At 40.8% G+C, this 72,089-nt stretch overlaps 1 protein-coding gene across 1 annotated transcript; it reads right to left on the bottom strand.

Moving 5' to 3' along the window:
- Positions 1 to 19,677: 19,677 nt before the first annotated feature.
- Positions 19,678 to 66,650, bottom strand: LOC142391917 (alpha-2-macroglobulin-like). The gene is made up of 36 exons (XM_075478096.1): positions 66,417 to 66,650; positions 65,310 to 65,490; positions 64,625 to 64,790; positions 61,821 to 61,873; positions 61,060 to 61,080; positions 56,828 to 56,996; positions 56,624 to 56,708; positions 53,349 to 53,466; positions 53,145 to 53,259; positions 49,196 to 49,305; positions 47,281 to 47,436; positions 46,832 to 47,068; positions 46,356 to 46,419; positions 44,980 to 45,125; positions 44,721 to 44,870; positions 44,343 to 44,561; positions 43,871 to 43,946; positions 43,456 to 43,597; positions 42,836 to 43,061; positions 41,891 to 42,017; positions 40,705 to 40,826; positions 33,288 to 33,339; positions 33,052 to 33,135; positions 32,737 to 32,913; positions 30,900 to 30,981; positions 29,488 to 29,644; positions 27,787 to 27,861; positions 27,147 to 27,312; positions 25,457 to 25,653; positions 25,161 to 25,376; positions 22,684 to 22,802; positions 21,780 to 21,870; positions 21,630 to 21,698; positions 21,395 to 21,500; positions 21,237 to 21,278; positions 19,678 to 20,266 (listed from the first exon to the last, which is right to left on the bottom strand). Exons 1-36 carry the CDS (start codon positions 66,497 to 66,499, stop codon positions 20,244 to 20,246), a joined length of 4,422 nt encoding a protein of 1,473 aa, XP_075334211.1. The 5' UTR covers positions 66,500 to 66,650; the 3' UTR covers positions 19,678 to 20,243.
- Positions 66,651 to 72,089: the final 5,439 nt, after the last annotated feature.

Here is a 72,089-nt window from a genome sequence, read left to right as displayed (position 1 = left end):
GAAACGAAGAATTAAGACCAGCCTTCCATTTACACCTGAGTCAATTTAAACTGCTTTTAGTTGCTGAGCTTTGATTGGGATCAGCTTACCGCTTTGTGCAGGAATGCAGGTGATGCTTTCAATCAGCACACAAGAAATCCATAAAACCCTGCAGAAACAGGGACATCTCATATGAAGTTCTGAGTACATTTAGAGACCAGTGGGGTCCAACCACCACCTCCCCTTAACATGCCCAGTCCTGTTGAGCTTAATTCTGGTGCAATATAATTAAAGCTTGCCTGGGACCTGCTGCTGCCAAACTGCACTAACACAAAGTTCAGAGCCCTGTGACACTAACCTGAAGCTGCAGGAGCTGCTTTCATATGATCCTCAGTGCAGAGGGAACTGATTGCTCAGCGGTAACAGCTGCTGCTGAAAGGTGCAAGGCTGCAGTTAACTGGCAACAGTGGACTAACATATGCAGCATCTCAGTGTTATGTCAATAAATAGATAATAATCAGGAACTCTTGTGAGTATTATGTATTTTATTAACATATATAAATATTAAATTGTAAAAATAAATGATTAAATATTCTGAACTACTGATATACGTGATAATAATTACAATAACAATGGTAGCTGCTCTCAATACGTGAAATGCCTCTCATAGTTCATTATTAGTAGGCTAATTGATGAACAAACATCCTGCAGCTGAATATGTCTTTAAAAGATAAATAAATCAGAAGAAAACCTGCAGAAGAAAGTCTTCTAACAGCTGTCTCTCTGTGTTTATTGGCATACAGCACGGTTAGTGAGATCCAGATCCATGTGGGCACTCAGGCTGGATTTAAATAGCGACTCTGAATGGACGGTAAACCCGCACTGAAGGCCCAGTGAGCCATTTTATCATTATTTTATTATTTATTTTTTTGTTAGCACAAGTTTCTTGTGTTTACCTTGAATAGGGATGGCTCAGGTAATCCTGCAACATCCCATAGTTAAGCTGCTATAGGCCTAGACTGCTGGGGGGCCTCATCTGTCACACCTTTCCTTACTTTACTCTCTTTATGTATATGTGATATTATTGTGGTCATTAACTCGTGTTTCCCTGTTCCAACAGATATCCTTTGAATGGTGTTACAGTGCCGCCGCCACCGCGGCCCTCCCCCCTTTCTGTCTTCTCAAACCCCATCTGGTCGAGGCGATTGGCCACCCTTCCTGAGTCTGGTTCTGCCAGAGGTTTCTTCCTGTTAAAAGGGAGTCGTTTCTCTCCACAGTCGCCTCAGGCACGCCGCTCAGGCCGGGAGATTGGACCGAAAAACAAAAAGTTTTCAGTGCAATCTATTGGTTTTCTTAGCTAGGAAATTGTTTTTGAATTGGCTCTATATGAACAAATTGGATTATTTTATGAATTATGATTATTATTAATTAATTGAATTCCAATTGGCTTGAATTGGACTTACTATCTAAGTGCCTTGAGATGACATTTGTTGTATTTGGCGCTATACAAATAAAAATGAATTGAATTGAATTGAAAGCACGGCCGCCACTGAAAAATATATTTGAAACCTGTCAATATGTTAACTTTGTGTGTTTACCTCTATAACTGATGTTTTATGTATAACAGAGCACATGGTCAATTAGCTTTTTAAAAATCTTTATTTTAAAGAAAACGATCAAAGCAGGTTCACAGCTGAAATCTGAAAACTAACACTAGAGGGCGCATTCATGCTGCTCAAAGGGATGTAGAGGAGGTTAAAGCTCCTGTTCTGTTCATTTAGACTGAACTCTGCCTGTGTTCTGCTCACTTTGACTCAGAACATCTTTAAATCCGTAATACAGAAATATTACCTAAAGTCTCTTTCAGCAATTCATAGCTTGTAGGCCTCATTGAACTGAGTTTATACAAATAATTTCAATGAACCCAAGAACACCCTCAGGCAGAGACTGCTTCACCCAAAGGTGCACCAAAGACTGTGCAGACCTCTTTGTAGGAGAGACCAAACAGCAGCTCCACCAGCGCATGGCCCAACATAGGAGAGCCACCTCTTCAGGTCAATACTCAGCAGTGCACCGACATCTCAAGGAGGAGGGACACTGTTTTTAGGACAGTAATGTCCACATTCTGGACAGAGAAGACAGAATGTTTAAGAGAGGAGTCAAGGAAGCCATGATCATTGTAATCACACAGTCTAAAAGTGGAGCTTCTTCTTTATGTTTCTATGCAGCTGAGCACTCACATCATGATGACTGCTGTGTGGAGAAATCCTGCTCTTCAGCACATTTTAATTTTACATCCAATACAGTTTAAAGTTCACATTGTTCAGCTTTCATGCTGCTTCCACATCTCTTACTGTCTGTAATGCAGCTCCAGGTGTTATTTGATATATTTTGTTTAAACATCTGATCACCTCCTGACACATCAGGAAGTACCAGCTTCAGCTGCTGCTGAATGGTTGGCAGACACCTCTGTTTCTGTTTGGCTCTCAGTCTCCATGTTGCTGATCCTGGATCTGCTAAGATGTCCCAGGCCATTGTTGGCTTTGATCCTCATACATTTAACTTTGTCCTGAGAAAGGACAAGTTCCAAAAAGTCAAACAGGGACTGCTTCAGCATTTGACACAGCCTATATCATGCCAACGTTCATCTGGGGCTGCAGTTTTTCAATTAGTTTCAGACTTGTTGTTGGATTCAAATGTTGATGAGTTTCTGTGGCAGACAGGCTCCAGCCCCCCCGAAACCATGTAAAGCAAATGGAAGGATGGAACTTTTAATGTTCTTTTTTTAAGTTATCTTGAAGAAAATAAATATGACCACAGAACATCAGCACTGGCCTCCCCCAGGAGTGTGTTCTCTCCCAGCTGCTCCTCTCCATATAAACAGCTGCATGCGCCTGGAGAAGCGAGAAACTTTACAGCACCTGATATTCCAAGTCGGTCTCCCATCCAAGCACTTACCAGGCCCAAACTGTAGTTGTTGTGGTGGCTGTGTGAGGAAACAAAACTGAGGGTTGCCCATCCGTCTAACTGACAGGACAGCTGCACAACGACCCAACTCCATCTGGTCCCTGTGGGGGACTTTAAGGCCTTGGGTGACAAACTCTCTCCGGAGAAGCTGCGACCTCTGAAGCGTTCAACTGTGCCTGGAGGTTCATTTGACAACCTTGACCTGGATAGCATCAGGGTTCTGAAGAGTACCGGATGACTTTAAAGCTAGAAATCAAGTTGCTTCAGGTTTTGAATCTTTTATTTTCTGGTGGGCAAAAATAAATAAGAATGTTGATTGGATAAATGACATCTATAAGGCATTGCTGAAAAATTAGGTCCAACTTCCCTTATGGAATGGCAAAATAGAATGTCTTTGGAAATGTTACTGGCAGAGAAAGTGTGTAAAATCTTTGAAACGTTGCACCTTTATTCCTAACAATACCTCACCTGATGGCAGCATCACCAAGGCCTTGGAGGGACTCACATCACTCTCTGCAGAGCTAGCACAGAACTCTGGGATCAACGACCCCTTCACTGGCATGATGGAGAAGTGGTTTGGCCGGTGGAGCAAACTCCTTGCTTCAGTACTGCTATCTCTGTCTGTTGTAGCAGCCATACTAGTCACCTGTGGTTGTTGTTGTATCCCATGCTTGAGAGGACTGTTCCAAAGACAGAGACCACCCTTACCCGCACAATGTATCTTTTTTTTTTCAAAGATTTCTTTATTGGTTTTTCAAAGGTAAATAGAAAGGTTTAGGATCTTTTCATGTGGTGTATGTCCAGAGCCCAACAAGTAAGGCAATTTGAGTGGCTGACATTAGGAATGATACCACACATTGGTTAACTCTTTATGCCCCGTAGCGGCTGCGGCCGGCCGTGCTGTTCTACCCCACAACAGCCGCCGCCGGCCAGCATGAAAATACACGTCTTACTACGGGAAAATGATGTTGCTGAACTGTAATTACACACTTCACTAGTTCACAACAGCTTAATGAACAGATTGTTGTATTAAAATATATATGTTTGTATTCAATTATTTCGATATATTGTCATGTTTTTGAGGGATTTCTCTTGGCCGCAGTTGAGACTGATATGAGAGCGGAGGTTCTGCGTTTGGACGCAGCTTCACTAGCGGGCTAATTGTGCTATCTACTGTAGTTATGTTTGATATTGGTTTGCAGTGTGCCAAGTATTACTTTGTAGCTACCAGCTTCGTTCATTATCACTCAATTACCTCAGCCACTCAATTCAAGAAAATCAAGATCAAGAAAAGAACAGTTCCGAAAAGACCGCGGATGTTTACCTGCCAATTTGCACCGGTTCGCAATTGTCCGACTCGGATTTCAGTGACACTAACGTAAGTTGTAAATGTGATTTAGATAGATATACAACCTAAATTTGAGACGTAGTGGCCAACCTTGTCACCTACAGCCGATTTGATTAGCCATGCTAACTCCAGCTGATTTATCGTAAGTTATTTGCAAGCTTGCCAGTCAGTATCCTTCAACAGAGCATACTACAGACTACACCTACACCAGACTACACCTAAACTAATAGATAATAAAGCAAAGATGATGATGATCAGTACCTTATCTGTTGGTTACCATTGAAGATCCCAAAATAGTAGTAATAGAAGTAGTAATTTCCAAATCCAATCCTTCCTTATTGTAGTGATGTAATCCAGTGACAGTGCTAGCAAGAGCAACTTGAAACGCTGAACTCCGGAGAGGAAATGTCAAACAAAACTGTAGATTTTTAAAAAAAAATCTAACTCCTTGTTTGCTACTGGTAATCTAACTACCTGCCTGGTATAAGTAGACTACACATATTTCCCGGTTTATGTAAGGCGCCTATCAACAAACATTTCAAATGATGTCGTGCCTGATTATAATGCGAGAATTTCAAACCGGACCTGTCACCATCATTCGTCCACCAAGTGATAGCCCCAGCATTTAGGTTGCCAGATTTAGAGTATGATCAACTCGATCTTATAAATGTAATTGTGCAAACGTATTTGAAATACTTAATACATTTTGTGGAAAATTGTTTGTGGTTGTCTTGTCGGTACTGTAGTGAAGTTCTGAAGTGGGCCCAAACTTTTTTTCTCTGAGGAAGGTTACCAAATAGCTGCCCCTATTTCTCTGCATTATCTTCTATAATAATAATAATAATAATAATAACAACAATAACTTAGTTTTATATAGCGCTTTTCAAGATACCCAAGGTCGCTTTATATTACATGTAGGCATGTGTGTAAATGTGTGTGTGTATATGGCAGGGGGTGAGGGGGGAAATTACATTAAATTTCAATAAAAACAAATTTCATTACATTCACTTTACTCTCATTTTATTATTACTGAGGTCGTTCAGAATTACCTGAGATGTTGATATGTTATGCAAAATAATACTTAAATATGCCTACAGTACTATAACTATCCATTTCAAGTTAAAAAGAGGAGTGAATATTTGTTCAGTCTCAAAATATCCTTTTTGATACAGTTCAATGGTCGTCTATGAAATACATGAATGAATAATTCCTATTGGATCACATATCACTTGAAAGAGCCATTTCCAATCTTTAAATAGAAAGGAACTTACAATGAACACTTGTCATTAGTTTTCAAGTTATTCTTGGTTATTTGAAATGTTTCTCAAATTGCCCATTTCTTTCGGAATTCTCAGGAATCTGGAGCATTGTTGTAAAATTCTGTTGGAGTCTAGAGGGTTAAAAAAAACAACAAAGAACAAACCAGACCCCCCCCCCCACCCCACCCCACCCCCCAACCGTATACAGTACACCATATAACAGAAACTAAACAGAAACATAACAAGAACAAATAAATTATAAAAGTAATAATAACAACAACAATAATACCAAAACTTAAATTACAAAATAAAAACATACCTACACAATACACAAAGCCTGCAACCTTAGAAAAATAAAAAAAATCTGTTACCACAGTAATCCATTTCATGTAACACATGCACACAGTTCTAGTCTGTCACAGAGGGGAGGTTCAACTTGTCAATGTAATCAGACAAATATCCCCATGTTTTTGTGAACTTGCGGGTAGAGCCTTTCATGCTGTGTTCTATTTTTTCTATTTTCATAAAATAAAGAATATCTTTAATCAGGGAACTGAATGAAGGGGCATTAGGACACTTCCACCTAAGCAGAATTAGACGCCTTGCTACGAGAGTGATAAATGCAACAAAGTCAGCCTTATACGAAAATGTGGACATAGTAGAGGGGAGAACACCAAACAACGCAGTTAAGGGAGAAGGAGAAATTGTTTGCTCTAAAACAAAGGACAGGATATCAAAGACCTTGGACCAGTATTCAAATAGTTTTGGGCAAAACTAGAGTATATGTCCCAGTGTCGCAGGTGCTGAGTGACACCTCTCACATGTAGGGTCAATGTCAGGGAAAAAACGGCTTAATTTGACCCTAGTCCAGTGAACACGGTGAACAATCTTACACTGAATGACGCCATGTTTAGCGCAAATTGACGATGAATGCACACGTTGTAAGATTGAGTCCCATACATCATCTAAAATATCAATTCCCAGGTCCTCCTCCCATTGAGTCTTATTTGAATTGAGATTTACTGGTCTTAAGGCATACATTCTATTATAAATAGAGGACATCATTCCTTTAGCATTAGGAAGAGGCATTAAGAGGGAGTCAAGGGGGTTAGCAGAGGGCACATTAGGGAAATTGGGATATAAGGATTTAACAAAGCTGCATATCTGTAGATATCTAAAGAAATGTGATGTGGGTAAGGAATATTTTCTAGATAGCTGTTGAAATTATGCAAATACCCCATCTATATACAGATCCTTTAAGGACTTGATACGCAACCTAGACCATATCGATCACGCTTCATCAGTCAGTGAGGGTGGAAAAGCAACATTTGAAGTGAGAGGAGAGAGGATAGAAATATCACCCAGATTGAAATGTTTTCTGAACTGGTTCCAAATTCTCATTGATGTTTTAACACATACATTTTTAGTATATGAAGACAGAGAAAATCTGAGAGGGGAGTACAATAATGCCTTCAAAGAAGTGGGTTTACAAGACAAGGCTTCCATCTGTAGCCAAGTAGGCTGTGGACTAAGAACATCTAGACCAATAATAGTACTGAAAGTTAGGCAATGCCATGCCTCCAAGTCTCTTAGGCCTTTGGAGTAGTAATTTGCGAATTCTGGGTGCCTTCCTATTCCAGATAAACTCTGTAATCAGTTTATCAATCTTCGTTCTCGTAGTAGGAAACATAAATAGCGACAGTATCATTTGTTGAACTCAGACAACTCTGTATCAGCTTCCTGATATGTTCTGCAGACTCCTTGCTGCAAGAATAAATGTTTTGTGTTAATTTTCTCCAGCGACTCTGAGACTCATTTTGAGATTTTTCTTGACACCAACACAACAGACATTTGAAACAGTTTCACAGCTTGAAGTTGAGCCTCGTGCCCTTTTAGTGTTGGAACAGCCTTAACGTTCAGCTTCAGTCATGAGCATCATACAGCTGTCTGGAAAGTACAGGGAACAACTCCAAACCTTTTTCAGACTGCGTTAAAGATTTCTGGGACTTTGGGAAAGATGATAAAGGTCAACTTTCCCTTGTAAGCAAACAAAACTTTTCTTCAAAAATATCTCTGTAGCAAGAACATGAAAACCATGAGAAATGTTGACATCTGACCTTTAATAAAAGCAGAACAATGAAATACAGACGAGTGTAAAGCTAGACTTTACATCAAACTGAAGTGATATATTGCTTCTACAGATGTTGTATGGTTACATAAATACCCAAGGCTGGTGCTACTTGTGATTCTCAACTTAACAAAGCACATATGTTCAGTATAACATAATAAAACACATTTCTACTTTCAACCAGATTGCATTTTGTTCCGTCCATCAACTCACATCTGATGCCACGTTTGTCTTGAATTGTGGAATATCTGTCCACATGTAAAACAATCCTAAAAAATTATAAAGCACTTTTAATCATGTGCTACCCACAGAACATTCAGAACAAAAGTCCACAAACAAGATTTCCTGTTGCTGGTCCCAGGTGAATGTTCCTTATCAAACGTAAAATATGTTGTTGATCAAAACCAATCATTTATCCGCAGTGTGAGTATGTTGGTGTCTCTTTAAACTAGATAATGCACTGAAAACTGCTACACACTGATAACAGCTGTAAGATTTCTCTCCTGTGTGAATATATTGGTGTTGCCTTAGACCACCTAATGTAGTGAAAGCTGCCCCACACTGACCACAGCTGTATGGTTTCTCTCCTGTGTGAATACGTTGGTGCGTATTTAGATGAGATGATCTAGTGAAAGCTGCCCCACACTGAGCACAGCTGCATGGTTTCTCTCCAGTGTGAATACTTTGGTGTCTCTTTAGACTAGATAGTGCAGTGAAAGCTGCCCCACACTGACCACAGCTGTATGGCTTCTCTCCTGTGTGAATATGTTGGTGTTGCCTTAGATCAGCTAGTGTAGTAAAAGCTGTCCCACACTGACCACAGCTGTAAGGTATCTCTCCTGTGTGAAAAAGTTGATGTGTCTTTAGAGTAGATAATTGAGTGAAAGCTGCCCCACACTGACCACAGCTGTAAGGTTTCTCTCCAGTATGAAGCTTCTGATGATACCTCAGATGTGATGAACTTTTCAAAACTTTTCCACAGTGCTTACAGCAGTGCCATTCTGGATCCCTCTTGGACTATATGTTTCTGCAATGACAGAGAGGAAGAAGATTTAGATCCTTTTGAAGTTCACACAAACAATTTCTCCAAGCTAACCTACGCTAACCAACATATTCTAACTGGACCTCAGCAGACAGAGCCACACAGGTCTCAATATCTCATATCAAACATGAACACTGAGGGTGCGTTTATAAGTGCAGTCAGCTATCAGCACTGTGCTCTCATGCGTTCTCCACACATTTAAGTTTTTAAACAGTAAACTTGTTCTTTGACTAATTATTTTTTTGTCTTGATTAAATTCTGAAAAGGGAACTTTTCTTGCTACAATATTTCTAAACGATAGAAGGAAGCAGTCTTGTCCAAGTTGTTCACTTAAACATGTTGATGACCACTGGTTTAAATGAATAAAAGTAACAGTGGTGGTAATACATGACATTCTAACACTAACCCTTTGTTCCAGCTTCCAACCCAGAGGTCTGCAGCCATTCAGCTCAACAACCATCAGGGAAACATGGTCTGTTTTCACTCAACCTTCATTTCTCTCTACAACAACTATTTACACTGAGGTACAGAGCTCTATAAACCTGTCATCTAACCATTAAAGACCCAGAATATTACCACCACCAGGTTCAATTCATGTAACCCAGAGACTTTAAACACAAATAATGAAGATTAGCTCCTGAACCTCTCAAATCTGCAGACTGAGAGCCAGAAAACGTCCCACCACAACAATCTGCCCACTGATTTTCTTCCAGCAGATCATTCAGCCTGCAGCACATGTTGAGTCTAAGCACATCTGGATCTGCAGCTCAGAGAGAGGAGATGAAACCAGGAAACACTTTGCTGTTTTTAACCGGGAAAAACTCAAACTTTGACACTTTTTCCTCATCTGATGGAAAAGCAGAATGAGCAGAGGATACACGGAGCCTTGACACTCGTCCTCGTGTCTTTAGCGTCCTCCACACTGACCTGTAACCCGGTGGAACCGGAGGATGAGCTGGCTCTGTTCCTGGTGGAGGGGCTCGGATCCTGGTTCTACTGCTCCATTCTGGTCCTGGTCCTCTGACTGATGGACTCTGTCTGAAACTGTCAGTACATATGATAAGATCCAGCTGTGGCGTGCAGCGTGTTAAACCACACCCACTTTTCTTCTTCTCTGGATAACCTTTCTGGACAGTTTTTAACCATCCAGTCACATTCCATTAAACGTATTACTGTGTTTTTTATTTAAATCCCTGTGAACTTTAAAATGCTTCTTTAAAGACCCACTAAGGTCACAGTTCAAAATATTTGTAGCTTTTTGATCAAATTCAGAAAAAAAATGTAATAATAACTCTGTAGACCAACACCCACTGTGTGCAATATCCCATAAATCTCATCTGAGTCAGTGGAACACCATCAACTTAAATCATTTTACTACATTAAGACAATAATCCTGTTTCCGGAAAGGGTCCCAATATAATCCCAAAGACTGAGGTTCAGATTTTCTCTGTTTCTAAATGTGTTCTCATTTCCAGAAGCTGTCAGGGATCCAGGAAAGTAACACAGAGTAATCTCAGATTCGTCACATTTACACTCTGAAGCCCATCTTTGAACATTTCAGTTCTCAGGGAGCTTCAGTCTGGACTGAGGCCTGAAACTGAGAAGATGTGATGGTTCAGTGGGGGAAAAATCTGGTTCTGTGTGGCGAACAGCACGTCAGCAGGAGCTATCTGACTGATCTGAGACACTCTGAAGAACAACATAAAGTGGACCTTTCTGAGGCCGTCATTTAAATATAAAGGAGTGTTTTTCTGGCATCAGAAGTGCTCGTCCAGCGATTCATTCCAGAAAGCTGCTTTAGTGAAAGCTAAAGTTTGAGATGAAGGAAACTCTCAGACCCGTATAATTGTGAAATGTTTTTCAACCCAAATAACCTACAATCTCCTTTATTTAGATTCTGAAATTATCTTAACTGGTAAACTTATGTGTCCAGTAGAAGAGTAAAAAGTGATCTTTTGTTGTGGTCAGATTAGAGTATCAGCTCCTAAGCTCCATTTTATTTGGCCATCTGGCCGGCTTATTGAAATCTATAGCTGAGGCTGGGTTTCTGGTATTGTGCTCGCTCCGTGCTCTCCGAACTACATGCCCGTTAGCTGATAAAAATGACCAACTTATTTTGCACATATAAAAAAAGTTTCGCGTCACAGAATCCTGTACTTTTTTTAAACCGAGACGTTTTCTGAAGATATTTTCCGCAGGGCTGAATGACGATTTTGACGTCACAAGACACCACGTGACCGTGCTGGACCAATCACGTTGCCGATTTACGACAATAAACTGGAAAAATGACAACCTGCCTGGTGCTGTCATTATCTAACCTACAGAAAGGAATCTCGCAAAATATCATTTTAAAGTGAACATAAAATAATAATGTTCAACGATAATGCTCATTCATGTGTTTCTGAATTGAGCCAATTTAGCCATTTACCATTCAGGTATTCATTTACTGATTTATTCACTAACAACTATACAACACATAACAAAATCAAAACAAGTAGGGCATACACATCAACCGGCATAAACTTATATACATAACCATAATAAAAGGAATGATACAAATGGAATAGAATAAAGGTAAAAAAAAAAAAAAAAACGCGTGCGCACACACATACACTATTCCTCACTGTCGGTGTCAGGGCAGCTGTCATCTTCTTTATCCTCTGTTTCCTTTGTGGTGTTTGAACAGCTGGAACACCTGCACAAGTCTACTTTATTAATACTTTATTAATCCCAATTTGGGAAATTGTTTTGTTGCAGCAGCATACAGTATATGAAAACAATTAAAGTTGTAAAAAACAAGCAAATAGAATAGAATAAAATAAATATAAAATAAAATAAAATAATATAAAATAAATAAAAATAGTGAATAAACATTTGCTATGTACAAATCTACAGTATTTTTTGTTTTTTGTTATTGTTTTTTAGGAGAGACTTCAAGCCTATTGAGGTTGAAGTTCTCTTCCAGCCAGAGGGGGGGTGTTGTAGATGGTGATGGCTGCTGGTAGGAAGGATTTCCTGAAACGGTCCTTGTGACAGTGGAGCTGGATGAGCCTGTTGGAAAAGGAGCTCCGCTGTCCAACCAGCAGCTGGTGGAGAGGATGGGTGGGGTTATCCATGATGGATAATAGTTTGTTCAGTGTCCTCCTCTCCACCACCGATTCAAATGAGTCCAATCTTTTGCTTTACACATGACCTTGTTATTTTAGCCTGATAATTTGCCCTTTTGCAGTGCTGGTGGAGGGCATCACTTGTTGGGGGGATAGATAATTCTGGCAAGGCTGATGATGCCATACAGAAAGCTTTGTACCTAGTCCCATTGATGTGTTCTGCGGGTTGGCTGATCGTACAAATGGCATACATATTTGCAAAGTAATGCAAATGTAGAGTGGTCCAAGTTAAATTCAGTCCCCAGATTTCTGAAAGCCTTCAGGTAGACATCTTTCTCGCATGCCACAGCAAATGTCTTCTTTTTGCCTTGTGGTGTCACACCCAGTGAATGTATGGATCCCAATCAAGGCTGAACACACACTGGCTCCGAGAGCTGATGACACCTTGGTAATGTCCATTATGCGTGTTCTGTTGCCCGTCCCTGTGAAAAAGTACAAGCTGCATGGCAAATCTTTCTGCAGACTCACAGCTATGACTGCTACATCAGTGTCAGGGCTCTTAATAATGACAGTCTTATGTTCCTGTGCAGCATGTTGTGCATGCAAAAACACCAGTGTCACATTCTTCGTGGTCACACTGCAGTTCTTCCACGGCATGAACAGACTGCACACCTTCCAGTACAGTCACACAGTGACATTGGTGTTGATGTGCTATGTACAAGCTGAGCTTTCTTCCCACTGCTGTAAGATCAGCATGTGGCCACGCATCGTATAAGAACTCAGCAAGTGCTTCTTTATTTGTTCCTTCTGATTCCTTCCATTCCACCTTGTGCAGGTGAAATTCTGTGTTTCCTCATGCTTAACAGAAGATATGTGCATGTAACAAATCTTTCTTCTTCGGTACTGCTGGATGATCGCGCTGCTGCTGCGGTGCTGTTTCTGTTTACCAGCTCAGCTGACATACCAGCTATCCGATTCGTCCATTCTGATGACGTCTCAACCGTGGCACCTCTCGCGAGCCAAACTGTTATTACGCCTGCCGAATATGTACATACGCCTTGCCAGGCACTAGTTCTTCCTTTAAACGTTGCGAACTAAAAAAGTACTGTGTTCTGAGCGGCGAAACTTTTTTTTAAACCTCAACACAACTCAAATCTTTTTATGAGCTGAAGCGTGTTTGGTTCGGAGAGCGCGGAACAAGCCTGGTGTTCTGAAGGAGTTTTCGAGGTTCACCTTACGGCCTAATGTGTGTGTTTCGTTTCTCGTTGAGCTGTTTGGTTTTAACGTGTCAATTTTGTATTTAATGATTATGTGTTTATTGTATTATTGTATAATACAGTTCGACGGTGGATTGATAATGAGGAGGTGAAGTTGACGAGAGGGAGAGAAATAAATCCATCAGTATAAAGGACCGGTGTTGCTTATTTCCTGGAGGGAGTGATACTGTCTGACAAAAGATTTGAAAAGCTTCTCCTTCTTCGCTACAACCTGTGGTTCAGCACTTAGATAAGTATGGTGTAGTGATGCCTAGGATGTTGTAGGCTACTGTAATTGAATGCTTACAGTAAGCCCCGTTCAGCTCCATGTTAAAAATGGCAATTTATTCACTTATTAATATTTGCTTTTCCCTTTGTTCATTTCTTTTCTAAGCACATTTCTGTGCCTTCATTTAAAGCTTGTATGTGTACAAACTTCAAAGGATAAGTAATGTTGTTGTTCATGAGAATGCAGTAAATTTAGGCCTATAATAGAATGTACAGACATAATTGTATTGTTTTTTTTTTCACTAATTTAATAATAGAATACATAGAATTTACAGACATCATTATTAGGCCCATTTTTTTGTTAACTTAAATACAAAGTTAAAGAATATTTACATTTTCAACTAATTCAAGTAACTTCTAACAAATATTATATTTTCAGTTTGTACATTTTATTTTCTGTTGTGGGTTGCAATTATTCATTTTGAATAAATAAATGTTTGGCAAGTCGGCATCGGTGCTGTAGTTTCTGAAGATGTGAACTGGATTAACATTCACCATTGATAATAGGCCATGAAGATCTTTGATAGTAGCATCTTAAGCAAAAATCACAGCCAAAATAATCACAGAACAATGAATACCCTGTTTAACCGTTCTTTCGTGTCTTTGACATTTTTAAGCATAAAAACAAAAAGTAACGCAATAAATACTTTTCCTGGTAACTAATTACTTTTCTAGTGAAGTAACACAGTTACTAACGCAATTACTTTTTTGGAGAAGTAATTGTAATTGTAATTAGTTACTTTTTCAAAGCAAAGTACCCAGCACTGCTCGCATCACACATCTCTACTTCCTGTTCTGGTCCAGTACGGACACCACGCCTTGTTACGTTTTGTTTTTAGTCTCACACCTTGATTTCACTGTGCAGATGTTTCCATCCTCACATTCTCTGTGATTCTGTTTGGATGGAAAAAAAGGGAGTCTTTGATGGACACACACACACACTTCTGTGTATAAAACCAAAATGTATAACTGTCAAAGACTTTTCAAAGCCTTTCTATATTGCCAAATGGAGATCTAGTAGTTACTCTTGAACATTTTGTATTATTTGTTTCCTTTATTTCCTTTTTACTTTCAGAGAAAATTGCCAAATGACATGATGCCAATGTTTCTTTTCGCGAGTATTCCATCACAGTCGTGCTTGAGTGTAGACATGAATGGTTTCAATGAATCTTCAATCAAAGGCTGTGATTATGAAAGAATATATTTGAAAAAAAAAAAAACTAACTGTATCCAAGGGTATGAATGGATTTGTGAGGAATGTTAGAATTGAGGCCGTCAGCAGGGACCGAAGAGGATGTCCGAGTCCAGCACGTTCATCTTTATCAGTGAAACACGGTAGATTACTGCACTCTCCAAGGTCACAACAGCCGCCTCGCCTCAGCGTTGCACATCAAACAGCACCCAGAAACTCATCCCACTGCTTGCTTCTTCACACTGACTTACCAAAGTTAGAAGAGAAATACTGTTAGACTTTGCCTCTCAGGAGTTCACTCTGCAGCTCTCAGTTAAAGAGTCCAGAGGCTGCTCAATCATATTTAGTTCCAATCACGCTCAATAGGGGCTCTATTAAACACATAAAAGTAAAATACTTGTGGAATGCACTCATATGGTTCAAAGCTGATGAGACTTAAACCCCCCCCCACTCACAGCACATATAAAGGTAAAGTCAGAAAAGAACAAGTTTAGTCGAGCATAAAGACTGGCTGCAGTGGAGAAAATGTCCCGTCTGGCCTGTGTGCTGTGGTTAACAGGTACTTAAGGACCTCAGTTCCATTTTTTTTTAGTCAAACAAAGCTTGTTTTTTCATCCATTTAATCTTTTTATTGAATTGGTCGTCTTTTAAGTCTGAATGTGAAGAGTTCATTTCAACAACAGGTGGTTTTTGCCCGGCAGCGAATGACTGACCAGTCTTTGTGCTCGCCGGGCTGCCTCCCAGCTCTTTTTTTTTTTTTTAGCTTGTGGCTTGGTTTAAAGGTGCTTAGCTTAGCAACGCAGAATGGCTCTGACCTATCTATCGGATTTATGCTAATGTTTGAAGATTCATTTTGAGCGTTCAGTAATAAATTTGTTTCACTGCTCAAATGACACAAAAGTGCTCAAAATATCAAACCGTTTAAGAAGTTTCTTTTTCACTTATTTGACAACTTTGGAGCGGGATTTTTTTTTTTTTTTTTAATTTTGAAGAATATTTTCCTTTTCAGTTTTAAGCCAGGCTTAACAAGCACGACTCAAAAAGGATTTGAATAGTCACCGGTGGTCAATTCATCACATCAACTTGAGAACACACAATACTCAGAGGCTAACTTCCAAAAAAAAAACTATAAATTGGTTTCACCAGAGTTGCCATATTCTCACTGTTCTCGTGAACAGTTGAGCCTAAATGTCTCGCTGTATAAGGCTGCCATGTTGCCAACTGAGGCTGCAAACTGATTTGCATGTTTGTGCACATGAACAAATTAAATTCATCTTGGCAAGGCAAGGCAATTTTATTTATAGAGCACAATTCATACACAGGGCAATTCAAAGTGCTTTACAGCTACATAAAATCACAAGAAGGCAATAAAACCATTAAAAAGGAATAAAAAAATAAAAGAAAGAAATTAAAAAAGAAAGAAATTTAAAAACCATTAAAATAATCATTAATTAATTAAAAAGTGAAGAGTGCAGATAAAATACTTTCAGGTGTCATATGCACAGCTAAATAAAACTGTTTTCAGCCTGGATTTAAACATTGTCAGAGTTGAGGCCTGTCTCACATCTTCTGGAAGGCTGTTCCAGATGTTAGGAGCATCAAACTGAAACACAGCCTCAGCTGGTTTAGTCCTGACTCTGGGCACCAGCAGGAGACCCCTCCCTGAGGTTCTCAGAGCCCGAGTTGGTTCATATGGCTCTAACATGTCAGAGATGTACTTTGGCGCTTGACCATGAAGAGACTTGTACGTAAGCAGAGCTGTTTTAAAGTCTATTCTCTGAGCGACAGGAAGCCAGTGCAGAGAACTGAGCACTGGACTAACATGGTCGTATTTCCTGGTTCTAGTCAGGACTCGAGCAGCAGCGTTCTGGATGTACTGCAGCTGTCTTACAGCCCGTTTAGAGAGCCCAGTGAGCAGGCCGTTACAGTAGTCTAACCTGCTGGAGACAAACGCATGTATCAGTCTTTCTAAGTCTGGTTTAGACACTATTCCTTTGATTCTGGCAATGTTTTTTAGATGGTAAAAAGCTGCTGATGTTACAGATTTAATGTGGCTGTTAAAGTTCAGGTCTGAGTCCAATATTACCCCGAGATTTCTAACTTGATAGTTAGGTTTTAGAGAGAGAGTCTCAAGGTGACTGATAACACTTTCTCTTTGTTTCTGTGGGCCACAGACAATGATTTCAGTTTTGTCTGAGTTTAGCTGGAGGAAATTGTTTTGCATCCACACACTGATCTGTTCGATGCAGCGACACAGTGTATCTACAGGCCCGTGTTCTCCTGCCGTCAGTGACACGTAGATCTGAGTGTCATCTGCATAGTTGTGGTAGGACACATTATAGCTGCGTATTAGCTGGCCTAGTGGAAGCAAGTACAGATTGAACAATACGGGTCCCAGGATTGACCCTTGGGGAACCCCACAGGTCATAGCCATTTGGTCTGAGACACAGTTACCAATTTCAACAAAAATATTTCCTGTCCTCCAGATAGGACTTGAATCAGTTTAAAGCACTACCAGAGATTCCCACCCAGTCTTCTAACCTCTGTAATAAGGTTGCATGGTCAACTGTGTCAAAGGCAGCACTCATGTCCAGCAGAACTAAGACTGTGACTTTACTTGCATCTGTGTTCAGGCGGATGTCATTTGTCACCTTGATCAGAGCTGTCTCAGTGCTGTGGTGGGGCCTAAAGCCTGATTGGAAAGTATCAAAAGCATTGTTAGACAGGAGAAAGTCACTAAGCTGTTGGTAAACAACTTTTTCTAGGACTTTGCCTAAGAATGTCAGGTTTGATATGGGCCGGTAGTTGTTCAGCACTGTGGCATCAAGATTGCTCTTCTTTAGAAGAGACTTAATGACAGCAGTTTTTAAGGCCTTTGGAAATGTTCCAGTCTGGAGTGAGATGTTGACTAGATGAGCGAGTTGTGGTAACAAACTGCTCAGCACAGACTTTAGGAATCTAGTGGGCAACTCATCAAGGCAGCACGTTGATGAACTCAGACTGCAGATGGTCTCTTCGACTGTTTTGTCAGTAACAGGTGTGAAATGTGTCAGCTCTAGGTGTCTAGCTGGCTGCAGAGTAGTTATTTGTGTTGTGGAAATTGTTGCATTTTTTATGCCTTGAACTTTGTCATTAAAGAATATTGCAAACTCATTACACTTGGATGTAGAAATGAGTTCTAAAGGCAGTGAAACTGGAGGGTTTGTTAATCTGTTTACTGTAGCAAACAGGACGCGAGAGTTGTTACTGCAGTTTTTGATGATTTCAGAAAAATAACTCTCCCTTGTTCTACGCAAAGTCTGGTTGAACACACATAGCTTTTCTTTGTAATTCTCATAATGAACCTGGAGCTTTGACTTGCGCCATTTCCGTTCGGCTCTCCGGCACTCCCTTTTCTGTACCCTGACCGACTCTTCTTTCCTCCATGGCGCCCTTTGCCTACTTTTAACCATTCTAACCTTGACAGGAGCAATGGTATCCAGAACATTTAAGAGACTTGATGTGTAAGAGTTCAACAGATCATCAACATCAGAACACAGGGTGTTCTCAAACCTAATCATTTCCATAAACTGTGTCCCTGTTCTGTCATTTATGAGTCTTACCCGAACAACTGCAGACCCAGCTGGTGTTTTGGGTAAAGTAGATAGGTCGAAGAAAACACAGAAATGATCAGATAAAGCAACATCAACGACATTCACGTTTGAAATAATAACACCCCTTGAAATGAGCACATCTAGAGTGTGCCCTCTGTTGTGGGTGGGCTCAGTCACATGCTGAGTTAGACCAAACATTTCAAGGACAGCAGTGAGCTCTTTAGCTTCCTTGTTATGCGCTACGTCCACATGCACATTCATTTGCCAAGTAGCCTTTTGCTAACTTGAGGATTTGACTACACTGCTGAGAAGCAGCCAGCAGCAACCACGGGATCAACACAAAAGACTAATGCAATTCAGAACCGTGCCTTGACCGTGTCTCGTCATGGATGCCACGTGCATCGCAGCCTCACTCGGCTACAATCACAGAAATGCGTTTTACTTGGCGTTTGAGCTGTCGTACAGTTTTCTGTGGAGCTGGGGAGACATTTGCCTAAAGCGACATTACAGGGTGTTAAACCCAAGGCTCTGGGCACAGTGGGGATCAGTGTGGTCACTGCTGAACTCTAAATGAATCTTAAAGGGAAATTTCACCAAGAAAGGTACAAGAGGTACAAGGTACAAAGGTTGTATTTTTGTCTCGTTTGGCTGTTGGGAGGGCATCACTACCAAAATTTAAGGAAAAACTACCTCAATGTTATTTTGGCTTTTACCCTTTTATAAATGGCTTGTTTTATGGTTATGGGCACTTGCCTTCCTAATAATGGACAATTTAATTGTGTAATGTAAAATTAGAAGAATTTCTCCAGAAAAAGTAAGAAGACACTTTTTTTTTTTCATCTGACCCTTTAAAGTCCCAATTTGCTGAAGTAGCATTTAAATCTTCCCTTATTTGATGTTAAAGAGTGAATTAATTGCAGTTAAAGCCCGGCCTGGCTATATTGAATATTGCAGTAAAATAAGGTTGGCAGATTTCTAACGGTTATCAAACCTTGAATCTAAAAAAAACTAAATAATACATCTACGATAATAATGAACTAACTCCTGATCAGTGACATCCTGCTTTGTGTCCCCACTGTGACTTGAGGCCTTCATGCATGAGGGTCATTCTGTTGTAAGATGTTGATCATCAATGTGTTGTTTTTTGTCAGTTTCTTTGTTTTTGTGTGTGTGAGAAAAGAGGACAAACTACAGTGCGATTTACGGAGTACACGGAACTGCTGTTGAGTTTCATGTTTCAGTACAGCAATGATATTTCTGGTTGTGGTGCCTGAGATGATGACATGTTTACTTCTAGAAAAGTGAAATAGACTAGTGAAATGACTTTAATATAATTTGCCCTCCTTGCCTTTATTGTTCCAAACTCTTCGACGCTGGCAGGGCTGTTTGATAATGGCTGTTAGTAGTAGGCGGTGTAGTCATTACAGTGATATGTTGAAAAGAAGAAAATCTAAAGTATAAAGAAAATGCCTGAATGAAAGAAAATGTTGAAATGTAACGGTATTGTATGAAAAGTACTTATTTTGTCATTGTAGAACTTTTATTGCAGTTAGATTTAAAATTGTACAGTAGTGACATTTCAATCTACCTTTTTTATTTTTTACTGGTACAACAGAACACATTTGTAGGTACACATGCACACAGAATAAATCCCCTAGCAACCCGAGAGCCTGTAGTTTTTGTTTTTCAAAGAAACAGATTCACAATCAGTACACGGACCATACTGTGTAATTGGTACCCTGTATTTCTCATGTTCATGTATGAATAATATGGATTTTTTGTCAAATCTATTAAAAACAACTATCAGAGTATCGACTACTTTCCTCAAACACTACACTACACGCAACGTGATGGACAGAAACCAGATTAACATGTGAGATACATGAACCAAAACCATGAAAAACTTAAGGGGGAAAAAATGAAAAAAAAATTTAAACTTATGACCAAAATAAAAATAACCCACAATATAACACAGCAAAACAGAAGTTTAAAAAGAACAGCAACGCACACCTACAACTTTCCTCGTTTGACTGATTTCTCCAACAACTGCAACGAGTCCCAGCACGGCTTAGCAGGAAGTGATTTCACAGCTGGTTGGTGGTGTCATCTGCAGAGAAAACACTTTCATTTTCCAACACATTTACATTCGCCGTCTACACAGATTATGGGCTTGCAACACGTAACCAGTTTGAACTCAGAGCAAAAGATGAAGTATTCCAACAGTGCTATTTTTAGGAGAGCACTGAAAATATTTCAGACTTTAGATACGTTTAATTGCAGTTTAAAATACTCCAACTTTAAAGTTCCTAACCCTTGTGTGGTCTTAACATTCTGTTTACTCCTTGTCCTATGGGTAAAAAATGACCCGCCCTACCAAAGCCCCAAAATAAAGAAACTTAATTAAATTTTAAATCCAAAATCTATTTGTATGATGAAACCACCTGTTATTTATCTATTCAACTCAATTTAATATTTTTTTATCATTTATTTTTTGTTACACAATACAAAAAGACAATCTCCAGTTTTCAGGATTACATTATTTTTTTTTTTTTATTAATTTATTTTTTTTTAAACCACAAACCAACTGTCAGTTGGACCAACAGTTTTCTTGTTTTCTCAGTTTTCTTATACATAATAAAGGTTTATTATTGCTATTATTTAAATGTGAAGTAATTACTTCTAGGTGTTTAAATGTTTTTATAATTCACGGGTCAAAAATGACCCATAAGACAATCTTTGTACCCTAGTGGTGTACAGCCCACATGGAAACATAAACAAAAATAAAGTATTTTTTCTAATGACGGGGTCCCTTTAGGTAAAGTCATAATCATTTCAAGTTGGAAAAAGATAGTTTAAGGTATTTTTTCTACAGCTAAACATGGTAGTGGGTCACTTTTGACCCGCAGGACAACAAGAGGGTTAAATTTAAAGAAAAATTATTTATACTTTTTCCTGTTATATTAGTGTTTCACTTTGACATATATCGACCAATAGAAGCCTGTGAGATTGTACTACATTGGATGGAGCACGAGAGGAAAATAAGAGGGATCAATGTGAAGCTTCAGAGCTGTACGTACTCTCTGCACAGGGGGACGTGTACTCAGTGACCGCCTCATCACCTGAAATACAAGCGGAAAAACACAGGTGCATCCAGGTTAAAAATCAGGAGGGTTGGTGTGATGGAGGCAGGCTCCTTCTACTTGTAAAGATGTAAGTGGACATCAGAGGCCATTACTTGTCTGGTAGTAGTCGTAGACTTTAACTACAGCTGGTTTCAGGTTTCTGACCCGCTGATCGTCCTCCAGAGTCACACTGTAGATCCGAGTTTTATCCCTCTTCAGCTGCAGGAAAAACACAAGTTTAATCACTTTTTCTTGTTGCAGATGGAATCGTGTGAATAGCAACATTCCATCTTTATGCATCCCATTTCTCACACACACACACACACACACACCCCCAGTGCTTCCCACCTCATCCAAGTAGATGTTAATGAAGCCTTCATCCACATCGACCCGTTTCACAGAGCTGTTGTTCTGTAACTATGACGACACACAGCAAATCAGTACATGTTCTTCCCAAATGTGAAAGCATAGAGAGTTTAATCAGTATAATGAACTGACCAGCTTCAGGGAGCTCTGATCCAGAACGTGTCCAGACAGTAGTTTGATGTTGATAATAACCATGTTGGTTTCCTCTCTCCTGCCCTGATACCTGTAAGAGTCAAACACCACAGCAGCGCTCACGCTTTGCAGCAGCTCCAGCAGGGCTGCCTTTTCAACACAAACTGCACGACAATATTCTAAATCTTGAGAAAATTTGCTTTATTGTAAGGCTGGACAACGATTAAAATCTTTAATCTAATTAATCACATGATTTCTCTGATTAATCACGATTAATCGCATTTGTACCCAAAATCCAAAAATTAATTCAAAAGTAGTGTATAGCTTTTAGCATTTGGTTTTATTTTAAATGTGCTGCCATATGAATGAAAGTGCCATAACATTTGTTGTGCAAACACACTTTTAACATCAGCATCTTTCTGTAGTTTTTATGTAGAAGCCTCGCTCCACTGTCTGTTTCCTTCAATGACTTGCTGCTATCAGTTGTGTGTTTTGCCTTTAAGTGATATTTTAGACTGGAACTACTACGCTGAGAAGACAATTCAACTTGGCTTTAAATGCAGGAGGTTTTTTTTTTTTTAAATCTATTTTGAAATACGTGCTTTTATGTTGAAACAAGTAAAACAGGAAGTAGCGCCGGTTAGGTCCGTGAGCTTCACACAGAGACCGAGGAGCACCTGTAACGGTCTTTCTTTTCCGGTTCCGCAGCAGACAGCAACAAAATTTTACAATAATAAAACCTGCGTTAATGTGCGATAAAATATTTATCGGCGTTAAATAATTAACAAGTTAACCCGATAATAACGAGTTAACTCGCCCAGCCCTACTTTATTCACTTTTACTTAAATTTACTTTCTGTTTTGGTCAGTTCACATCTAATATGTTGTACACGACCGCAGATTACCTGACGTGCACAAAGAGGATGAGCTGTGGCCGGCTGCTGCTACATTTAGCCATGGTGCTTGTAGAGATGTTGAAGGAAGAGAAGTCGGCAGGAGGGGGGATGTTGAAATGCATGGAGATCTGCAGAGACACATTGAACATCCCATTTCATACAGCAGATGTACACACAGATGTTGATTGGGCTCAGTCGTCTGTGGCCTCGGTGTATAACACAGCAGAGCATTAAGAGTCAGCGCTATGGCTGCTAGCAGGACAGTGGTGGCCCGGTTTGGTTTGCTGAATTGAAACTTACTAACTGAAAAGAAGTTCTGTGGAATACATCAAAATAACCACTTTAGAAGAACATGAAAAATATAACATGAACATGCTGCTACGTCAAAGTTGTGAATTCAAAAAGAGATATACCGATGCAGCTGTGGCTTTAAACCAGCCTTTCGACTCTTTTGAATATCTTCCTACTGCTCTTATTACTAGGGCTGGGCAACGATTAAAATTTTTTATCTAATTAATCACATGATTTCCCTGATTAATCCTGATTAATCGCATTTGTACGCAAAATCCAAAAATGAATTCAAAAGTAGTGTATAGCTTTTAGCATTTAGCTTTATTTTAAATGTGCTGCCATATGAATGAAAGTGCCATAACATTTGTTGTGCAAACACACTTTTAACATCAGCATCTTTCTGTAGTTTTTATGTAGAAGCCTCGCTCCACTGTCTGTTTCCTTGAATGACTTGCTGCTATCAGTTGTGTGTTTTGCCTTTAAGTGATATTTTAGACTGGAACTACTACGCTGAGAAGACAATTCAACTTGGCTGTAAATGCAGGAGGTTGTTTTTTTTAAAATCTATTTTGAAATACGTGCATTTATGTTGAAACAAGTAAAACAGGAAGTAGCGCCGGTTAGGTCCGTGAGCTTCACACAGAGACCGAAGAGCACCTGTAACGTTCTTTCTTTTCCGGTTCCGCAGCAGACAGCAACAAAATTTTACAATAATAAAACCTGCGTTAATGTGCGATAAAATATTAATGTTATCAGTTGTGTGTTTAGCCTTTAAAAGGTGGGGTAGGGGTTCTTTTTCTGGAACATTTTTTTACATATTGCTTGAAATACTCTTCACACCCCCATTGCAACAAATTAATTAAAAGTTTTGACACAAATATGAAAACTTTTAGTGGCCTCAAGAACGTACAATCTAGGAAAAACATTATCCAATCATTGTGAACGGACCGTTCACAATGATTGGATACTGATGCCGTCTATCAAACTGCAATCTGCTCCCCCCTCCCCCTCCTTCCCCCTGTGCGCGTACCCTGCTCCGTGAACGAATTACGCGTCCAGAAGCTTGGCAGGAAGCTAAACTAGAGCCAGCTTGGCTAGCACCTAGCATTATTAAACGTATAGTTAGCATATACTAAATACTAAATACTGCAACGATCGATGCTTGCTGTCAGAACAGCGCTCGTGCACCTTCGTGCTCATTCATGTACTCTAGAGGCGTGCCTTCGCGGGGAAAGTGAAGAAAAGGGTTGGGACTTTTGACCTGTGTATTTTCAAAATGCAGCTTCGCTGGACTCAAAGGTAGGGCAGGAGATCCTGGATTTTAAGTGATATTTTAGACTGGAACTACTACGCTGAGAAGACAATTCAACTTGACAGTGTTTACAGATGACTTTGGTTCTGTCGACTCCGCCGTCTGGAATAACTTTAAAAGGAAAATGGCCGAGTAAAAGTTCCGTACCCTTCTCCATGTTTGGTGGATCCGCCGATTACTTTCTTTTTTCCGGTTCCGCAGCAGACAGCAACAGACTTTTACAAAATAAAAGCCTGTGAGCAACAGACTTTTACAATAAAAAAATTAAATAATAAAACAGGGGTGCTCTGTGGCATAGTGGGTTGAGCAGGCGCCCCATGTACAAGAGGCTATAGTCCTCGCTGCAGCTGGCCCCGGGTCGAGTCCCGCATCGGACGGCCCTGTGCTGCATGTCGTTCCCCCTCTCTCGTCCCCCCGCTTCCTGTCTCTCTGAAATTTCCTTTCTATTAAAAGGCACAAAAGTCCTAAAAATTATTTTATTATTTTAATTAAAAAAAATCAAATTTATCGACGTTAAATAATTCATTTCTTAATGCGATAATAACAAATTTACTCGCCCAGCCCTACTTATTACTTTAAAGTTTTTAAAAAGCACTCTTAGTAAAAAGGCAGCCTTTCTCAGACACAGCTGTGCTTTTAAAGAATAATGTTGGCTTTTGTTCTGTTGCAGCTAAGAATAATTGAGACAGAATTAATGGATGAGAATTTCTTTCAGGGAAAACTTTTCTTGTCTTTTTTTTCTGCTGCTGGGTAACATGAGAAACTCTTTGTACCTAGAGCAGAAAGAGCAGACATCAATATAAAGCTCGTCAGTGTTTTCCTGCTTATTTAGCAAATTCCTGCTCATCACCCTGTCATCGCTGTGGGGATCATGAAGGGATACCTGTGCCAGTACGCAGGTCTGGCCCCGAGCGGAGACGGTGTACTCCCCGGGGATCTCGCTCAGCTTCTCCTCCTGGTACAGCAGCCTGTTGTCCTGATTCACCTTGAACTCCGTGTTCAGGCCTCCTAAAGACGTCACCGTCACCGTGGTGCTGCCCTCTGGAGTAAAGGTGGCAGCTCCATATTTGGCCAGGGCCTGGAGGGCCACCACAGTGTCCTGTAGATGACATTGGTTAAATGTGTTGCTTCGGAACAAGCTTCTCCAGAAATGTTAAACTTGGATGTGGTCTGGCCTACCTGTGTGGAGGAGAAGCCACCGTACGCGTTCTGCTGCTGAGTGAGCCAGCGCACGATGCCACTGGAGTAACCCAAAGCAAAAGCTGGCATGGGTGGATCGTGGAGCAGACCCAGCAGAACATAAGAGGTCATCTCCACCTCCAGAGAGTCCAGGCCTTTCCCAGGAGCTCCTTCTCTCTTCCAGTGGCGGGTGCCTCCTGCCAGCCACCACAGTGGAGTAATCCATAGAGACGTTAGCAAAGACTACATTTGTGAACTTTGTTTAAAAGAACGAGACTCTGAACTCAAACAGGCACTGACTCTGACTCTACATAGCGACCCCCCCCCCCCGGCCTTTCCTTTTCCTTTCCTTCACCCTGTGCAATACTCTAGTACCGTGCAATATACCGTGCAATATCCTGTTATGTGCAATATTCTGTTATGGGCAATAACCCACACTGGAATGTATATTCATCCATATATATGGTAATATCTCTGTGCACCTACCACCACCCCTTTTGTACTATACTTTATTCTTTTATGTCTAAGATTGTTATATTTTATATATATATATATATATTCTTATTTCTATTTATCTCATGTCTGCACTGAGAAAGGAGATGCTTTTAATCTCATTGTACTTGTATAGTGACAATAAAAGGCATTCTATTCTATTCTATTTCTGATGAGAACTAACAGGAGAGATCATATTTCTCCAGTTTTAGCTTCTCTTCATTGGCTCCCTGTTAAATTCAGAATAGAATTTAAGATTCTTCTCCTTACATATAAAGCTCTTAATGACTGAGCTCCATCATATTTTAAAGATCTCATTGTAAGATATTTTCCTAACAGAGCACTTCGTTCCCAAACTGCAGGTTTACTTGAGGTTCCCAGAGTTTCTAAAAGTAGAATGGGAGGCAGAGCCTTCAGTTATCAGTCCCCTCTATTGCGGAATAAGTTGCCAGTAAATGTCCGGGAAGCAGACACCCTTTCCGCTTTTAAGACCCCTCCCCCCTTTCTGTCTTCTCAAACCCCAGCTGGTCGAGGCGGATGGCCACCCTTCCTGAGTCTGGTTCTGCCAGAGGTTTCTTCCTGTTAAAAGGGAGTCGTTTCTCTCCACAGTCGCCTCAGGCACGCTCAGGCCGGGAGATTGGACAGAAAAAGAAAAAGTTTTCAGTGCAATCTGTTGGTTTCCTTAGCTAGGAAATTGTTTTTGAATTGGCTCTATATGAATGAATGGGTTTATTTTGTAAATAATTATGATTACAATTAATTGAATTCCAATTGGCTTGAATAGGACTTTATTATTTAAGTGCCTTGAGATGACATTTGTTGTATTTGGCGCTATATAAATAAAAATTAATTGAAATTGAATCAGAAACCATACTGCATTCCTTTCTAGCATTTTATGTATGAATGTTGTGTATTCATATCGTTTAATACATTATGCGAAATATGCCCTACAAATTATTAAAGTAATAAGCTTACTTTGCTTACAATTGCTCAAAATGTGTACTGAATGTAGGATTTAGGCATCGGTCAGAGTTAACTGAACTACATTGAGCCTTTTCATTTTTCCTGCAAATGTAGCTTCTTTATTCAAAAAACTATTTCAATAGCCAATTTTCCCAAGGATGTAATTTCATCTTGTTTCACAAATGTGCTGCTGGCATCACTGAATTATTTATCTATTTTTTCTAAATGGTCATACCCTCTGTGATGGACTTCTGGTCCAGTAGGGTGATGAGTTTGCTCCTGGTCTCCTGGTCTCCAGCATGAGTGAAGGTGTAGAACAGCAGAGAGATGGTGTACAGGTTGTCCATCTCAGCAGCCACTGCTGCCTTCAGACACCTCAGGCAGTTCTGCACCACCGGGTCCTGACGCAAAGTCAAAAGAGCATGGGGGTGAGACTATGTGCAGGAAGTGGAAAAAACGTCAGAACTCATACAGTAGATCTGTAAACTGTAAAAAATAGAGAGCAGTTTTGTATGGCAGCCTTTAGAACAAGCTGTACCCATATAGTGACAGTAAAGAAGCATGACTAAATTGTTTGAAGGGCAGCAGGTAAGTTTAAAAGAGACCACTCCATATTCCTGAAACAAAATATACTCCAAGAAGCTGATGTCTTCAAAATACAATGACTTCTTTAAAACCAAACAAATTAGACAGAAAATCTGACTGTTTTTCACATTCCTAGATCTATTTTGGTGACTGTGTAAATCTCCTAGATTCATCCTGTTGAAAAATAGTAACCGCTATTTAAGAGTGGCTTAAGTGATATTCATAATAGTCAACATTTGAAATGATAATTAAAAGAAAAAAAAAAAAAAAAGAAGTAGTGTCAGACTCACGGAGGCATCTCCATCAAGCTCCAGCATGGCAGCAGCGATGTACGCCGTAAGGGACACGTCATCACTCACTCCGCCCTGACGGAAGCACAGAGCCAGCAGCACCATGTCACACATACAGGGAACCCCAGACGTCTTTCCAAAATACCACCCAGCAGCTCAAAACCCAAAGCTGGTCAGTGTTTGAGAAGACAGAGCCACTCTAAAATGTCTGTCTTATTACTGTAGGAGGCGGTCTAAGAATAAGTGAATACTAAGAGGCAAAGACGTCAAAATGTCACTATTACACATGCAGAAATATTTTAAATCACTGAGAGTGAATACTGGCTGTGACCTGCATAAAGCAGTTCAAATCAACAGCTCTCAAATATATTTTTTAGGGCTTGGCAACGATTAAAATGTTTAATCTAATTAATCACATGATTTCCCTGATTAATCGCAATTAATCGCATTTTTACGCAAAATCCAAAAATGAATTCAGAAGTAGTGAATAGCTTTTAGCATTTAGCTTTATTTTAAATGTGCTGCCATATGAATGAAAGTGCCATAACATTTGTTGTGCAAACACACTTTTAACATCAGCATTTTTAGGTAGTTTTTATGTAGAAGCCTCGCTCCACTGTCTGTTTCCTTGAATGACTTGCTGCTATCAGTTGTGTGTTTTGCCTTTAAGTGATATTTTAGACTGGAACTACTACGCTGAGAAGACAATTCAACTTGGCAGTGTTTACAGATGACTTTGGTTCTGTCGACTCCGCCGTCTGGAAGAACTTTAAAAGGAAAATGGCCGAGTAAAAGTTCCGTACCCTTCTCCATGTTTGGTGGATCCGCCGATTACTTTCTTTTTTCCGGTTCCGCAGCAGACTAGCCTAGCAAGCTTCACTAGACCCCTCCAGCAAAAAGCTGTACAGGGGTCTAGTGAAGCTGGATAGCAGTGTGGGTGGGATAAATGGTTGTCTGTTAAGTTGCCTCTGCACTCAACGCCACACAATAGAATGGCGCAACAATCAATCAGAGCGATGAAGAAGGGTTACGTAGTCAGTGCGACGGAAGTACATGGTGGGCAAAACTCCGAAAACGTCCTTTTTTCAAGAAAAACTTAAGTGCAGTTATCTGTTTGTCTCGCAAAGAAAACTGTATATTTAAATCTTCTAGAGTCGTTGCCAAAGCCAAATCGAAAGACTGTTCGCTGGTCGCAGCCATTGTTTACCACTCTGGAACTACACACTGAAACGTCACACCTCGACCCCGCTCCTCACGATTTGATTGGCCTGATTAAGTTTCGATTTTCAGCCTCGCAAAACGACCACAACTGACTAGACTGAGCCCGGGAGCAAATTCAATTTGCAGTCGCTAGGGGCGTCTAGATTTCTAGGCTAGCAGCATACAGCAACAGACTTTTACAAAATGAAAGCCTGTGAGCAACAGACTTTTGCAATAATAAAACAGGGGTGGTCTGTGGCGTAGTGGGTTGAGCAGGCACCCCATGTACAAGAGGCTATAGTCCTCGCTGCAGCTGGCCGCAGTTCGAGTCCCGTATCAGACGGCCCTGTGCTGCATGTCGTTCCCTCTCTCTCTGCTTCCTGTCTCTCTGAACTTTCCTATCCATTAAAGGCACAAAAGCCCCAAAAGCCCTATATTAATCACCTCTAGCACTGAGTTAACATTGTACCTTTGCCTTATGTAGTCCAGAAAGTTCCATACCTTCATCCCATTGTGGAAGAGCTTTCCAACAGATCCAATGCAGCCATCATCCCTCTGATTTTTGGACAGCCACTTCCTAGCAGCTTCAATGTGCTGCGGATCTACAAAGATGTATGGTCTTGCACCACCAAAGGACTTCATCACAAAAGCAGTCAGCCTGGAAGGTCACACACACAAAATACTAACACACTTTGTGGAAAGCAAACCATGTGCGCCTGTGTTGGGAAGTTCAAAATTAACCCAGTGGCTGGACAATTGTGTAACAGCACCATGTCTGCCATCGAATCAGAACATCGGGAGCAGCATGTACAACAACACAATCATTACTGCTCAAGTCATTTTATCTAAACATTACACAATAATGTTCAAAAGTGGATTTCCTCTGGCCATTAGTTTGAGCATATCTCTGCGTTACAATGGTCTTTTTTAAACAACTGTCCTGTAGATGCAGTGTCACATTGGCTATCTGTTGGAGTCATGTTTGGCTCCACCTGATAAATGTACTCCTTTTAATCAGACCAAAGCAAAACAGTCATCACATGCTGTAGTTAGAAAGTGTCTGTGTCTGTCTGTCTGGAGGGTTCATTACGGCACATTCCAGAAAAAAAGCCGATCAAAGCAATGAAGCCGAACTGAACATCAAAATGCTTTGCAGGCAGAATGAGGACTCAAATATCACTACGTTTTTTTTTTACTGTATTTTGCTCTAAGTAAAAACAACTTCTAATTCTACTTTTAAGTGATTTGGAAAGTTTTAAATAAACTCGACTAAAACTGAAATTTTACATTCAAACATTTTTAAACATTTTTTAATCCAGGTTAAAAACATTTCTTTTCTCATGTGTCTATGCATGAAATCTGCACGGTATCTTTTAACTTATCTAGACTGTTGCTTGTTTTTAAATGAATTTAAATCATTTTATTTGTTTCCCTTTATATTCTTCCACTCCCTGCTGCAATGCTTTTATTTTATGTAAAGCACTTTGAATTGTTTGTACATGAAATTGGGGGAGATTGGTCCGAAAAACAAAACGTTTTCAGTGCAATCTGTTGGTTTTCTTAGCTAGGAAATTGTTTTTGAATTGGCTCTATCTGAACGAATTGGATTATTTTATGAATTATGATTATTATTAATTAATTGAATTCCAATTGGCTTGAATTGGACTTACTATCTAAGTGCCTTGAGATGACATTTGTTGTATTTGGCGCTATATAAATAAAAATGAATTGAATCGAAATGTGCTATACAAATAAATTTGATTTGATTTTGATTTGATTTGATCAAGTTATTATCCGAGTAAGTCCTTTTTTTGTTCTCTCTGGTTCCTCTTTAGTTCATACATAAAGTTTATTTATAAGCTATAAGTGTCATGATTGTGGAGTCGCAGCACCCACTCATTCCCATTACTGACCATGTGTTTCCAGACTCATCGTTCTTCCCAAAGGCGCTGTAGGAGCCGTCATCATGTTTGAAGGTGAGCTCCCTCTGATATCCTACAACACACAGACAGGAAGCAAAGGCAGGATATTAGCCGCATTCTGACAGAGCAGTTCTAAGAACAGTCCTCCTCGAATTCCGTTCCGATAGCTGTCCTTCTCCAGGGGAACTGTTTCAGTCTGCATTCGCACATGAGTCGGGACCTGATAGAGACTGATGCGACACAACGGTCTGCGACAGTGACGTGTTACTGTAGCGCCACATTCACCAACTAAACAAAACAAAACCCATGACAAGTAAGGAGAGAAGAAAAAACACCACAAAGAAGCTAATATGGAGAGCGGGGAGGCCACCGTGTTCATGGTCTGCATGACGGTGATATTAATCATGGACGATCACATCGGCCGTCTCACATGGAGGCTGAAAGAGCTCACAGAGAGAGTCAGGAGACGAAGGATGGAGCGCAGGCCATACTTCTTGGTTTCATGAAGGAAGGAGAGCAGAGCGCCGCAGACAAAGGAGACAACGTGGAGGTTTAACTTATTAAACACGCGCCGGTTGTGTCTGTGTATATGAGGAAACATTTCAGCCGTGTCAGCATAACAAGGGGCGGAGCTACCGACCACCAAACACCTCCGGGTCAGATGTGTTCCTATAGAACCCAGAAAAGACCCAGCTGAGGAGAAGGAGCTGAAATGGTTACAGGAACTGAGGGCCATGGTCCTGAGTTCCTGTGTGTGAGAAAACGGCCCCGTGGATTAAAAGGTTATAGGAACTGCCAAAGGTTCCTACAGTGCGAATGCGGCTAATGTATTTAGAATTCAATCTTTTCCTTCAAAAAGAACATTGTATTTTAGTGCTGGAGGACGTGTCACTATTGGTTTTAGAATTAAACTGGTTGTACAATACTGCCCTACAAAGCAAAAAGTGCAGAACTGAGAAAAAGGACTTTAAAGTTATCCTGTCGTCCAGCCTAAACTGTTGTAGGTAGATTAATGGACATGTGGAAGTTTTGCAACTTTATTTTAGCTTATTCTTTGTTTATATTAATCCTCATATTTTATTTTATGTTTTACCCTTATTTTGCAGTTACTGTGTTATTGCTCTGTATTACTTACCAAAAATGTGGCACCATACCAAGGAAAAAGGCAGTAACTGTAGATTCATCAAAAACTATTTTGTCAAAACTTGGGCTCTTGGTGTGTTAGATACACTGTTTTTGGACTAATTGGAACCATTTGTTTTCCTTAACATGGATATACCAAACACAAAATAATCATTTTAGGTCAAAATTTTCCACCTGGAAGTTGGTGCTGAAATTGCTGCTTAAAGTGTCTTGCTAAGCTGTATCAAGGCCCAAATGGGGACAATTTATTTTTAATAGGACCACATTATTTGTGAGTATTAGATTAATGTGTATCTGGGTGTGTTTCTGTATCTGCTATACCTCCAACAAATGACATTAACATTAAAGCACTGCAAAACAATTTCACTTTGTAGCAATATATAGGCAAGTTAGGCTAACTCCAGTTCAACAGAGCAAAACAAAAGCATTTTGCCTTAGTTTTTTTAAGGCTTTTCAAACTCTTTTTATGATAACTAAGATGAACAAGTTGATGATTTTATGTGGTACAGTATATCTGTTTCAGTAGGCTAATAAATACAAAGTAGTGAATGAAATTAATAAATGGGACACATATTTCAAATTAGTAAATATTTAATAATAAATTGAGACAACTGCAGATGGAAATTAGCTCCTGAGCTCAATCTGGCATATTTACAACAAATTCTTTTTGAATTTGAATGCTTACCGCTCTCCAGGAAGCGTCTTGCTTTCTCCAGAATTTTCTGGGTCAGCTGACCAGTGCTGTTCAGATAGTTGAGGATGAAGATGTTGGGAGCAAACAGCACCATGTTTTGCTCCCCGCAGCCATATGGCATGGCCAGGAGCTTGTCCAGGTTCTGCATGGCTCGGCCCATCAGGTCACCTACAGAAGCAGAATTGGAATAACAAACACTAAAAGATTCCACTGCACACGTTTCACTTGACAGGTTGGAAGTCTGAATAAAAAAAAAAAACAGAGTAAAATAAATTAATTCAAAAGTCTCAGTGTGGTATAACTAACCCAGTACAGAGACAGATGCTCTTTCTGATCCAGCCACAAATATTTCAGGCAGCAGAAGAGAGATTTTCTTTTTCGCAGGTCTCTCTGGCAGGAATGGAATAGAAAGAAGTAAGTTAGACTTCTCTGGTGCAAGTCCATTAAATGAAACTTAAGACATGTTAGTGATGTTTTTTTTGCCAAATCAAATTTATATTTTGTCTGTCAATTGGCCTGAATGTTGGTTTGTGCACGCTCACTTGCAGGACACAGCAGAGCGTTGTGACTGACCATCTGTGGTGTTCCTTCAGGCTTTTGGAGAGACAAAGGGCAAAGATGATTTCAAGATGGAAGCAAATGGTAACTAAATCAGTCATCGATGTGTAACAATGTAACAGCACTCTGAACACTTGTCCATTACTTTAAACAAACCTTTAGTTATTATGAGAATGAACTAGAACTAAAACAAAATGTGTATAATGATGCTAAAACAGAGTGATGTAATTATTTGGATGTCTGTCATCATGACTCATTGGGTCATCACACATTGTTAATCTGGATTTTGGTCTTTTGCTAGTCCTTTCACATTTCTTGTTTGCTGGATTTTAGAGTTATTGCTTTGCATTTTGGCATGTTCATTTTGCAAAGTCAGTTGAAAGAGATAAAAATTCCCATTTAAAATGAGCTTTGATTTAGAGAGTTTGTAGACTTGTAAAGCTGGTCAGGCATATTCAAATCCACTGTGCTTATTTACAATACAATTGAAAAATAAGTTGGTTAATTAAATAATAATTCAATTCAATTTTATTTATATAGAAAGCTAGAACTGCTTATTATTCATCATTGATAGAAGAGAATAAGAACAATCCCAGGTTTCTTTTCATCACTGTGGCCAAGCTGATAAAGAGTCTGAGCTCTGTTGAGACAAGTATTCCTTTAACTCTCAGCAGTGATGGTTTCGTGAGATTCTTTATCAATAAAATTGTTTCTGTCTCAAAAATTATTGGAATCCAACCCATTATTGTCACTAATGTATCTTCAAGTACAGCAGCAATCGATCGGATGAAAATCAAACTTGTTTGAAATCCTGGTCGCCCCTCGTGAGGCTCTCGCACAGTTGAAGCAGCTGGACGAGCCGATTTACCTCATCCTGTCACACTACGCTTGCGCAAACAAAGGCACGGAAGAAAAAATTGTCAACAGAAGAAGAAAAAGACAACAGAACAGCATGGCAGCGACCGGCGACCGAGTCCGACGTGTCGTGTAGTGTGAGCAGCCAGATCGCATCAGACCATCGGGTCGTACAGTGTGAGAACAGGAATCGTGAGCTGTGACGTTTTAACCCTTGCGATTCACTCGTACAGTATGAGCAGCAGCTGAATCGCGCGATTGAAAAAAATCGCACAGTGTATGCCCAGCTTAAGAGTTGCTTCTGCCTCCTGAGTAGGGGTGGAACGGTACAAAAAATTCACGTTTCGGTACGTACCTTGGTACGGAACCTACGGTTCGGTACATTTTCGGTACAGTGCCGAAGGAGGCGTGTAGCGAGGTTCGAGCACATGTAATAGACATCTGAATCCTGCCTCTTCTACAGTGGAATATGGGCGCATAGCAGATGCGATGTAAATTCCAATTGCTTCTGTAATTTTTTTTGCTCTGCATGTATTCTATCCAGGGGTTGTTGTAATACATTTGGGAGACGTAATTGGTCGGGTCTTTTAATGGTTCTATAGAACACATACGCATCTGACGGAGGTGTGTGGTGGTTGGTAGCTACGCCCCATGTCATGCTATCACGGCTGAAATGTTTCATCATACCACACAGACAGAACCGGCACGTGTTTAATAAGTTAAACTTACACTGGTCTCCTTTGTCTGCGGCGCGCTGTTCTCCTTTCTTCCTTCATGAAACGAAGAAGTATCACCTGCGCTTGATCCTGACTCTCTGTGTGCTCTTCCAGCCTCGATATTAGACGCCTGATGTGATTGTCCATGATTAATATCACCATCATGCAGACCATGAACACGGTGGCCTCCCCGCTCTCCATATTAGCTTCTTGGTGGTGTTTTTTCTACTTTTACCGGTTTTGTTTTGTTTTTGAATGTAGCGCTAAACGTCTAACGGCTAAAGGCTCTAGCATGGTTGCCGCGTCTGCTCGCGCGAGTGGTGTTGATGACGTCACGAGTTCGTGCCCGCCATAGGACCCTATAGGCCGATTTCAGACCAGAGCGTGGCGTGGCGGCAACGAAACGACGGCAGCGAAACGATGGCAGTCTTACGCCGGTTATCAGGCGGTGTGTTCAACTTGGCTTTTCACACCGGACAGTCCGCGGCCGCGGTAGTTCTGCTCCAGCCCTGTCTGCATTTACCATTCATTTCAACGGGACACCGCCGGCCAAATTCCGCTCGAGTTCTATTTTCCAAAAGCAGCGCGGGACGGAGGCGTCTCCGCGCCGCTATCGCCCGACTACCGCCGCGTCGGTGTGCAAGGACAGATCTGTTTCCATGTATTTTCACCTCCGCCGGTGAAAATCGCTTCCATTCCGCCACGCTTTGCCGCCCTGGTCTGAAATGGCCCATATAGTGGCGCAAAGTTGCGCGCCAGTAGTTGCAATTTTCTCCGTCACAGACGTGGCGCTGCTACGTGAAGGTTACCTCTACTCTACAACCAGGAAAGTGGAGAAGAAAACAATGCCGCTGTCAAGAGCAAGAATACTGTAATTAATGATACTGCTGCAGTTTTCGGATTATTTAAATTTTTTAATTCAGTTAAAAGAGGTGAAGGTTTGAAGCCCCCGGCATCAACAGAGTCTCTGCCCTCTTCTTTGCCTTCACGTATCTGTCCCGTAGCTTCTTCCACACATTCTTACAGAACTCTCCCTCTTTCCCCAAAGTTCTGCCCATCTCTGTGCACCAGTTTGGGGAGTTTACGTGCTCCCTTTGCTGTTTCACTGCAGTTCCGTACAGCTACCTGTACAAACGCACCTCCTCACTGAGCCTGGTCTCACATCGGTCCATCCGGTTCGTTGTGCTCGGCGCCGCCAAGTTACAAAAATCGACTGGTGCACGACAACGCGCTGCGCCGTCTTTTCCAGGGAAGCGCCAGGCCTGAAACGTCATTTTGACGTCACGGTCCACCACCGCCGTGACAGACGCGGCAACCATGCTACCGCCTTCACACGTCACTGACGCAGACGGCTGCGCGCGGCGCATCAGTCCCGACTCATGTGCGAATGCAGACTGAAACAGCTCCGCTGGGGAAGGACAGTTATCAGAACGAAATTCGAGTAGGACAGTTCTGATAACTGCGTTCTTATAACTACTCTGTCCGAAAGCGTATATCTCTACGGACCAATCAGAGCTTGCATGTGGCAGTGCTTAAATGGGTCCTGAAGGAAACTCTTGCAAAATAACAGTTCCGCGTTCAGAAAACTTCCGTACCGTGTGTATTCTGCGTGGAAATGCGCGTACCGAACCGTCACGGTTCGGTACGAATACATATACCGTGTCGGCCCTCCTCCTGAGCTGCCATTCTTGGTTTCCACTTCCTCCCCTTGGTTGGGTTTGGAACCACCTTACTAACTGCCACATCTTTACTCCCAGCTAACAGGAGCTCTGTCCTAACTTTAGTACATTTAAACTCCTCTACTAGACTAGATACTGGGAGCTGGGGTATGCCTTTCCCATACAGTGCCACAGTACTTAAGCATCTAGGAACACCTTGGCACTTCCTATTATTAAAAATAACTAATCATTCCATTTTTTCTACAACAGATAATGGAATCTCATACACAGACAGTGGCCATTAGCCTGATAAACCAGCCTAAATGGATTGGATGTCTAATTTAGTCTGGCTCCGATGAATGGATACAACGGAACATTGTTGAAGAGCACAACCCGTTGTCTTTCAAACCGTGTCTGTGCCTATAGGCCAACGCTCTGACCCTCTGCCCCGCCCGCGTTGATTCAAAACACATCTCTGCGTTGTGATTGGTTTAGTTGCCATCTGCCAGATTCAGGGCAGTATTTTCAAAATGAAAAGTGGTTCGAAGCCAGACCCAACCGCAGGCAAAACATTTTGCCGTCCAGCAGTTGCCGCTGGTTTTCCAGGCTAAGTGGCCATATCAACCTAGGAAACAATCCAAACTGCAGACACCACAGCTTCAACCTTCCTGGAAGCTCTGATTTATTTATTCTATCCAGTCCCTCAGCAACATCTTTCCCAAACTGCACTGCCTGCTCTCCATCATTCATGTCTGCCTGGTACCATTTTCTTCATCCATTACAAACTTTCTATCACTTAATTTTCCTCTACTTACTGACAAACTTCTAGACTTACTAGATTTGATCTTCATGCCAACCCACTTTAGATTTTTATTAAATCTCTCAAGTATTCTCTTCATACATGGCACTTTTGTAAACACCAACTTCATATAATCCATGTATGCTCTAATTGGTGTAAGGCACATGCCATCCTGACGTCTCTCTCCACCTACAACCCACTTGGAAGCTCTAATAATTATCTCCATCGTCATTGTAAATGCTAATGGAATGAGAAATCGTACACCCTGCCATAATGCCTATTTCTAGCCTCTGCCAGCCTGTTGTGAAATCTGCTGCACTTAGGCACAGTCTAATATCCTGAAAATATGCTCTTACTAAGTTAACAACTACTACAGGCACTCTAAAATACTCAAACGCTTTCCAAATAAGGCTATGTGGCCCTGATCCCAATGTATTTGCTAGATCCAGAAATATAATGTGCAAGTCTTTTTTCTCAATCTTTGCTGTCTGAATCTGATGCCAAATCTTGCTAGTGTGCTCTAAACACCCTGCGAAACCTGGTATTCCTGCCTTCTGCACAGTAGTATCTATTAAGCTATTCTTTTCTAAATAACTAGCTAATCTCTGTGCAACTAAACTAAAGAAAATCTTCCCCTCTACATTTAGGAGAGAGATCATCCGGAACCGACTCAGGTCCGAAGACTCGTTCTCCTTTGGAATAAGAACGCCTCCTGCCCTACGCCATGCTCTAAGAATAACCTGTTTCTCCCAAACTATTCTTAATTGTTTCCACAAAAACATTAGGATATCAGGTGCACTTTTATAAACCCAGTAGGGGACTCCATTTGGCCCTGGGGCAGATGAAGCCTTTCTACGCCTGACTACCTCCTCAACCTCCTTCCACCTAGGTGGTCTAACATCCATCTTATGAGCGATCTCTCCTAATGGTGGCATGTCAGGTGGAAGGCCTACTACTCTACACTGCTCAAGATCTGAATATGTATTTCTTAGATACTCTTCCACCTCTGACTTTGTTGCCTTAAGCCTCCCTTTTCCTGGTTAAACAATCCTTTAACAAAATTCAACAGGTCCCTGTAAAATGCAGTCCTTCCATATTCTTTCTTCTTTCTCTTTTACCTAAGATATTCAGCCCTTCTGAGTATTGCTAGCCTGCTTCTCAACTCTTCCTGCAAAACATTAATTCCCTCCCTCTCTTCTTCTGTAGCTCTTTTCCACTGCTTTCTTAAATTTCTTCTTTTTTTAACCAATTTCTCCATCTCTTTTTGCCGTTTAGACTTAACTACATGTACTCTTTCAACTCTCTTTCCGTCTTGCACCCCAAATCTTTCTACACTATAGGAAATACCACGGTGGAGAGAGTCAGAGGTTTGGGGCAGATTAAATTAGTAAATCTCTAGCCTATCGCTTGCATTTCCTCCTAACCTACCTAAGAGTGTGCATCATAGCACAGAAACAGCACTGGTGAAAGTTACCAATGATCTCCTCTTAGCCTCTGATAGTCGACTTGTGTCTGTGCTTGTCCTGTTGGATCTCAGTGCTGCATTTGATACAGTCGATCACAGTATCTTATTAAAGAGACTTGAACATGTTATTGGGATTAAAGGAACTGCATTAGGCTGGTTTAAGTAATTTATCTGAAAGATTCCAGTTTGTTCTTGTAAATGAAGAATCTCCCTCATACACCAGAGTAAGTCATGGAGTTTCTCAGGGTTCTGTGCTTGGACCGATTCTTTTTAAGTTTATACATGCTTCCATTAGGAAACATTAGACAGCATGGTATAAATTTCCATTGCTATGCCGATGATACTCAGCTGTACGCATCTGTAAAACCAGATGAACCCAGTAGGTTGGTCAGACTACACGCATGCCTTAAAGACATTTGGCACTATATAAATAAAACTGAATTGAATTATACAGCACCAAATGACAACAAATGTCATCTGAAGGGCCAATATTACAGTCCAAATCAAGCCAATTGAAGTTCAATTCATTGTATTCATCATAATCCAATTAAAAATTAATACAATTCATTCATACAGAGCCAATTCAAAAACAATTTCCTAGCGAAGGAAACCGAGATATTACACATAATTGCATATAATTATATATTATATATAGGGCTGAGCAAGTTAACTCGTTATTATCGCGTTAATTATTTAACGTCGATAAATATTTTATTGCGCATTAACGCAGGTTTTATTATTTATTTCATTATTCTCATTCAAGTCTGTTGCTCACAGGCTTTTATTTTGTAAAAGTCTGTAGCTGTCTGTTACGGAACCGGAAAAGAAAGTAATTGGCGGATCCACCAAACATGGAGAAGGCTACGGAACTTTTACCCGGCCATTTTTATTTTAAAGTTCTTCCAGACGGCGGAGTCGACAGAACCAAAGTCATCTGTAAACACTGCCAATATGCCGCCCATTGATTGGAGGCGAGACTCCGGTTCTTTTCACAGATGTTTATTAACGCCATAGAACTAAATTTTCAAGTAAACAAAGTAAAAGACAACATTAGTTGCTGTAATCATTAAAGAAATAGCATTCTTAGCATTGTCGCTGGTACCAATAAATAATCAAAGTAATACTGGCCACTTTAGTCTACTTCTCAACCAACGGCAGAGTTATTCCCCAGAGGCAATCTTCACGGTCAAAACTAGGATTCTTTAACTTACACTTCTCCTTTGCATCACCTTCACACAGTTACAGCAAACACCACAAAGCATGGTGTTATAAAATAAAAATAAACTAGCAGGTAACATCACTGCTACAGGTGCTCCTCGGTCTCTGAGTGAAGCTCACGGAGCTAACGAGCGCTACTTCCTGTTTTACTTGTTTCAACATAAAAGCACGCATTTCAAAATAAATAATAAAAAAAAAAACTCCTGCATTTACAGCCAAGTTGAATTGTCTTCTCAGCGTAGTAGTTCCAGTCTAAAATATCACTTAAAGGCAAAACACACAACTGATAGCAGCAAGTCATTCAAGGAAACAGACAGTGGAGCGAGGCTTCTACATTAAAAACTACCTAAAAATGCTGATGTTAAAAGTGTGTTTGCACGACAAATGTTATGGCACTTTCATTCATATGGCAGTACATTTAAAATAAAACTACATGCTAAAGGCTATACACTACTTTTGAATTCATTTTTGGATTTTGTGTACAAATGCGATTAATCAGGGAAATCATGTGATTAATTAGATAAAAAAATGTAATTGTTGCCCAGCCCTTATTATATAATATAATTAAAATATTGTTAAAGAACCATCCATACTGCAAATTAACCTTGTGCTTTCCATAGTTGCACCAACTGATTACATGTTAAAACGATCGGCAGTGATGTGATGTTTTGTGTCACATTTGGCACTGACCTCCACCAGTAGGGTGTGGATCACTGTGTCGATTTGGCCCTCATCGGGGACGGTGGCCACTTCCTTGCCACACAGTTCTTTGGTCTTCAGGGCCTCAGTGCTGACCTTGAAACTCACGCTGCCTGCGTACACACAGACATACTCAGTCTAAAACTGGGCTGTAATAATTACTGCTCACAATGACTTCCCCTGTCACACAGTGTGTGCAGAGACGGCAAAACAGCTTCCCATCTGCTATTCCACCCAACTCATTATCCTCCCTGTTCCTCCATCCTTCCTCTGTGTTTTCCTTCTCCTCCTGTTTACCATCACATTCACCCTCATTAATCTCCATTTGTTGACTTATCCCATCTCTCCCCCATACAGCTCCATCTCCCATCCCCTCTCTTACTTCCTTCACAGCCCACAATCCTTCACATGGAGGACAAGTACAGATCAGCCCCCGAGGGAGAGGTTTCTGGATGTTTCGTCAGAGATACTACCTGACTTGTTGGTACAAGTGATTGTCAGCATTCCTCTAAGGGGGAGTTAGAGGATCGCAGTTTGACATTCATCAGAGCCTCGTCTCCATCCCTGCTGATGGAGGCTGATAGAAAGCCTCTGCTTTGAGGCCAGGAAGCATTCCAACAACAGGCGCCGTCTTCACTTCCAGCAGTGCAGATGCAACTAATGTCAGTGCCCTTAATAAGGTTTAATTAGCGTCATCTGTTTCATCTTTAAATCAAAGTTTAAGACTGTATTTGATGGAATAAACAATACCTTTATAAAGAAATATGAAAACTGTATTATATTGTTTGGGATAATAGCGTAATACAGTATTCACTTTTTGGTGAATAAGAGCTGGCTGACACAATCTGAAATCAAGTTCAATTCAAAGAGGGCCCCCAAATATTAGTGTCCTCATTTCAGTAGTGAATCAAATGTGAAGCAGTCACTATCTCCCACTCTGATCCTGAGATATGACATTAGATGTTGGCCAGAAAGGTGTTTCAGAGGGTGTTTTAAGTCAAAGCGAAGCTGATATTCTGGATGTAATGTGTCATTAATTCTTCATAATACATGAAACATTAAACTTAGCATGAAATGTATGTGCAGAGGCATAATAATGTACAGTATATGACCTGTAATACGATATATCTTGATGAAAGGCAAACGGGTGCATCGTTTCTGCTCAACACTACACTACCTAAAGTGGTTGGAGTCACAATCCATGAGAAGGTCCTGCTCTCTTCTCCACACAAACATACTGTGTACAGGCAGTCATGACAGTTTCTGGAGGTGTACTGTTCAGAATCAGCCAGCGTTACATTCACCTGCAGACAGATACAAAAGTAAAACATACACAGTGTCAACTTTTAATGAATCAACTCAATGTTCCATGACATCAAATTATACTTTGTGTATACATATGGAGTTATCAGGCCCCTCTCTGTGGAACCAGCTGGCAGTTTGTGTTCAGGAAGCAAGACACGCTCTCTACCTTTAAGATTAGGCTTAAAACTTTCCTTTTTGATAAACCTTATTGTTTGGGATTGCTCAGGTGACCCTGAAACATCCCATAGTTATGCTGCTATAGGCCTAGACTACTGGAGGACCTCCCATGATGCACCTCTCCTCACTCCGCTTTCTTTACTCTCCATGAACATATGACATTATTGTTGTCATGAACTTGTGTTTCTCTCTCAGCAGGTATCCCTGGCCTGGTGTCCACTCTTTCCTATCCTCTCAACCCCCAGCTGGTCGAGGTTGATAGACACCCTTTCCGGTTCTGATGGAAGTTTCTTCCTCTTAAAAGGAAGCTTTTTTTTTCTTTCCCCCATCACCTGATCACCTGTTAAAATGTGTTTATCAACACTGACAAATGTCCAACTATCCTGAAGCAAGGATGCAAGTTAAATGAATGTGATTCGCAGCACAGCAAAATTAAAAAAAAATTAAAAAGGAGGATGCTTCCACCTTAGATGGTGACCCAATACCTAATATCACCCCTATACAAAAGACTATGCAAACAAACACAGTACCAGTTAAATTACAGAAACACCTACTTATTAACTGCTACAATTAGAACAACATTTCAGACACCTAAAAACTCTAAAAAAGAAATAGCATCTCTAGGAAACTGAATATTTACCATAATGCACTTGGAGAGATAATTAAAGACAGTGGCTCTGAGTATGAACACCTCCCCTCTGATGACAGAGTAGGGCAAAGTGAGACTGACAAAGAATGGCTGGAAGACTGTTAGTCCAATGTTGGGTGACACGCCAAAGCCTAAAGAGGAAATGCAGAAAGCTCCAGCTGCCCACTTAGTGATGGTGTCAGGGACTGTCTTCTCCATATCCACTGATCCGTTGTCACTGTACAAATAGACAAGCAACATTAATTTTAAAAGCTCAAGTATGAGGGTCTTTTCTTTTCTTATTCATAAATGGAAATAAGATAAATACTTAAAAAAAATATGACAGAAAGACACACATGAGAAGATCTCTTACAATTTGGATAGAAATGCCCAAGGGAATGTTCAATCCTTCATTCAGTACAAGTACATTTTAATATAACCTGCACCCAAAAATTTTGCAAACAAATATGGATCATTTTATTATACAGACCAAGCTTTCTTATTTTCTACACTAAAATAATTACCGATTTAAACCAAACAATCCTGCCAAAACAAACTCAAAATGCACAAATGCTTGAAAAAAAAAAAAAAAATTGTATTGCTCTAATCCTTTTAATATGCATTAACATTACCCCACAGTAACAAGGTCCCAGATCCAGGTCTCCGGAAAGAACGTTCTGACCGTCTCCTTTTTCTCCTCCTCTCTACCTCTCATCATGCCATCTGAACTCAGTTGCACCATGCTGGAGATCCTCTGAAAAGGATTCGCTATGTCTAAGAAGACATAGATGAAAAGAAAAAAAATAATTACACCACTACACTTATCCAACAGAAACAAGCTCCCAGATCCAAGTCTCAGGGAAGTATTTTCTTATAGTTTCCTTGGTCTTTCCAATGCTATCTTCATTAGGCACACAATGTCCTGACGACTTCTCAGATAATTCAAAGACTGAAAGAACACATGATTTACACAAAATTGTATTTTGTTATAGAAGTTTCTATTTCTGATGTCATTATGAATGGACTTAAATACGCCACAAAACATACAATCAACTTCAAATAGTCGTCTGCAGAAATATGGTTTCTTCACGTCAGAGTTTGTCACAATTTTGATTCCGATGTCCTAGAAGTGGAGAGAAAGAAAACCAAATTAGAAGGTAAAGCCATGTACTGTATGCAATTCTACCATTAGCCATTTTAAAGATAGGAATAGAAGAACATTTGAGTGAAGCTCAAACTGCTAGAGATAGAGAGTAATACTGACAGATGAAGATTGTAAAGAGAGATGCGGAAAAAGTGACAGTTTGAGAAGTAGCTCCAATACATAATGTCCGAATTAGCTCAGGATGAAGTGAAGGAAAAGAAAAAAGCTGGTTAAAATATACAGTCATGGATAAAAAGTGTAGAGATGGATAGTTTTGACACAATCACTGATGTCAGTTAAATATATTTTTGCCTAAATGTGTAATGCAATGCATGCAAGCTTCGCCTACAGCTAAGACAATGAAAACATTTCTACTTTAAAGATGCTGTAGACGTCATCCTTCTCTGTGGACTGGCCGAAGTAGAGCGAGCGCTTTCTTCGATCACTGGGTGAAGCAATAATCGCAGGTTCTGGTTCTGGTTCAGGCTCAGGCTCAAGCTCTAAAATTTCCATGGGGATGCACGGGTACGGCTCAGAGTCCTCAACCTCATCGAAGTACCCAGAGAGCTTCTGTATGGGCAGCTGGCTGTACACCTGTAGGAAGACACACCCCTGCACATGAGCCTGGGTAGATGCGAAGCCTTTTCTCATCTTTAAAGCACAGGGTTTTATGCTGTTTACAACACAAACACAGGTCACAGTGTTGGTAAAGGTACAGATGTGAAGATGGGTCAAAGATGATCAGTGTTGTACATAGTCAACAGTGAGCTCCTGCTCAGACTGCAGCAGGAGGACGCTTTGGTCGATGGCTCTGACAGAGCACAGGGAGCTTGGGTGAGCCTGCAGCTTCAGTCTGGTCTGCCCTTGGGGAAGCTCCTGGAGAGAGGAGAACTTGAGGGACACCTGCATAGGAAATACCACGGTGGAGAGAGTCAGAGGTTTGGGGCAGATTACATGAAGTCTAGCGCCATGTCATGTGTTAATTAGAAACTCGTATTTTCATATTTCCTACCTTGTTATTGAGGCAGAGCTGAATGGGGAAGTTCTCGCTGTCAGCCACAGCCTCTCCATTGGGCATCACAGCGTAAACTACCACCTGAGCAACTGGTGCCAGGTTTATCACCCGACTGAGAGGTACAGTCAACTCTCCTTTGTTAACTGGGACAAATAACAAGCAAACAAATGTAACATTATATTACTGACAACAGCACCTTGTGACTTTTTTTCAAAGAAAGGCTTATAAGTTATAAAGGCTATAAAGTTATAAAATCAACTTCCATCTAGGGTTGTCATATTTCATATACGGTTAATTCTTTAGAATTGATGATGTGTGGTTGAGTCTGGAAATGTGTGAAAATCATGTCTCATGCTCCTTGAACCACTCTTTCACAGTTTGAGCCAATGAATCCTGGCATGGTCATCTGGGATTTAGCAGAGTACAATCTTTATGCTCCCTTGCAGCCCCCTTGAAGCCTCAATTTTTTCCATTTTGCCTCACAGAGAAGTGGTTTTCTTAGAGCTACACAGCCATCCTGTCCCAGTACCTTCAGTTATTTTCACATGGCGTGTGTGGAAATTCTTACCATTACTATTAATCATTGCTGTGAGTTCTTCTGTTGATTTTTTTTTTTTCCAATATGATTTTATCAAACGCTCATTTACTAAAAATATATATATGTTTTTTTTTTTTGTTTTGGGGGGCTTTTTATGCCTTTAATGGACAGGACAGTTGGAGAGAGACAGGAAGCAGGGGGCAGAGAGAGGGGGAAGATATGACCGGCGGCAACGGGCCGTCCGGTGTGGGACTCAAACCGGGGCCAGCCTCTGTACATCGGGCGCCTGCTGTACCCACTACGCCACCGACCACCCCACGAAAAGTAGTTAAACAATCCCATTACTTATTTTGTCTACCAATAATTTGATCTTTCTAAATGAGAGTTACATCTTTTCCACGACCACATGATGTGACTTCTGACATGGTCTTTTAAGGAATGAGAAACCACACACTGCATCAGTTAGGGTTAATCTTTTTCTTCTTAGTTAAATAATAGGGCTGGGCAAAGATTAAAATCTTATTAATCACATGATTTCCCCGATTAATCGCATTTGTACACAAAATCCAAAGATGAATTCAAAAGTAGTGTATAGCTTTTAGCATTTAGCTTTATTTTGTGCTGCCATATGAATGAAAGTGCCATAACATTTGTTGTGCAAACACACTTTTAACATCAGCATCTTTCTGTAGTCTTTATGTAGAAGCCTCGCTCCATTGTCTGTTTCCTTGAATGACTTGCTGCTATTAATCGGCGTTAAATAATTAATATAACAAGTTAACGTGATAATAACGAGTTAACTCGCCCAGCCCTATTAAATAACATTGGTTTGTACCAGTTCCTGCTTTGACAGCCACAGGGACACGACCGTGTTGCACTATTGCACCTCTGGAAAGCACCTACAGAAAAGAAAAAACAAGCAGAGAAATACATTTATTTAATCCAGTGGTCTCAAACTGATCCTTAAAGGGCCGGTGTGACTGCAGGTTTTTGTTCCAACCCTGCAGCAGCACAGCTGACTTGTTTCATTCAATCAACTGAACTGGTTAAGACCTTCAGTGCAGACAGTTCAGTGGATTGAAAGAAAAAAGTCAGCTGTGCTGCTGCAGGGTTGGAACAGAAACCTGCAGCCACACCGGCCCTTTCAAAGATCAGTTTGAGACCCCTGATTTAATCATTTTGACATGAATGAAGTAAGAATTAAAGGACAAATATATCTGCACTCTTTAAGAATACAATTAGATGTTTACTTTCTGACAGTACCAGATGGGCGTTGGTGTACTGACAGCAGCTACAAGCCATAACACATACCAGGTAAAAAAAGTCCAGGACCTCCTGTCCCTTCTTTAGCTCCTCTCCCTGGATGATGTACTGAGCACGCAGAAATGCATTCTTGTTGCAGGAGAACCTCTCATTGGCCTGCATGAGCTTCAGAAAACTGTTGCTCTTGGAGTAAAATTCTGTGACATAGTGGTGTACAGACCCGTACTCTGATCTCCAATCGGTAGGTACCTGTGGTTCATTATCCGTTGTATTTTTAGAGCTTGCCTGTTAAGGGGGTAAGGTCAAAGGTTGATATCAGAGTGGGAGCTTGACCTAACATTTTCAAACATAAACTAACATAAAAAAAACTTATTTCAATGGAATACAGGCCAACGTGTGCCACATTTAATACATCAAGTATGATTAGTATCATGAGCTTCTACTGCAATGTTCCAAAAGACAAGAAATTCAAATAACCATCGTAAACAGTAACTAACCCTCAGATACACAGAGTGCCTCCAGAGGGATGTGTCCAGAGTAAACAGAGCCATGCCCTTCGTGTCTGTTGTGAGCATTAACGATGGCCAGATTCCCACGGACAAATAGACTGCCTCATTAGCAACAGGTCTGTTGTCTGGACCGACCACTTTGATCTGCAAAACAGTCAGAAAGTAAAGGTGGGATTTAAAGATACAATAAAGAAAAATTGTCCATTCTCTTATCATTATGATTCTGACATCCCTCTATTCCAGTCTGATAGTGAACCTAAAACTTATGAACACGATCATTGGATGTTTAAGGCTTACACTTTTAGAAGCATGAAGGAAATCTATTTTGTGCAGATATGACAGATGCCTGAAAGTAGCATAAAATGTCACCCACTGGTTCAAATGATTAGAAACTATTTTCTGAGTCACTATGCATACAAACATTCCGCTGAGAGCAAAAATTTAGCTTGCATTCATAATACAAACAAATTGGGAGATCCCAATTTGTCTCTGGATGAGACACTGACGCTGTGACGCCAGTGACGCTTTGCTTTTTGCGGTAAGACGTATTGCATCACTTCCTGTTACCTTGCTTGTGCACTGTGGAATTTCTTGCTCCGCTTGGACTACTGAATCTTCGATTAGCTTACTTTCCACATATTTCTAGGATTTCTAAGAAAAGTGGCAAATAGTTTCAACTTTATGTAAAAGGATTAAACCTTAACAGCATATTAAACTAAAATAAGTGAAAGAGGCAGCTGCATATTAGAATTACAGCACAAAACAAACAGAGAATCCCACAATCATCCAACAATTCACAAATGTGAGAATTTTTTCTGGAAAATTTGAAGTTTTCTGCATTAAAGGCCAACATTTAAAAAGAAAGCAGAGAAAGTGTGGACCATTTTCTTTTATAGTCAAGATTAAGTCGTAATAGGAAATAACTTACATTTGGCTAAATTCGTGGTTATAGCAGGTAATGATACAAAGAGGGGAAGGGTACCACCAATTAAAAATCAAAGGCTGACAATCGTTTTGGAGGTTTTCTCAGTTCAAAAATGGATATACATAATACTACTAAAAGCACAACTGGACAAGAAATTGACAAGAAATAGTTTACAAGTCTCAAGTTTTATCCCTCATCAGATCAATACATGAAACTCATATCTGAAGATCATATCCATCTTTCCAACATTTGACCTTTGGAAATTGTTCAGATACATATTTTCTGTTTGGTGCTCGTTTGATTTTTGATACTTAAACACATAAAGGAAGTTTGGATGATTTTCTTTACATTTATGAAAAATTTGATAATAACAGTGTTAAAAAGTGCTAAACAAGAAGGGATAAGATGAGTTACAGTTAAGTGGATATTCACAAAAACACAATAAAATGTGTGATAAAAGTATAATATATCGCCAAAAGCTTACCTTTAACGGTACTATAGGAATTTAGTTGTTACTGGGTATCAGTTTTAATGGGTCATTTAGATGGAAACTCGGCTAGCAGACAAAGCAATCAAAACAGGGCTACACACAGACCCAGCAACAAAGCTAACAGCACCTCTGAGGTTGTTCTTTGAAAGATGTTTTAAGTTGGCAACCTAAAAACATACTGCTTCTTTAGCAGATACATTCACTAGGGACCAAACGTAAAAGAATGAACACTACTCAATTACTTTAATTCAATTCAGTTTTATCTATTTAGCGCCAACTTACAACAAATGTCATCTCAAGGCACTTAAATAATATAGTCCACCTTTAATAAAGGTCGGGGAAAAAAAGATTTCCTCAAAGACCTCTCTTAATGTCATTAGGATTCTTCCTCTGGCTCCTACTGGTATCTAACCACATTTCACAGTAATAGAACCTTCAGGAAAAACTTTTTGTTACAGTTCACACCACACTTTGGCGAGTCTGATTACCTTTCCCTCAAATGGCATGCCAGGCTTGTATGATGCAGGTACATGCTCAAAGGTAACCGTTCTGATCTGACTGCTGAAGCTGGTCGTCCCACTGCCACCAAGAATGACTCCTAGATGGTGGTAAACATACAGACCACAGTTAATCAGGAACAGGTGCTGCCAGTTCAGAGAATAAGGCAAGGCAAGTTTATTTTTATAGCACAATTCGTACACGAGGCAATTCAAAGTGCTTTACAGCTACATAAAATCACAAGACGGGAAATGCAATCATTCCAAAAAACATAAAATAACCATTAATTAATTAAATTAAAAGCTAAGAGTGCAGATAAAATACTTTCAGGTGACATATGCACAGCTAAATGGAACTGTTTCAGCCTGGATTTAAACATTGTCAGAGTTGAGATGGCTTTGCAGAGGAAATCCACTCCTTGGTCGGTCGAGGAGGTCCAAACGTTCGGCGCCGTCTAAATGACGTCACAGAGGTTGGAAACACAACCAAACCGAGCTGTGCCGAGCCGTGGCGAGCTAGTGGAAAAGCGCCATAAACGGGCTGTAATGGCGCATTTCCACTAGCTTGGCACGGCTCGGTTGTGTTTCCATTACAAACGTGTATACTTCGTGCCTCCTCGACGTGGGCAGGGTCGTCGTAACACGGCTGTGCGTGTTGCTGCTCACCCTGTGGCTTTTTGTTCGCACAGAAGGCAAGAGAAGAGAGCCAGAGAAGACTCCTGGCCGCCAGACAAAACAGTATTGAAAAGGAGAGTTTTGTTACGAGCTTCAAAAAGACGACGTTTGGAGGTAAGCTAACGGTTGCAAACGCTAGCTTTTATTATCCGTGTTATGACGCTTCCAGTGACGACACTCATCGCCCAATCAGTGGAAGGCAGTCGGCTGACGTCACGTTTCAGTAATGCTTCGGCCCGCTTCGAATCAGGGCTGAGGTGATATGGAAAATCGTCCCGGTTGCAGGTACGGCGTGCTAGTGGAAAAGCACCTTTAGAGCCCAGTGAGCAGGCCGTTACAGTAGTCTAACCTGCTGGAGACAAACGCATGGATTATTCTTTCTAAGTCTGGTTTAGACACTATTCGTTTGATTCTGGCAATGTTTTCAGATGGTAAAAAGCTGCTGATGTTACTGATTTAATCTGGCTGTTAAAGTTCAGATCTGAGTCCAATATTACCCCGAGATTTCTAACTTGATAATTAGGTTTTAGAAAGAGAGTCTCAAGGTGACTGATAACACTTTCTCTTTGTTTCTGTGGGCCACAGACAATGATTTCAGTTTTGTTTGAGTTTAGCTGGAGAAATTTTTTTTGCATCCACATACTGATCTGTTCGATGCAGCGACACAATGTATCTACAGCCCCGTGTTCTCCTGCCGTCAGTGACACGTAGATCTGGGTGTCATCTGCATAGTTGTGGTAGGACACATAGCTGCGTGTTAGCTGGCCTAACGGAAGCATGTACAGATTGAACAAAAGGGGTCCTAGAATTGACCCCTGGGGAACCCCACAGGTCTTTGGGTCTGAGACACAGTTACCAATTTCAACAAAATACTTCCTGTCCTCGAGATAGGACTTGAACCAGCTTAAAGCACTACCAGAGATTCCCACCCAGTCTTCTAACCTCTGTAATAAGATCGCATGATCAACTGTGTCAAAGGCAGCATACAGGTCCAGCAGAACTAAAACTTTGTTCACAGGATCTAAAGCCCCTTTCACACTGCGACCCGCTACCTTAGCGGGTCCAAATTGCACCTTCGACCCGCGTCGAGCAATGTGAACGCTTGGCGTGTTAGGTGACCCGTGTCGCCTGAAGCCGAGTTCAGGGGGCGTTGCCTAGTGGCAGAGCGTCACACAAAACACATAAAATGCTGGGCGTGTAAAATGACGTAGGCACAAGCCATGCGTCGGAGGTAGGGTTAAATACACCTTGAGGACTTGTTTTTGCAATTGTATATGCAGTTCATGGAGATGTTATTTTACGGGGTGTGGATGGTTACAACGTGGGATGCCGCCGAAGAACATATGCAGAGAATACAAAAGCACTATAGTCCCCGAAATGTGGCGGTAAATAACGTCCTCTGCTCGGAGGCTGAGGAGCTCGCGGACCTCCTTGTCTCCCCAGTTAGCCATCTTCAAAAAATTCTCGAACTTGAAGTAAAATTCAGTAGAATCAGCTGTCCATTCTGTCTTTTAAACTCCTCACGTCACGCCACGCCCACGTCCGACCCGCGTCAATTGCGTTCACACCAAACTCGGCTCGGCAAAAAGACTAGGGTCCGATGCGGGTCGAAAGGCGAGTCGAGTTGACGCGGCAGCCCGGGTTGGCAGTGTGAACGCAACAGCGGACACACTAAATTCGCAGATTAAACGCAGGTTATTCCTCAGTGTGAAAGGGGCTTAAATAGCGCCTGAAGGACGCCGACTTTCTCCAAACTGTTATCGGTGAATAGATTAAAGTATTTTATGCCAAATATGAGGTCCAGGATTTAAAAAAAATAAATAAATAAATAAAAATAAAAAACTTCTCCTTTAATGACAGCAGTTTTAAAGGCCTTTGGAAATGTTCCAGTCTGGAGTGAGATGTTAACTAGAGGAGCGAGTTGTGGTAACAAACTGCTCAGCACAGACTTTAGAAATCTAGTGGGCAACTCATCAAGGCAGCACGTTGATGAACTCAGACTGCAGATGGTCTCTTCGACTGTTTTGTCAGTAACAGGTGTGAAATGTGTCAGCTCTAGATGTCTAGCTGGCTGCAGAGTAGTTATTTGTGTTGTGGAAATTATTGGATTTTTAATGCCTTGAACTTTGTCATTAAAGAATGTTGCAAACTCATTACACTTGGATGTAGAAATGAGTTCTAAAGGCAGTGAAACTGGAGGGTTTGTTAATCTGTTTACTGTAGCATACAGGACACGAGAGTTGTTACTGCAGTTTTTGATGATTTCAGAAAAATAACTCTCCCTCGTTCTACGCAAAGTCTGGTTGAACCCACATAGCTTTTCTTTGTAAGTCTCATAATGAACCTGGAGCTTTGACTTGCGCCATTTCAGTTCGGCTATCCAAAACATTTCAGAGACTTGATGTATAAGAGTTCAACAGATCATCAACATCAGAACACAGGGTGTTCTCAAACCTAATTATTTCCATAAACTGTCTCCCTGTTCTGTCATTTATGAGTCTTCCCCGAACAACTGCAGACCCAACTGCTGGTTTGGGTGTAACAGACAGGTCGAAGAAAACACAGAAATGATCAGATAAACCAACATTGACGACATCCACATTTGAAATAACAACACCCCTTGAAATGAGCACATCTAGAGTGTGCCCTCTGCTGTGGATGGGCTCAGTCACATGCTGAGTTAGACCAAACATTTCATGGACAGCAGTGAGTTATTCAGCTTGCTTGTTATGGGCTACATCCACGTGCACAGTCAAGTCCCCTGTTATGACTAAACAGTCAAAAGCAGTGCACACAATTGTAAGTAATTCAGTAAAATCATCAATAAAGCAATTCTGTGGTGGTTTGTAAATGGTGACACAAAGTATGGAATATTGTTTTTATCTCTATCTTGAATGAAAAAACCCAAATGACAACTTATGGGTGGGTATATTGTCCCTGAATATGTCACAAACACCCCCACCCCTCTGGTTTTCTCGTGTTTCAGACACAAAATGGAAGTGAGGTGGACTAGACTCAATCAGGACTGCATTAGCTGTGTTTTTCTCGAGCCATGTCTCAGTTAAAAACATAAAATCAAGATTGTGAGACAAAATAAAACAATCAATTAAGAATGATTTGTTACTTAAAGATCTGGCATCGAGTACTGCATGTTTGAGATTAACGAGAGTTGAACTGAACGCTGTGTTCTTGCAAGGGATATGGATAAGATTTCTCTGATTGGATCTGTCTGTCCCTCTCTTCACGTGGGTCCCTGTCAGCCTACCTGTGCCATGTTCCTCCAGCTCAGCGGTCACCTCAAAGCTGTCAGTATTTATGTTCTTGTCACGGAAAAATTCCTCCATGTCCACAATTTGTGTGGCACATCCACTTTTATCCGTCTAGAAGATAATTAAACAGATGAATTAAAACAAATAAACCACCATTCAAGAAGATAACAAGTGACATGTTTTCCATTTGGAATACTCACAGTCAGTTCAAACATCCTGCACATGGTTTCTGGGTGCGGTATGCGCCAGTAAAACCAAGTGATAGTTCTGCAAAAGTTTGCCTTTACTGAACCAAGAACTGGTTTCCCATACGTATATCTGCAGGAGAGTGAGCAGAAATACAGATATGCTGTTTGTTCTTCTGCAGATTGAAGGGCTGAATTTACACTGAAGGTGATAAGTATTATGTGGCAGCCATGGTTCACCAGGTAGTCTTGACATCCTCCAACCAGAAGGTTGGTGGGTCAACCCCCAGCCCCTCCAAGTATATTAATGTAATGCTAAAAGGATTACATGCATATAAGCAGGCACTAAAAAGCATTTTGTAGTGTCCTAAATTGTCTTAAATTCCTTACTATCATCTTTTATTTATGGACAATGTGCATTAATTTCCATAAACTTCCTGTTTTACTTGTTTCAACATAAAAGCACACATTTCAAAATAAATTTTAAAAAAACCTCCTGCATTTACAGCCAAGTTGAATTGTCTTCTCAGCGTAGTAGTTCCAGTCTAAAATATCACTTAAAGGCTAAACACACAACTGATAGCAGCAAGTCATTCAAGGAAACAGACAGTGGAGCGAGGCTTCTACATAAAAACTACAGAAAGATGCTGATGTTAAAAGTGTGTTTGCACAACAAATGTTATGGCACTTTCATTCATATGGCAGCACATTTAAAATAAAACTAAATGCTTAAGGCTATACACTACTTTTGAATTCATTTTTGCATTTTGCGTACAAATGCGATTAATCAGGGAAATCATGCGATTAATTCGATTAAAATTAGGTTAGATTTTAATCTTTGCCCAGCCCTAATTTTTACATTAGTCAGACTTTGTTTAAGACTATTAATTAGCAGTTCAGTAGCAAATACTTTGTACAGTTGTCGTCGTTACAATGAGAGTCCATAAGGGGAGATAGCCAATGCTGCCATTACTCTTCCCTAGTTATCAGTGTGACAAACAGTAATTTGTGCACCAAAGTTGATGACCCAAAAAGTCCCATCTGGAGGGAATTCATCATCACACTAGCAAGGTAATGAAATAGAATAACTGACCAAGCTCCAACCAGGACTGCTGCCACTGACCTGCACATCCGACTTATTTCCAAAAACAGTTCAATTATTTAAAGAGTCGAAAAAAGGGAATAGCTGCATCATCGTAACTTGTACTTCACTTGACATTACCATAAAGGCAAGCGCATTTCATACCACAGGCAACTCAATGTGCTTTATATAAAGACAAGGCATTTAAAAGAACAGCATAAAGCAGCATAAAAACAAGCAATTTAAAGAGAAAAAAATAGAAATAAAAATTAAAGCAATCAAAGAAGAGGGGAAAAAGAAAAATATAAACTCAACCATAAGCACACCGAAAGAGAAATGTTTTTAAGCTGGATTTAAAAGTGCTTACAGTTGTGGCTGATTTCAGTTCTGCTGGTAGTTTGTTCCAGTTGTGAGCAGCATAACAGCTAAAAGCTGCTTCACCGTGTCTAGTTTGAACTCTGGGCTCCACTATCTGACCCGAGTCAGTAGATCTCAGAGCTCTGCTGGGTTTATACTCTGCTAGCATGTCATTCATGTATTCTGGATCTAAACCATTCCGTGATTTGTAGACGAGCAGCAGAACTTTAAAATCTATTCTGTATCTGACCGGGAGCCAATGTAAAGACTTGAGAACTGGGGTGATGTGATCTGATCTCTTTGTTCTGGTTAAAACTCGGGCTGCAGCATTTTGAGACTCTTTTGGGGGAGTCCAGTCAGAAGACCGTTACAGTAGTCAAGTCTGTTGGAGATGAAATCATGAATCAGCCTCTCTTGATCTATTTGGGACATGAAACCCTTAATTCTGGATATGTTCTTAAGTTGATAAAAGGCTGATTTGGTGACTGATTTGATATGATTGTTGAAGGTCAGGTCTGAGTCTATCAGCACGCCGAGGTTCCGAACTTGGTCTTTAGTTTCTAGAGACAGTGACTCAAGATGTTTACTGACAGCAAACCTCTTCTCTTTGTTGCCAAACACAATGACCTCAGTTTTTTCTTGATTTAACTGAAGGAAATTTCGGTTCATCCACTTTTTGACTTGCTCTAAGCAGTCGCACAATGACTCTATAGGACTGCAGTCATCTGGAGACAGTGCGAGATATATCTGTGTGTCATCTGCATAGCTGTGGTAGTTGACTTTAGAGTTCTTCAAAATTTGACCCAGAGGCAGCATGTATAGAGTGAACAGAAGGGGTCCAAGAACTGACCCCTGAGGAACTCCACATGTCATAGCCACTGGATCAGATTGATTACTTCCAATAGTCACAAAATAACTCCGCTCCTCCAAGTAGGACCTGAACCATTCTAGGACTGTCCCGCTGAGTCCTCCCCAGGTTTCCAACCTGTTCAGCAGTATACTGTGATCCACAGTGTCAAATGCAGCACTGAGATCCAACAATACCAGAACTGACACCTTGCCTGAGTCAGTGTTCAACCTTATGTCATTTAACACTTTAATAAGAGCCGTTTCTGTACTGTGGTGAGGTCGGAAGCCTGACTGAAATTTGTCAAGGAGTCCACTGGAGTTCAAGAAGTTACTGAGTTGATTAAAAACCACTTTCTCAACAATCTTGGCTATAAAAGGAAGATTTGAGATGGGTCTGTAGTTGGTTAAAATGGAAGCATCCAATGTTGTCTTTTTTAGGAGTGGCTTGATGGCAGCTACTTTTAAGGGTTCAGGAAACGTGCCTGATTGAAGTGAGCAGTTTATTATTTGCTGCAAATCTGTTTGGACAGAGCTTACAATAGTTTTAAAGAAGTCAGATGGCATTGTGTCAAGACAGGATGTCGATGGTTTAAGATGCTGGACTGTTTCTTCTATGGTTTTTTGGTCAACTGTATTGAATTCTGACATCATAGTTGATTGATTCCTAGGTGGTTTTAAGGTTTGTGTCATTTTATTATTTTGCTGATTTATGTTGATATTTAGCCTTATAGATTTGATTTTTTCATTGAAAAAACAAGCAAATTCATTGCATTTTTCTGTGGAACAGAGTTCTGAAACTATCTGTTTTGGGGGGGCTGTCAGCTTATTAACCATAGCAAACAGAGCACGAGTGTTGTTGATGTTCTTATTAATCATTTCAGATAAGTGTTGCTGTCTAGCGCGGAGTAACCTGTGGTTAAAATTACAAAGACTTAAAAACAACAAAAATGTACTCATCCACTTTTAATAGCCATCTTACCAATAACCATGATTTAATACTCACTTTCCACAAATCTTCATCGTGACCTGCTTATCCAGGATGGTTATCACATTGGGCAAGTGAACCTTTACTTCATACTTTGGCAAAACTATAGCAATGGAAACAGAAATAAAAGTCTTTCAAGTGAAAAGTTATAAAACGTAGTTCAAAGGCAGTGTTTTTGTAACTAAAATGTACTTTTTTTTTTTAACCATAACTGCATCTCACCGTATTCCTTGATGTCAAAGCTGTGGGACATTTCCTCTCCCTTGTCTGTCAAGGCAGTGATAATGTAGCTTCCCTGTACAGCTTCAGGAATCATGGGGTGCGAAAGGTCAAGTATGCCGCCAACAATGGCCTTATCCAGCCACTGGGCAATGCGATTTGAATTCGGATCCTGCAGATAGTAAAGACATTGATATTGATTAAATGTTACTTCATTCTCCATTCTGTTAAAGCTAACAATCTGAATTTAGGGAGTGGACCTAATCTTTCATACAATTTTGGTGAGTTAAGTTTTGCATATGATCACAGTTCAAAGTTGTGAAATCTATTTGTCATTGGTGTCCTTGCACCGCATTTCTGGGAACTTCACAGAAAAGATCAAAGTCAAACACATATCCCACATATAGAGTAGGAAATGTTAGCTTTAAAAAAAGAATATTGCAGTTAGTGCTCTGTGACCTTCATATCATATTTGGCATTTTTTACCCAACAACCTTGGATTACCTTATTATGTGTGTTCCATGTGTAAACTGACATGGTAAGACTAAGTATAAAAACCTTATTTAGGTTGGTATGCCGTGTCAACTGTAAAAAAACTGAATGGTAACCTTTGCAAACCTTAAAAAAAATCATTTTATCCAAGTTAGTGTTGAGTACAGATAAAGTCATTGTAGTGGGTGACTTTAATATTCATGTAGATGTTGAAAATGATAGCCTGAATATGAACTTTCATTCTATATTGGACTCTATTGGATTTTCTCAGAGTGTTCACAGACCGACTCACTGCCTTAATCACACCCTTGGTCTTGTTCTGACTTATGGCATTGAGAGTGAACAGTTAACAGTGTTCCCTCATAACCCTGTCTTATCTGACCATTTTCTGATAACCTTTGAGTTTACATTACTTGACTATACAGTTTCTGAGAAGAAATTTACGTATAGAAGGTGTCTATCAGAGGATGCTGTAACCAGATTTAAAGAATTAATTCCATCATCCTTTTCTTCACTGCCATGTGCAGATATGACAGAGGACGACTACCTAAACTTTACTCCAGCAGCACTTGACTCTCTTGTTGACAGCACTATAGTTTCAATGCGTACAGCACTGGACAATGTTGCCCCTCTGAAAAGGAAGGTAATCAGTCAGAAGAGGTTGGCTCCTTGGTATAATTCACAGCTGCGTGCTTTAAAGCAGACTGCAAGAAAGCTGGAGAGACAGTGGCGTTCCTCTAATTTAGAAGAGTCTCAGTTAGTCTGGAACTGCTTATTATTCATCAGTGATAAAAGAAAATAAGAACAATCCAAGGTTTCTTTTCAGCACTGTAGCCAGTCTGACAAAGAGTTCGAGCTCTGTTGACCCAGTTATTCCTTTAACTCTCAGCAGTGATTATTTCATGAGCTTCTTTATTAATAAAATTGTTTCTATCAGAGAGAAGATTAATGGAATCCTTCCCACTATTATCAGTGATGTATCATCAAGTACAGCAGCTTTAGAAGTATCTTTAGAACCTGATTTGTATTTAGACAGCTTCTGCCCAGTTGATCTCTCTGAACTAACAACAGCAATAGTCTCTTCTAAACCATCAACTTGTGATTTAGACCCAATCCCAACCAGATTGTTCAAAGAGGTTTTCCCATTAATTGACACTTCCATATTGGATTTGATCTATCTGTCTTTGTTGACAGGATATGTACCTCAGACTTTTAAGGTTGCTGTAATTAAACCTTTACTTAAAAAACCAACTCTTGATTCAGAGGTGTTGGCTCATTATAGACCTATATCCAATCTCCCTTTTATGTCTAAAGTTCTTGAAAAAAAAGTTGCAGCTCAGCTCTGTGATCATTTACACAGAAATAATCTGTTTGAAGAGTTTCAGTCAGGATTCAGAGTGCATCATAGCACAGAAACTGCACTAATGAAAGTTACCAATGATCTCCTCTTAGCCTCTAATAGCCGACTTGTGTCTGTGCTTGTCCTGTTGGATCTCAGTGCTGCATTTGATACGGTCGATCACAGTATCTTATTACACAGACTTGAACATGTTATTGGGATTAAAGGAACTTCATTTGGCTGGTTTAAGTCATATTTATCTGATAGATTGCAGTTTGTTCTTGTAAATGAAGAATCTTCCTCACACACCAGAGTAAGTCATGGAGTTCCTCAGGGTTCTGTGCTTGGACCGATTCTTTTCACTTTATACATGCTTCCATTAGGTAATATTATTAGGCAGCATGGCATAAATTTCCATTGCTATGCTGATGATACCCAGTTGTACTTATCTATAAAACCAGATGAACCCAATAGGTTGGTCAGACTACAAGCATGTCTTAAAGACATAAAGACCTGGATGACTCAGAACTGTCTGCTGCTAAATTCAGACAAAACTGAAGTCGTTATCTTTGGACCTGAGCGTTTCAGGGAGAAATTGTCTAGCTATATAGTTACTCTAGATGGTATTTCCTTGGCTTCTAGTTCTACAGTGAGGAACCTTGGAGTTATTTTTGACCAGAACTTATCATTTGACTCGCATATAAAACAGGTTTCTAGGACTGCCTTCTTTCATCTTCGTAATATTGTTAAAATCAGGAACATCTTGTCTCAGAGTGATGCAGAAAAACTGCTCCATGCATTTGTTACTTCAAGATTGGACTACTGTAATTCTTTATTTATGGGCTGTCCCACATATTCTCTGAAAAGCCTTCAGTTGATCCAAAATGCTGCAGCCAGAGTTTTGATGAGAACTAACAGGAGAGATCATATTTCTCCAGTTTTAGCTTCTCTTCATTGGCTCCCTGTTAAATTCAGAATAGAATTTAAGATTCTTCTCCTTACATATAAAGCTCTTAATGACCGAGCTCCATCATATCTTAAAGATCTCATTGTAAGATATTTTCCTAACAGAGCACTTCGTTCCCAAACTGCAGGTTTACTTGAGGTTCCCAGAGTTTCTAAAAGTAGAATGGGAGGCAGAGCCTTCAGTTATCAGGCCCCTCTCTTGTGGAATAAGCTGCCAGTAAATGTCCGGGAAGCAGACACCCTTTCCACTTTTAAGACCAGGCTTAAAACTTTCCTTTTTGATAAAGCTTACAGTTAGGGATGGCTCAGGTGATCCTGAAACATCCCATAGTTAAGCTGCTATAGACCTAGACTGCTGGGGGAGCTCATCTGTCACACCTTTCCTCACTTTATGTATATGTGACATTATTGTGGTCATTAACTCGTGTTTCCCTTTTCCAACAGATATCCTTTGAATGGTGTTAAAGTGCCGCCGCCGCCGCGGCCCCCCCCTCCCCCCCTTTCTGTCTTCTCAAACCCCAGCTGGTCGAGGCGGATGGCCACCCTTCCTGAGTCTGGTTCTGCCAGAGGTTTCTTCCTGTTAAAAGGGAGTCGTTTCTCTCCACAGTCGCCTCAGGCACGCTCAGGACGGGAGATTGGACCGAAAAAGAAAAAGTTTTCAGTGCAATCTGTTGGTTTTCTTAGCTAGGAAATTGTTTTTGAATTGGCTCTATATGAACGAATTGGATTATTTTATGAATAATTATGATTACAATTAATTGAATTCCAATTGACTTGAATTGGACTTTATTATCTAAGTGCCTTGAGATGACATTTGTTGTATTTGGCGCTATATAAATAAAAATGAATTGAATTTCCATTTAAATCAACCAAACAAAAAATACAAAGATGTTGAACTATTGAAAAGGAGAAATGGTATCATTCTTTGAAAAAAACAAAAAAATGCTGCTTGTTTTTAATTTCAGACCAGAAACACCTTTCATAATAGTTGGGCTAGGGTTGTGTTCTCTCTATGCCGCCTCACCTCTTCAATTAAAGGACTTGGAAGGCCTTTTGGCTTCGCTATTGTTCTGTCTGATTCTGAGACTCTTGCTTAAAATAGACTTTCAATTGGTCACTAATCTGAGGGGTCCTTTGTGGTGTTATCAATTATCGTAGGCAGGATTTTTTTCAGTTGGAGGCATTGCTGGATTGCAGGCAGAATAGTTTAGCAGTTTCATTCATTCATTGTTTGGTTTAACTGGACTGAACTGAATAATGCCTTTTCTCTCACTCTTCTTCTCTGCCTGCCTTTTTACTGCAACTCTAAAAGGCAGAATTTTTTATCTTCTTTCTAAATCTTTTGAAAAAAGAAAAGCAAGTCAGCAGTTTCGAGGAGAAATGCCAGTGCCTTAGCCCTCTCAAATGCAGATAAATAGCAGCCATTTTAAGCTCTTACCTGGACCGCCACTTCCTTGTACTGAAAAGAAAAGACACAATCAAAATGCGGCACAAAGAATCTTTACAACACAAACACACTATAAGTGCAATATCTTAGAAGTTATTGGTAAACATTTCTCAATAATATATGCCATCTTTTTTCCCCCAATAGTTTATCACCTAATCAGACATATTGCTCATCCTATCAGCTGCAAATATCATATCATCTCAACCGAGCATGGGGCAACATATTGGGTTTACCAAATTCAAGATAACACAAAAGACATATTGGTATCTTCAACAATTAGATGTGTGATCAAGCCTGAAAGTGTGAAAAAAAAAACAAAAAAAAAACACGATGTATTAATTACAACTGATGTTGTAATTTGTAGCAACCACTTTCATCATCATTTGATATGGATTGTATGGAGATACAGATTTCACATTTCAGACATGTTTTTATGCTCTCATAACAAATGGGAAAGAACTGCGCCACTATTGATTCAGATGTTTGGGTCAAATGCAGTGTGTGCCAAATTAACTCTGACGGCATGTTTATCACACTACTCCACACAGCGCTTCACACCCACGCCGTCCTCAAAAATCAACAAACAGCCCTACTTTCACCTCCCACTCTCCTGAACCAAAATAGACCTCGCTCTTCAGATTTACAGCGTGCTTGCTAGAAATTACAGCCCATTGTGAAATGCACGAGCTGAAATTACGACACACATTCAACAATTTATGTGTATTTGACAAAAATGAGGCGATTAAACATACCACTCGATCTACAGGGATGAAATTGGCATCCATGGAGACAATCCGGAATTGGACTTTAAAGACAAGAAAGAAATAATCACCATCAGTATAATCGTGAAACACGCGCAAGGTAATGCAAAATATTGTGAATTGGATTATTTTGAAAATAATTATGATAACAATGAATTAAACTCCAATTGGCTTGAATTGGACTATATCATTTAAGTGCCTGGAGATGACAATTGTTGTAATTTGGCACTATATAAATAAACTGAACTGAATTGAGTATTGTGAGTAAAATGGCATACTAAGTGTACAAACAGAATAAATAAATACAATAAAAAATAATAATAATAGTAAAAATTAATAAAATTAAAATCACACACTAGGTAATATAGAATGGAATAGAAATGGCGGAAATTCAAAAAATGTATATATGCATGTATACATGCATATTGGATAATGAGATAAATCTGCTGAATTCCTCTTAATAACAAATAAGGAACTATGTTTCTGATGAAAGCTCAAAGCTGTCACTAAGGCAGCTTTTCACCATCTCAGAAACATCAACAGAATTAAAGGTGTAGGAGCCATAATTACTTTCTTTATATTTTTTGTTTTCATTATGGTTATTGGTTCACTTTGATTTGTGTTTTTTGTTTATTGGTTATTATTGGACGTGGGTGTGACATTGGGCGTGTGTGGTGCGCAATTGGAAGCCTTTAATTAGCCCTACTTGGCAACTGTGCGCGAGTTCAGTTTGGCGTTGGGTGAGTACAGGGGAAGGCAATCCTTTTGTGTACTGCACCGCACCGCACCGCACCGCACCGCACTGCTCCTTTGTCTCAACGTTTTTGCTCTATCTTGCAATCGGAAATGACTGTTGGAGTCAAGTTGGATGATATGGAGAGCAATAAACGAAAGAAACCGGAATGAGTGTGTGGACATTATATCATTGAGCGCGCGTAAGACAACCAATTTCCCCCTGCTTAGCCCACAGCGGCGCTGAACGAATTGGCGTTGGATTTAGCCGCAATAAAAGGTTTCCTCTCCCAAAAAAAACAGGAGAAGCTCATCCATGCATTCATCTCCAGTAGACTCTTTTACTGTAATGCTCTTTTAACTGGACTTCCCAAAAAAAGAGCATTAAACATCTGCAGCTCATCCAGAACGCTGCTGCTAGAGTTTTAACCCGGACTAAGAGATCTGAACACATCACACCAGTTTTAAAATCTTTACTCTGGCTTCCGGTCAGTCACAGAATAGATTTTGAAAGCCTGCTGATGGTTTACAAATCCCAGAACAGTTTAGGCCCAAAATACATCTGTGATATGTTCAGAGAATATAAACCCAGCAGAGCTCTTAGATCCAAGGACTCAGGTCAACTGGTCCAGTCCAGAGTCCAGACTAAACATGGAGAAGCAGCATTGAGCTGTTATGCTGCAAACAAGTGGAACAAACTGCCAGTGGAGATTAAACTTTCACCAAATGTAGACATTTCCAGGTTAAAGACATTTCTGTTCTCATGTGTCTATGCATGAAATATCTTTTAACTTATCTAGACTGTTGCTTGTTTTTATATTCATTTAAATAATTTTATTTGTTTCTCTTTATATTCTTTTACGTATTTTTATTGTTTCTGACACTCCCTGCTGCAATGCTTTTATTTTATGTAAAGCACTTTGAATTGTTTTGTACATGAAATGTGCTATACAAATAAATTTGACTTTGATTTGATTTGATTTGATGGAGTGAAAGGAGCAACTGGTGATGTTTTAGGAGGAAAATGAGTACTCTTTTCCTTCCGTGCAATTTTTTTTTACAGCATGTTCACAAAACTGAGAGACAATATAATAGCTTATTAATACAAAAAATGATCAAAATATATTTTAAATCGAACACCATAGCACAACAGAATAAACTGTGTGCCATTTTGACGTGGCTAATTTGTTAAGATATACTGCTAAGTTGCTACTGTGGGCCCAAAATCTAAAACAAAGAAAACAGGATACTAAGTAGCCTCAAAGTACAACGCTGTGCAGGATTTTTAATTTTTTCCCCCTATTCATTTTACACAGATTTTAAAGATGAAAATATGTGGGTTTTTTTTTTTTGTTTTTTTTTAATGGCGACAGGTTGTTCGACAAAGTGCAAGAGTCAGAGAATAACAAAGTCTGAAATATATCTTTAGTAATATCAGTGGGTATCTCACTAAATCTTTTTATATGTTTTCGGGAAAAAAAGTTGAATGCTGAATAAATTTCCTCCAAGTTGTACAGACTCAGATAATGTGGTAGGTCATTGCTAATATACTTTCAAATGGACAGAAAATTACTTTTAAATATTATTACTGGGCATGTATTGTTGTAATGTTTTAAATACTTGAACGCAGTTTTTCTAGAAAAGATAATTGTTTCGTATATGGGATTATCGTCCATCGACTCTTTCGGGCTTTCAAATGCGCGAGCCTACAACTATCCGGTGAGTTACATGCTGTTTATAAAGTTGTTTTGTAATGTCCCCATGCCAGTAATGTGAGAACCATGCATATGGGTTTGATGGTAAGGCTTGTGACTTTATTGTCGGATGGTTTATAAAGTGGTGTGACGTTTCTGCAGTGTGCAAGTTGTTGTTTTACATGGAAGGGTTAGCAGTTGCCCCTTAGCCACCACGTATTAGCCTCGCATGACAGGCTGTGCGAACAGCGCGATCTCCACACAGGGAGCGCAGATTTGCACCTCTCTGTGTCCTACTATCAGTATTTGACAACCTCTAGCAATGGAAACGTGCTTCAAATGCCCCGGAGTTCCTCTTTAAACACCTACCAGTTTGTCCAGGTTTGTAGATCGGTTTGTCAGTTTGGATGATATGGATGAAAGCAGGAGGCTCAATGAGGATTTTAGTCTCCTTGCTCATTTCATTTTTCCAGTCGCTGCCAGTCCGAAGTGATACCTGAATGGATGCAACAGTTCTGGACAGCACTGAAGGGACCTGCAATACCAGCAGAAACATTTTTTAGAACGGACTCTTCTGCCTGGTTAGCAGGCATCATGCTAAATAGTATAGCTTCCACACTTTTAAGTGTCCTTGCATTGGTAGAGTATGAGTACTTGGAAGTAAATACATCTAAGACCAGAAAACAATAAGAAACAGACTTCTACTGAATGAAATGTTACTGTAATTTCCAGGGCTGGGCGAGTTAACTCATTATTATCACATTAACTTGTTAATTATTTAACGCTGATAAATATTTTATCGCACATTAACGCAGGTTTTATTGTCCTAAAAGTCTGTTGAATGCATCCCATTCACACAGTTACAGCAAACACCACGAAGCATGGAGTAATAAAATAAAAATAAACTATATATATATATATATATATATATATATATATATATATATATATATATATATATATATATATATATATATATATTGTCTTGCAAATACTGCAGAGACAAAAATGGCATTTTTATGAGTTTGAAAGAACAAAAAAAAAGAGAACTGACCTGAAATTTGAAGCAGCGGTAGAAGTCATTTTTAACATGCTTCTCTAGGATGACACTGTTTGTAGAGTCTACAGACAGGCTAATGGTCAGAGAAATTTTCTCCATGGGGCTGTGGACGTGTGCACACAGGATCTCCTGTTTCCCTCCTGTCACATGGGAGCTGACAGTCACTGCATAAATACTGCATTTAGAAACAACAAAAATAGAAAATTATGAGTGTAAAGATTTGGACAAAATATTATGAACAGAATATTCTGGTACCCACTGAGGTTTCACCGATTAAATTAGTTAGTTGTTATTGGTTTTAAGGGTTTAAATGATTTGAGATATTGTATTGTTTTGGGAAGAAAGACTGATGAACATTGTAGGAGCTATTTGTAGAGTTATTTTTGTTTTTTAGTACTAGTTGTAAATTTAATTAGCTAATTATGAGTAACTTTATTTGATTAATTTCAGTGCTTTATTTAGATTAGATTTATTTTGCTAATATTCTTTGTTAGTTATTTGTTTAGAATATTTTGATAATTGGGTCACACTGGGCACCTGGAGTACCAGCATGCACCGGGGTGGGCCAATGGTTTTTACCAGGGAAAGGGAGAGAGCAGTTGGTTTTCTTTGTTCTTTTGTTTGTTTTATTGTTTGGAAATAAATAAATCAGAAAAACGCAAGAATTCATTTTTGGACATTCATCTTCTTTTGCCTGTGTTAAACCACATCCCCATGGTACATCAGTGGTCTTTTGATTTTGTTTGGTTTAAGTTTAGTTTGTTTTTTTTTAATGGAGAAATGGCCACTACAAACATTTTTAGGTAAATAAAAGATAAATAAATAAACAACTAAAAACATGTCGAACAGTGTGAGTAAAGTGAAAATTGTCACGCTAAATTCAACTAAACACTTTGGTTCGATTTTGCACCCAGAAGCCTGTTGATGCCAATGAGAAATGAAGGAGAAATTGAATGGCGCTACGGCTCAGCAGCCAGGTGCTGCTGAGAATACTGATGCCATTTCTGCAACCAGGAAAAGTTTCCTGCTTATCAGCTGCTGGAGCCCCAAGTTGGAACTTTTACTGACAACATAAGATGATTCAAAAGATATGTTACTTACATGTCATTGAGGCTGGCTGATGTCGCAGTTTGTAGGAGAATTGTTGCGACTGTGACTGCAAATAGTTGGAGGACAGGTGCCATGTCTGCAGAGCCCAGCTGGTGCTTTGCAAAGCCGGGGGACAGCACGAGCAGAGACCGAGGAGAAGGAGGACGCGCTTCCAGCCTGCTGTGCGCACTGTGAACCGGACTCACAGGAAGGGGTGTGCACTGCGTTAGCGGTAGCCTGGCTTGCTGTTTATACCACCAAACCACCCCCCAGCTATCCCCTCCTTGTGGGTTACTCCCCCCAAAGTTCGTATGACATTTGTGGCCTCCTCCCCATTCCACAGGGTTTCACTTCCCGGCAGTCGAATGACAGTCGTGCCTGCAGCTAAAAGGCCACTTTCTGGAGAATTTCACGAATGCACACTTTTCCATCAGTAAGGGCTGTAAATGACGAGGGTGGAAAGGTGAAAATACTGAGGCCACTGGCATGCAGACATACTGCCCACAGAATTGTAGCATGACAGGCCTGACAAGCCTGGCGTTATCAGGCAAATAGTAGTGAAGAAAATGGAAATAACACAGTGCGGAGCCTTGGGGCCTTGGTGGCTTTTTGCAGACACTTGGGATACATTCCTTGCACTGAAACTAAGTTTAACAATGCTGCCACAAGCCAGTGCACAGTACCTATGGCTTTACATCTATGATAGAATTATACATCATATGGAAAAGCTTTATTTTGGAAAGCATATTGTGGAACTTAAAAAAAGATTTAGAAATGCACTCACAAAAAGTTGGTATCAGATTATGGCAAAGTGTATTTTTTCTTGTCTGAGAGTTACAGGGCATGTCCTTCAAATGTGGCTCACCTCAATCAGGCTAAAATATCCTGACTTGTTCCATTGTCTGAGATTCAGGCAGGTATTCTTTCATGCAGTCTTCCAATTATTCACCAGTGGATGAAGCTTGCTTTTTTTTGCCAGCTTGCATGATGGCATATACCTGATTCTTTTTTTTTTTAAATCAAGCTTGTAGCATAGCATGCTCTGTGGCAGAGAAAGAATATCTTGGTACATTAAACATATTTTCTTGGAACCAACGGTTATAACAAAATATTTAGACGTCCACCCTCTTGAATCAAAATGTGATATTTGCTGCTAGCTTTTTGAAGCAATCAAAGTCTGTTTCTGACATCACAACTCAGTCTCTGGTAGACAACTTGTAGTCCAATCTTCGTGGGCTGGCTATAATATACAGGTAAAATGGCAAGGCAAGGCAAGTTTATCTGTACAGCACAATTCAACTACAAGGTGATTCAAAGTGCTTTACAGAGACATTGAAACAAATAAAAAGCATGATTTAAATTTTAAACAAAAAAGAAAGAAAGAAGATAAATAGATAAAATCAGATAAAATCAGTAGTTAAAATGTTATTAAGTTTTGAGCTTTATTCAAATGCAGCTTAAAATAGGTGTGTCTTCAACCTGGACTTAAATACACTGAGTGTTTTAAGATTTAAACCTTAAGATTCATCTGAAAAATGCTGTTTTTAAAAAAAAATCTATTTTGGAAAGGTTTTTTGCCCAAATGTGGGCCAGACAGCCATGTTGAATGAGTAACAGCTTCCAATTTCCCATGGGCAGCCTATTGGTTACCGGTACCTGTAATCAATGGCCATATTAGTGACTGGCCTCTGCAATGTTATAGTGTCTGCTGTCTGTTATTATCATCATTTGGGTTATTTTGCTGTTCCATATGTCTGTGCCTGAGAAGATTTATCTTTATTCATCCATCCATCCATCCATTATCTATACCGGGTCACGGGCGGGCTGGAGCCTATCCCAGCAGTCAATGGGCGAGAGGCGGGGTACACCCTGGACAGGCCGCCAGTCCATCGCAGGGCCACATAGAGACAAACGAGACAAACAACCATGCACGCTCACACTCACTCCTAAGGACAATTTAGAGATGCCAATTAACCTAACATGCATGACTTTTTGGACAGTGGGAGGAAGCCGGAGTACCCGGAGAGAACCCACGCATACACGGGGAGAACATGCAAACTCCACACAGAAAGGCCCCAGCTGGGTGTTGAACCTGGAACCTTCTTGCTGTGAGGTGACGGTGCTAACCACCACACCACCGTGCAGCCCTATCTTTATTCAGTTGAGGAATTATTTGAAATCCAAGTAATAAATAAATGAATAGATAAATTGGTAAAGGTGGTTGTCATCTTGGAATCAATGGAAACTAATATTGTGTATGGAGGGTATGTACTCATATGGTAACCTGTAAATGCAGACCTCTGAAGTACCACAGCCAAACAACAACTAGTTTCAATCTGGAGATATGTGAAAAAAAGTCCTTCACTGGGCCAGAAATGAAGCCTTCTCTCTTTTTTTATTTGTCCAGTGATCTATAGTATCGAGAGCAACAGTGAAATCGAGAGGGTTTGAAAAACAAGTGAGTGGCCAGAGGTATTTATTACATGAAGAGCACTGAGTGTTCACACACACACATGTACCCACAGCAGTTCTGAAGACACAGAACAACAAATAAACTAGCACACAAATCATCAGAACAATGACAACTACCCTGCCCCATTAGCATGCTGGGAAGTCATCAGATTCAATTTTTCTAAATACATTGCATGGTCGGTAGATAGTATGCTTGTTTTTATATACACAACATACTGGATTTTACCAATAAACAAACATTATAAACTTAACAGCTGGGGCTTCGTATGGTTCAAGCTCCGAAGACTCACTGATACTGTGGGTGAGAGGAGAATGTTGGCCAAGCTGACATCTATCATGAACAATCCCTCTCACCCCAGTACCACACTGTGGGGCTCGAAGTAGCTCATTCAAGAACAGACTGCTGCTTTCACAGTGCAAGAGTGAGCGCTTCTGCAGATCCTTCATCCCATCAGCCATAAAGCTCTTCAACAACCACTGCTGACATGACACTGTAACATGGTTCTCTGTGCTATACAAATGTGAAATATGTTCAGTTTATTTCCTTACCTTACTTTGTTTAATAATACAGCTCATATTGAATATTTACATTTTTTTAGATTCCTGTTCTCTTTTAGATATTTTGTGTTATTTTATTTCATCTTCTTACGGTTTTTAGATATATATTGCTATTTAAACTTGATGTGTGATTTTTCTTTTGGTCATCTACGATGTTGTATCCTGCTGCGGAATGAATAACGTTCTATCTTAATTATCTTATATCCCATAATCGTATTTCATAGATTTAGCTTTAAACATGTTCCATCCATCCATTATCTTCCGCTGGTCCGGGGATCGGGTCGCGGGGGCAGCAGCTTGAGCAAAGAGACCCAGACGTCCCTGTCCCCGGCCACTTCCTCCAGCTCTTCTGGGGGGACCCCGAGGCGTTCCCAGGCCAGCCGAGAGACATAGTCTCTCCAACGTGTCCTGGGTCTTCCCCGGGGCCTCCTCCCAGTGGGACGGGCCCGGAACACCTCACCGGGGAGGCGTCCAGGAGGCATTCTCACCAGATGCCCGAGCCACCTCATCTGACTCCTCTCGATGCGGAGGAGCAGCGGTTGTACTCCGAGCCCCTCCCGGATGACCGAGCTTCTCACCCTATCTCTAAGGGAGAGCCCAGACACCCTGCGGAGGAAACTCATTTCGGCCGCTTGTATTCGCGATCTCGTTCTTTCGGTCACTACCCACAGCTCGTGACCATAGGTGAGGGTAGGAACATAGATTGACCGGTAAATCGAGAGCTTCGCCTTCTGGCTCAGCTCCTTCTTCACCACGACGGGCCGGTGCAGAGCCCGCATCACTGCAGACGCCGCACCAATCCGTCTGTCAATCTCCTGTTCCATTCGTCCCTCACTCGTGAACAAGACCCCGAGATACTTGAACTCCTCCACTTGGGGAAGGATCTCATTCCCGACCCGAAGAGAGCATTCCACCCTTTTCCGGCTAAAGACCATGGTCTCAGATTTGGAGGTGCTGATGGTCATCCCAGCCGCTTCACACTCGGCTGCGAACCGCTCCAGTGAGAGCTGAAGGTCACGGCCTGACGACGCCAACAGAACCAAATCGTCCGCAAAAAGCAGAGACCGATTCTGAGGTCGCCAAACCGGACCCCCTCAACGCCCTGGCTGCGCCTAGAAATTCTGTCCATAAAAATTATGAACAGAATCGGTGACAAAGGGCAGCCCTGACGGAGTCCAACCCTCACAGGAAACATGTCCGACTTACTGCCGGCAATGCGGACCAAACTCTGACACCGGTCATACAGAGACCGAACAGCCCATATCAAGGAGTCCGGCACTCCATACTCCCGGAGCACCCTCCACAAGAGTCCCCGAGGGACACGGTCGAACGCCTTCTCCAAGTCCACAAAACACATGTAGACCGGTTGGGCGAACTCCCATGCACCCTCCAGGATCCTGCGGAGGGTATAGAGCTGGTCCACTGTTCCACGGCCAGGACGAAAACCACACTGCACCTCCTGAATCCGAGATTCGACTATCCGGCGGATCCTCCTCTCCAGTACCCCCGAAAAGACCTGACCAGGGAGGCTGAGGAGTGTGATCCCCCTATAGTTGGAACACACCCTCCGGTCCCCCTTTTTAAAGAGGGGGACCACCACCCCGATCTGCCAGTCCAGAGGCACTGCCCCCGATGTCCACGCGATGCTGCAGAGGCGTGTCAACCAAGACAGCCCCACAACATCCAGAGCCTTGAGGAACTCAGGACGGACCTCATCCACCCCCGGGGCCTTGCCACCGAGGAGTTTTTTGACCACCTCGGCAACCTCAGCCCCAGAAATGGGAGGTCCCACGTCCGAGCTCCCCAACTCTGCTTCCTCATCGGAAGGCGTGTCGGTAGGATTGAGGAGGCCCTCGAAGTACTCCCCCCACCGACTCACGACGTCCCTAGTTGAAGTCAGCAGAGCCCCGCCCTCACCATACACGGTGTTGACGATGCACCGCTTCCCCCCCCTGAGCCGCCGGATGGTGGACCAGAATCTCCTCGAGGCCGTCCGGAAATCGTTCTCCATGGCCTCCCCGAACTCCTCCCAAGCCCGAGTTTTTGCCTCAGCAACCGCCGAGGCTGCGTTCCGCTTGGCCTGTCGGTACCCATCAGCTGCTTCCAGAGTCCCACTGGCCAAAAAGGCCCGATAGGACTCCTTCTTCAGCTTGACGGCCTCCCTCACCACTGGGGTCCACCAGCGGGTTCGGGGATTGCCGCCACGACAGGCACCGACCACCTTGTGGCCACAGCTCCGGTCGGCCGCCTCAACAATGGAGGCACGGAACATGGCCCATTCGGGCTCAATGTCCCCCACCTCCCCCGGGACATGGTTGAAGCTCTGCCGGAGGTGGGAGTTGAAACTCCTCCTTACAGGGGATTCCGCCAGCCGTTCCCAGCAGACCCTCACAATATGTTTGGGCCTGCCAGGTCTGACCGGCTTCCTCCCCCACCAGCGGAGCCAACTCACCACCAGGTGGTGATCAGTTGACAGCTCCGCCCCTCTCTTCACCCGAGTGTCCAGGACATACGGCCGCAAGTCCGATGATACGACTACAAAGTCGATCATCGAGCTGCGGCCTAGGGTGTCCTGGTGCCAAGTGCACATATGGACACCCTTATGCCTGAACATGGTGTTCGTTATGGACAATCCGTGACGAGCACAGAAGTCCA

This window comes from Odontesthes bonariensis, chromosome 11, assembly GCF_027942865.1.
Source record: "Odontesthes bonariensis isolate fOdoBon6 chromosome 11, fOdoBon6.hap1, whole genome shotgun sequence".
Taxonomy (NCBI): Eukaryota; Metazoa; Chordata; class Actinopteri; order Atheriniformes; family Atherinopsidae; genus Odontesthes; species Odontesthes bonariensis.
The sequence above is the reverse complement of the archived record's forward strand: the minus strand, read 5'-3'. Positions and strand labels throughout refer to the sequence as shown.

Coding starts and splice junctions, on each gene's coding strand:
- LOC142391917 (XM_075478096.1), bottom strand. CDS start 66,499: ATGGCACCTGTCCTCCAACTATTTGCAGTCACAGTCGCAACAATTCTC. Junction 43,598..43,870: donor ACGACTATTTGAAGTTGATT/GTATGTTTTGTG, acceptor ATGTCTTCTTAG/ACATAGCGAATCCTTTTCAG. Junction 33,340..40,704: donor TCCACACCCTACTGGTGGAG/GTCAGTGCCAAA, acceptor TCTCTCCAAAAG/CCTGAAGGAACACCACAGAT.